Source organism: Peromyscus eremicus, chromosome 15, assembly GCF_949786415.1.
Source record: "Peromyscus eremicus chromosome 15, PerEre_H2_v1, whole genome shotgun sequence".
Lineage (NCBI taxonomy): Eukaryota > Metazoa > Chordata > Mammalia > Rodentia > Cricetidae > Peromyscus > Peromyscus eremicus.
Window position 1 is genome coordinate 60,972,487 of NC_081431.1, and position 68,218 is coordinate 61,040,704.

General features: G+C 47.9%; 2 protein-coding genes across 2 annotated transcripts in view; both read right to left on the bottom strand.

The window, feature by feature from the left end:
• Slc41a1 (solute carrier family 41 member 1) overlaps positions 1–15,791 on the bottom strand; it is a 21,097-nt gene extending 5,306 nt beyond the window's left edge. Inside the window, exons 1-8 of the mRNA XM_059280612.1 lie at positions 15,394–15,791; positions 12,854–13,839; positions 4,403–4,510; positions 3,412–3,483; positions 2,737–2,881; positions 2,440–2,586; positions 1,579–1,726; positions 684–763 (exon numbers count right to left, since the gene is read on the bottom strand). Of these exons, the coding sequence (XP_059136595.1) occupies positions 684–763; positions 1,579–1,726; positions 2,440–2,586; positions 2,737–2,881; positions 3,412–3,483; positions 4,403–4,510; positions 12,854–13,228 (1,075 nt within the window). The 5' untranslated portion in view covers positions 13,229–13,839; positions 15,394–15,791. The remainder of the gene's footprint in view (positions 1–683; positions 764–1,578; positions 1,727–2,439; positions 2,587–2,736; positions 2,882–3,411; positions 3,484–4,402; positions 4,511–12,853; positions 13,840–15,393) is intronic.
• Positions 15,792–28,597: 12,806 nt separating this feature from the next.
• Positions 28,598–52,061, bottom strand: Pm20d1 (peptidase M20 domain containing 1). The gene is made up of 13 exons (XM_059280588.1): positions 51,878–52,061; positions 50,011–50,097; positions 45,798–46,030; positions 45,088–45,174; positions 44,456–44,589; positions 43,216–43,335; positions 42,030–42,105; positions 41,508–41,569; positions 41,226–41,304; positions 39,211–39,282; positions 32,940–33,108; positions 31,201–31,300; positions 28,598–29,443 (listed from the first exon to the last, which is right to left on the bottom strand). The coding sequence occupies exons 1-13, from the start codon at positions 52,029–52,031 to the stop codon at positions 29,320–29,322; spliced, it is 1,497 nt and encodes a 498-aa protein (XP_059136571.1). The 5' UTR covers positions 52,032–52,061; the 3' UTR covers positions 28,598–29,319.
• Positions 52,062–68,218: the final 16,157 nt, after the last annotated feature.

Below are 68,218 nucleotides of genomic sequence, written 5' to 3' on the forward strand. Positions count from 1 at the left end.
TTCCATGCACCCTTGAAATGCCTCTGAGGGCGTTGGCAGGGTTACAGCCTGACTGTAGAGCACAGACGCCTGCCTGCTCCACAGCAGGGGCCACGGCCTTCCTTGCCTTGGCCTTCTCCGGAGCTGACCCAGGCACCCGGTGCTCACAAACTCAGTAACCAGCTTCCAATATGAAGCGTGATCTCTAATCTGGTCCTGCCCCAGTAAACTGCCGGTTACTGTTGGCCTTTTATGTCACACCCCAACCTAGTCCCTGTACTTCTCGGCTTTGCCCTGAGCCCTGAGAGGCGGACGGCTGTAGGTCTCTCTCTCCCTTGCTGGATGTTTTTACTCAGCTTGTGCAGGGGGAGGCACCAGCAGGTGTGCAGAGAGAGGGGTCTAGTGGGTTTTTTTGTTTGCTTTTATCTAGATCCTTTTCTGCTTTTTGGCAAGAGTTTACTCTTGCAGGGGCAGACTCAAATTTTAACTGGACTCCCACAAGATAATTTCTGGGTCCCTTTGGCCCTTCAGGGCTAGAGACTTCCATGTTGCTAATTTCTGCGTGCCTCATGGTCCCCTGTTGGCCCTTTCCCCCCACCTCTAAGTCTTGTCCTCTCTGAGTTAGATCCTCTAGCCTGCTGGAACCCCGAGTGGCACAGAAGCCATGTCCGGCTGTTCCCCAGCAGCCGACGCTAAGGCCTCACCATTAATCACAGGTGTGAAGACAGCCATTCCTGCAAAGTTGGGGTCCGAGACAGTCTTGTCCAAGATGAGGCCGCCCACACTACAGAGACAGAAGACCAATGAGACGGAGGCCACTGAGAGGTTCTGCTCTAGTCTCTGGGCTGGGAGACACAGGCCTATCTGACCTTGGGGACAAGGGCAGCAACGTGGCCTTTTCCAGGAGTCTCCTTTCAGTCTCTTGCACGCAACAGTTGTTGCTCCTAATCTCCTGACTTGGCACAGTGACTCTGGTACAAGACGTGTGAGCACAGCCACCTTCCCGTGAGGACCCTGGCCTCCTGCCTGCTCAGCACTGATTCCTCTATGGAAACAGCACTGGCTCCACCCTCAGGGAACCAGCTCTCCCACTCCGTCACTGTGGGCCAGGTAACACTGCTTCGATTGTGGCTCATCTCCCCATCCAACCGGACAGCTGCACTCCCGAGACCAAACGACTGATTCAAGGACAGAACCGTGACCAACTGAACAGGAAGCAATGACATCCTATACTGGGTCTTTGGACAGCTGTCGGGGCAAAGCCTCTCTCCTCTTGCTGGAACTGGGAGGAGTCAGAAGAGTGAAAACCTAGACGGCTGATCACCACAGAGAAAGCAGAGTGAGAAAGAGTCCCAGGGTCTTAATGGCATTGTGTGCATCCTTGGACACCGCTGCTTTTTAGTTCCCAAGGTCAAAATGTTCTGCCTTGGAATGAAACCTAATACAGATGGTTCCTGTCACTTGCAATAAAAGAACACATGACTGACACCATGGATGCTTTTCCAGAATGTGTGCCATTTTTCCTGTTCTAGAGTTTCAGATGGGGTCTACGGTGAGGCGGGAGTGATAGAGGGGTGTATACTGAGGGCCCCAGCCTACCTGCTGATGGCCATGGCAATGATGACCGGCTCCCAGCCTGAATACAACACCTCCCTTGTGGCTGGGCTCCTTCGGGCCAGCACCACCCAGACAGGCAGCAGGGCCACAAAGAAGGCACATACCAGGGGGTAGATGTATCGCCAGTGCTCTGCGAGGGTAGAGACCAGAGGGAGATAAGCACCATGGCCCTAGTACCCAGCTTCCCCCAGCTCAGCCTGCAGATGTCCCAAGAGACCAACCCCTCAACAGTAATTCTATCCTAAATGCCTGGAAGCGTATCACCTCATCTGGTCATCACTGCACACCCAGGCGGCAGTGAGGCCAGCTCTGACACTCTGTAGAGGGAGCAATGGAGGAGGAGAGCTCTCATTTTTGCTGTGAGACAAGGTCTTGCTACGTAGGCCGAGTTGGCCTTAGTCCCCCCATCTTCCTGCTTTCACCTCCTGAGTGGCTGGGCTCATGGGAGCGCGCCATCACGCCCAGCTCAGGCAGTAAAGTTAACAGAGGCAGACGCCAGGCTGTACCTGTCCTGGTCTGATCCCAGAAATCCCCTGCCTCCCCTCCTCTTCTTCAGTTTACAAACGGATTCTAGTCTTCTATCCTTTCCTTATCTCACCCCTCGAAGGGAAACAAAACCCCTAGATGAAGCAGGGATGAGTTCTGAATCTCTCCCTTTTGCTGCCTGCCTGCGGGCACTGACATGAGTGCCTATCCAGACTCCCTAGGACCTGGAGGTATGACAAACCATTCACAGTCAACCATATAGGAAAAAAAAATCTTCACACATTTGCAAAATGGTCCCTACTCGCCCAATGCCACCCCAGAGTCCACCCAAGCCATTCTCGGCGGCCTTAGCCTTACTCAGTTCCAGGTAGAGTCCCCAGCTGATGCCTGAGAGGAGTGCCAGGGTGATGAGGTCGCCCAGGCTAGCGGCGATGGGCGTGGCCACGTTGTCTGGGTTGATCCCAATTTTTCGAGACCCAATGATGACTCCAATCATGATCATACCTGGTGAGGAAGGAGAGGCGGGCCAGGCAGGGTGAGAAGGGGAAAAAAAAAAAAAAAGCAGCGTCAATAAACAAAAGGGCACGGAGGTGCTGGGCGGAGTCGACACCTTGCGAGCAGCAGCCTCACCCCTGCGCTTCCTCCCTTCCTTACCCAGCACCAAGGAGGCAATGAAGGCCGTGGCCACACTGCTGGCGCACAGCAGGAAGGCATGCGGGATACTAAAGTGGCCATCAGGGATCCAGCCAAAGACAACGGCTGCAATGGACGCCAGGAAGCCCACCACCGTGGCCTGCACCTGGGGAGAGACGTGGTAACGTGGAGAGCTGAGGTCACCGAGTACCCAATGGACTCTTCCTAGCCCTTCCTTAGCAAGCAGGCAGGACTGGACTCTATAGTCCTTGCAGGGCTAGAAGGAGGCCTTTATGTAGTTTTAGCCCTGACCCGAGTACTGACTGGGTAGTGCACCCTGCAAAAATCCAGGACACGTTACTGGCTGGTCGGAGATCAGTCAGCGTCAAGACCTGAGACTCAAGGGGGGAAGACATTCAATCTGTGTGGCCTCCTGGGGAGCTGGGACAACGGTGGCAGAGGACACTCCAACACTCAAAAGCCCCAGAACCACCTCGAGCCTAGACATGTGACACGGAAGCTGCTGGGGCTCTCCCTCGCTTGGCCATTTTCCTGAGTAACCAGTCACCTCCTAGCCTACTTTACAGGACGCTGGAGAGCCAGCCACTCAGGAGCCAGCTGGGCTGACCTAAGCCTTTCAGGGATTCCTGACTAAGGAGATGCTTGGCCTCTTGTCTCCGGTCCGTGTTTTCTTACCTGGATGAGGGCCATATTCCCCGTGATCATCCGCCAGAGCTCCTTAGGTGTGTCCATTTGTCCAATGTTGGCCTGGAAGAGGGAGGGTGAGGGGTTGGAGTTCGCTGCGCGGGGCCTGGGGTTCTATCTGTTAGGCTGGATCAAAGAGCAATGCAGATAGCTGAAGACGCTGGGACTGGAATATGAAAGCACCCGGGCAGGTGAGTTCCAGGATGCCAGGGGAGCTGAGGCAGATTCCACTGTGTCTTGTTTATCTAGGCAGCAGGTTCCTGCATGGATCTGCACGCTGCTGAAGCAGCTTGTTCTCTTAGGGAAGGCAAGGTCAGTTGTTGGTCCAGGGCTGAGGCTGCCAGTATTTGGAAAGGAGCGGGCGGCACCAGCCAGGAGAAAGGAAGTGGGTTAGCCTGGCTTCCCTCTACACTGTCTTCTCCAGGCTTGGTCATAGTAGGACATGCCCGGTCTCCTGAGTTTTAACACCCCTTGCCTCCCAGCCATGGCCTTCTATTGGCCTTAGTCCATGGATGGCCGTGGCAGACAGAAAGGATTGTGGGAGATGGAAATGCCCCTTCTCTTGAAGAACAAGCTGCGATGGGGAAAGGGGATGGTTTGGAGGGGTGCGGGGAGGGCCTGGCTCTGCTCCCGCCCAGCTGCAGAGTAGGGCTAGAGATCAGAGGAGGCCCCCACCTGCGTGGCTGGAGGGACCAGCATGATGCCTGCCTGTCAAAGCTGCACAAACAGTCACGAGGCAGGCTGCAAGGCAGGAGGTGCGGCAGGCATCCAGAGATGGCTGGGACATCCAGAGTCCCAGCCTGGGAACCATTCCGGGCAGGGAGCCCCTGCCCGGGGACAGCACACCCAGTCTGGGATCCCCCTCTGTGGCTTCCCTTCCCTCCACAGGCCCAGGCGGTTGTGCGGACACCTACCAGTCTCTGTGTTACCCATTACCTTCTCCCTGCCCCTCTCCCCTGCTCCCCACAGCTGGGACACTCACTGCAGTGGACAGCCTCGACGCCAGGGTCATTTCCAAGTTCCCTTTGAGTCCCAGCAGTGCAGGCACCAGGATGAAGACCTCTGTCACCTTCTGGAAGACCTCCCAGTGCTATAAGATGAACACAGAGTCCAAGAATTTCAGTACCTCAAAGGACTGGCATTGGAGCTGAACAGAGTGTGGGGTCAGGAGACAGGAGGGAGGAACAGGACCAGCAGGAGCAGGCGCAAGAGGCACCTGACCTCCCCGTGAGAAGCCTGGGAGGAGAATAAACCCGAGAATTCCAAAAAGCACAGCCAGCCCAACCCCCATTGCAGAACAGAAGAGACTCCTAGCCTGACTGCCCCTTCTATATGCTTTTGTGGGGACCCCACAGTGGAGCCACCCCAAGTTGGCTTTTGCCCCAGAACTCTCTGGTAATGTCCTCTCAAACGGCACTCAGCGCCCCCCTTGCCTTAGCCAGTTTCTCTGGGGCCTCAGCCTTGGGAGGTGTTGTCTCAGCTGTGGAGAGCTGGGCTCCACAGGGCTGGGGCCCGGGTGATTAGAACGTTTGTTTGGTTTCTATTTCCAAGGGCTTTGGGTCTCAGCCACAGTGACTTTCCTAAGCAAGCTCTGAATTTAGATGGTGCTTCTCCTAGGCTGGTTTGCATGAGATTTTTTATTCCTCTTTACACTCCCATTATCTTAGCTAACAGAAGCAAATATACCCCTGTTGGGAGAGGCTGGACCTGGAGTCAGGAGACATGGGTTCTAAACCTGGGTCAATCAGTCCTGGCTCTGCCACCAACTTCTTTGGCTGACATATGTTAATGTATTTTCTCATCTAGTCACCTCAAAAGCCAATGAAGAGCTATTTTTATTCCCATTTTGCACATGAGAAAACTAGAGGTTCAGAAGAGTACTACTAACCAGGAGGCAGAGGCAGGATGAGTTTGAGGCCAGCCTGGTCTACAGAGCAAGTTCCAGAACAGCCAGGGCTACACAAGAGAAACCCTGTCTCAAAACCAAACCAAACCAAACCAAACCAAACCAAACCAAACCAAACCAAACCAAACCAAACAAACAAACAAAAAACCAAAAACCAGAAATCAAAACCCAAAACCAAACCAAACCAAACCAAACCAAACCAACCAACCAACCAACCAAACAACCAAACAAAAAACAAAAAGAAAAAAAGAAAAGAAAGTACTACCCTAGTTACTGTAGGATCCATGCTGGCAACTGAAAGCCCCTTAGTTGTAACCAAAACTGAGGCTTTCCTAAAGAAGATTATGCTTCCCTTCTTGGCCCTAAAGGTCTATGGGGTTTTAAGAATGGGCAGCCTGCAGGTTTGTGAAGGGGGGTGGGGTAGACAGCAGGTGGATGTGTGCAGGTTGGTTTGGGTGTCTAGAGACAAGGAGCTGTGATGGGCAGGCGCACTGGGCCGAGAGCTGAGTCTCTTATAAACGATACAGGAAGGGCTCTCCTGCTGCTCTCCTCAGCATGCTTCTTCATGATGGCCAGCTGGGGCCCTCGATCAAGTGTTCCGTTCAGGGGCCTGACTAGAGCTAGCCCACAAGGCAGTTCCAGCTCCTCTACTCTACTGCTAAAGAGCAAGGCTGCCAATCAAAACCACAGTGAGATGTCACCGCATACCTGTCAGGGTGGCTAAGGGGACAAACGGAAAACACCGAGCATTGTACCAAGTATTGTACGGACGTGGACATCAGAACACTTTTACATTACTGGTGGGAGTAAAATGTAGCTACTATGAAAACAGTTTGGCAGTTCCTCACACTAATAATAAATTGTATATGGTGGATATGCTTGTATCCCCAGCACTTGGGAGGTACAGGCTTTGCTGAAAGTTCAAGGCCAGCTATCTACATAGCAAGACCCTGTGTTAAAAATAAACGAGCCAGATGGTTGTGGTGCATGCTTTTAATCCCAGCACTGGGAGGCAGAGGCAGGTGGATCTCTAAATTGGAGGCCAGCCTGATCTACAGAGTGAGTTCCAGGACAGCCAAGGCTACATAGAGAAACCTGTCTCAGAATTAACAAACAGGCTGGGGTGATGACTGGGTCAGTAAGGTCAATGCTGCACAGCCTGAGTTCCTGAGTTGGATTCCTAGCGCTCACATAAAAAGTCAAGCACAGCAGTGCATGTCTGTAACCCCAGCACCAGAGCTTGCTGGGCCTTGAGGATCAATGGCTCACCAACTTAGCCAACCAGTGAGCTCCAGGTTCAGTGAGAAACTCTATCTCTAAAAAAAAAAAAAAAAAAAAAAGTGGAGATGGGTCTGGAGAGATGGCACAGTGATTGAGCACTAACTGCTCTTGTGGAAGACCCAGGTTCTATTCCCAGTACTCACATGGTGGCTCACAACTGTCTATAACCCCAAGAGATTTGACACCCTTTTCTGGCCTTTCCAGGCACCAGGCATGCACATGATGAACAGACATGATGCAGGTAAAACACCCACACACAAAAAATAGTACTAAACAAACAAACAAAAAACCCAAAAAAATGGTGGAGAGCAGCAGAGAAAATGTCCCATGTTGACCACTGGCTTCCATGTACATGCATATACCCATTCAACATGTATACAATCCATGTAATGATTGGTGATTAAATAAGTAAATGAGTGAGTGATTAAATAAGAATGGCCATGTGATCTAGCAATCCTAGTATTTCTCCTGACTACTTGCCCTCAAGTCCTAATTATTTATCCAAAATAACTGAAAGCAGGATCTTAAAGGAATATTTATATACTGTTCGTAGCTTCACTTACTCATGACAGCCAAGAAGTGGAGCAACCAAAATGTCCATCAGCAGCTGAATAGACCAATAAAATAGGGCATAACAATACTGAAGTGTGACTCAGCCTTGAAAAGGAAGTCCTGTTCCACGCTACAACATGGATGAGTCTTGAGGACATTATACCAACCAAACAGCCACAACAAGGCAAAAATTGTATGATTCCACTTATATGAGCTCTCTGGAGTAATCGTCACATTCATAGAAAAAAAAATTGTGTTTGCAAAGGGCTGAGAGCCTAGAGAAAGGAATTAGCGTTATATGGATGAAGAGTATAAGTTAGAGAAAGTGGAACTGAGAACACACTTTACACACTTCAAGATGGTTACAGTGTAGTTTTGTGTTATGTGACTTCCCACAACATTAAAAGCAAACAAATGACCAAGATGGTATGTCTGTAACCCTAGCATTCAGAGGCAGAGGCAGAGGCAGAGGCAGGAGGATTGGGAGTCTGAAGATAGCTGGAGATTAAAGAGAGACTTTAATCTCAAAAAACAAAACAAAGTCGGAGGTGGAGGTGCAAGCCTTTGATCCCAGTACTCAAGAGGCAGAGGCAGGTGGATGGTTCAAGGCCAGAATGGTCTACAAAGTGAGTTCTAGGACAGCCAGCGAGGGCTGTTACACAGAGAAACCCTGTCTCGAAAAAACCAAACCAAACCTATTCTATACCAAAACCAGGATTCACGAGGCCATCAGAGGGGGCTAAGGTCAGGGAGCAGAGGCTAAAACACCAGAAGGTCCTACAAGGCGCAGATCCTGACTTTTTGTTAGTGTTCTTGGGGTATATGTGCAGTGAATAGGATCCAGAGAATAGCTCATTTCTTCAGGGCTAGAGGTCCGGGGCCTAGGATTCTTCTTAGCATCTCCTAAAGGACCTAGACTCTCTGAAGACTCCTGTGGGGGAAGAGGCACTCCCCCCTCCACAGCAGTTCTGACCTTTCAGCTATTGCCCCTGTGAGGTGCCTCATGAGCCCCGGGAGTGTTACTCTTGGACAAGGCTGGGGCATACACCCCTGCGGATCCAGCTCCCTTTAGCTGAGGCCCAAACAGCCTTGCCACTCTCAAACTGGATAAGCAGCTTCGGAGAGGGAAGAATTCTTCCCCTCCCTTGACAAGCGTGCTGACTGTGGGCTTTCGGAGCACTCTCAGAACACAGCCCCACATCTTCTTCTCACCCCAAATGCTTGCCTGCCTGCGCCCAAGCTGCTAGCTCTCGGAAAGTTCAGCTCTCCAGAGAGTGAAAGCGATGGGCACATGCCAGTGAAAGAGAAATGTCCCAGAAGGGAACACTAAATGTACATGCAAGGGACATTTTCTGAACTGTTTGTAAGGAGTATAGCATGTCTTTATTATCAAGACACAAAAAAAAGATGCAGCTGGGCATGGTGGCATGAGCCTGCAAGTCTGCCACTCAGGTTGATGAGGCAGGTTGTGAGTCTGAGTCTAGCCTGGGCTACGCAGCAACGCGATCTTGGAGAAAAGAATGCATAGAATTCAGTTAACCCCTCCAGCTGCCACCATGAGCATCCCTACTTTTCTCCTTCCAATACATACGTGCCCTCTACAGAGGCGTCTAGAAGTTGTGGAGTTTTGGAAGGGATGAGAGGGGACAGATGGGCAAGGAAAAGGATCAGAGCCAGGAGCAGTCCCATGCGGAAGTCTCCCCAACTCACAGACTACAGCCTGGAACTCCCAACATCTGACCTTTTGATCCAGCAAAGCCCTAAGCCGGCATTTGGGACAGAAGAGCTAATCCCTACATCTATTTTTCCTACCCACAAGACCCTCTCAAAAACGTAGTTCAGACCGGGAGTCTATGACCTGTATGCACGCACAGGATTCTGGGAAGCAGAGCCAGTCAGAAAGCAGGGTGGTCCTGAGGATGAGGATGGAGTGTTATAGAAGATGGTGTTTTTTCTTACTCCTTTGGCCTAATTCAGGCCCCTCCTGTTCACTGTGGTTTGGAGTGTCTGCCCCGGAAGTCAAACCAGTCAGGTAAGCCACCCATACCTTCCTGTACCAAAGGGGATGGAACAGGGTCCAGGAAGCTGCTTGCCTTGGAGGTTAGAGGGGAACACTTAGGGATTTTTTTAAAATTGCTTCTCAGAATCCGAGGCCCTCTTCTCTTGGTTCTCTCTCCTTGATTCCTGATACTCTGAAAGTATGGAATGTGATGAGACAGGGGCCTCCACACTCAAAACTAACCCTGACCCAGAGCAATTGCCCAAGCCTCACAGCTCAGAGCTCTTGCTGTGACACCTTCCTTGGCCATCCAACCTGCTCTTCCACCTGCCACCTCATCCGCCAGAGCCTCCTGCTCCGGAAACACACCAGCAAAGTCAGGAAGAGACAGAATCAAGACATTAAAAGGACCCAGACTCCCAGATTCTAGCCCCAGGCACCAAGCTGCCCAAGGACTTTTCAGGCAATCTTGGGTCAAGCTGGATCACAGTTTCCATCTGCTAGAAACCTGTCCCAGGCATCCTGGAGGTATCCAAGCAGAGGGGCCTCAGGGCAATGCCTGCATGGACAGAGCTGTGCACAGCATGGGAAAAGGAAATGGGCCTGATGGCCCACAGAAGGCAGAGATGGGCAGAGCAGAGGTGGTCAAGGGAAACAGCATCTGAGTGTCCTGCCTAGGGGCTCCAGCAGCCTCCAGAAAAAGAGATCTGTTTCCCTCCCATACCACTTCCCCAAGGCCATGCGGCCATCCATGTCCATCTTTGAAGGCACTAGGGAGGGGGCCCACTTTCTTTGGAGACCCAGCAAGTAAGGAGCGCGTTAAAAAAGAACAGGAGAGCCCCCTCTTCCAATCTAGTTCAGAGGTCCTGTGGAGATCACACACTACCTCCCGCCACCCATTCCTCACAAAGGCTGATAAAAAATGGCCTGCCGTGATGCCCTGCAGGAGCCCAGGACAGAACTTGGGGAGAGCCGCCGAGCACGGGCAGCTTGAGGCTCCTAGGCAGTCTCTTTCTGAAGCCAAAAAACCGGGCTCGCTCCTGCTTCCCTTGCAAATATTGGCTGGGGTGGGCAAGTCCGAAGAGACTCCAGTCCGCTCTCCTGCTATACTCTGGAAAAACCTCTGCTCCTTATTTCACCGTGGAGCACACGTGGAGCAAAGCTAGACGTGGAACGAGAGACAGAAGAGGGCCTTCTAGGAAAAGCCCAGTCTTAGCTGCAGTGAGAAACATGGGCCAAGGAGGTATCTGTACTCAGGTGGTCTGAACCACAGGGACCTTGGACAACCACCAGATGGCCCCCTCTTAGGCACTTCTAGCCTGTCTCCCTGGAGGCTATTTTAGCCGGTGAGGGGAGGACACAGGTGTGAATCCTGCATCCAAGAGCATCTACCATCCCCATCACTTCCCTGGATGTGGAGTAAACGTCCTCCTGTGGCTCCCTGGCCCTGTGCTCCAGTACTCACCCACTCCAGTCATCTCGCGGTAGCCATCTGTGGGCCCTGCTTTAGCCCAGCTGTGGTGGGAGCGTGGGGGGAGGGGCACAAGGACAAGCCAGTCATTGTCATCTACACCAACTGAACCCTAGCTCTGGTATAAGCCCAAGATGCCACGCCGAGGGAGATGCCAGCCCTCCGTGGGCATGCTGGGCAGTTCCAGGTTCCCTACTATCTAAATCTCTCCACGTCTCGGGTCCACGGGCATGAGGCAAGACATCAGAGGACTGTTCCTACTCTGGAACCCTGTCATGTGGGATCACAGGGGCTGATCCCCTCTCCCTTTGGCTCTGGTTCACTTTGAAATCCAATGCCAATTATTCTGGTTCCCAGTTTACCCTGTCCTTCAAGACAAGACAAAAACCGCAGACTCCTCACAGTCTTAAGCCAGGTTGCAAATCCCCGCCATAACAAAGGTTACGGACACGGGCTCTAGGAGCCATGACCAGTGGCATATCCATGGCACAGTTTCCCATCTACAGAATAGAGAAGAATGCCTTTTTCCTACTTTTTAGGCCTACAGGAAAGACCCCCGATATTCCTCCCCCCCACTATCATCATCATTGTCCGGAAACTAAGCTAAGCGTCTCCTAGTTCACCCCAGGATGCTGGCTCTGCAGCCCCCTTGTCTTCACCTTGTGGTGCTGGGGATGGGAACCCGGGCTTTGTGCATGCCAGGCAAGCACTGTACCACTGAACTACATCAACAGCCCTGCAGCTCTTTATGGGCACGAAGCCAGAACTCAAAAAGTGGTAAGAACGAGAACCCGGGCCTCAGAAAGGAGAGGTGAGGCAGACTACAAGACCAGCCTCAGGTCTTTTCCCCCTCCTCCTCCCCCTGCTCTCAGCACGGGGGGGGGGGGGGGGGGGCAGGGGGAGGAGTCTCCAGCTCTGGACTGGCTTCCTAACCTCCATGTAGGAGCAGTCCTCACAATAACAGGTTTGAGGAGAGGGGAGGCAGCACTAGGCACTTTTGAAAGCTATAAATATCATTCTCGTGAGCTTCCAAAGCTGGAAGGTTCGCCTGCAAAACTTAGGGTCTACATGGACATTTAAGACAGCACCTACAACCAACCACCTGCAGCCCCCTGGGACCGGCCTGCAGACCCCTACCGTAGTCTCTGCGTGCATGGCTTGCAGCATTAGCTGGGTGCAAGGGAGGTGATACTGAGCTTCATACTATTTTGGGAGCCGTCACAGTGAGGGAGGCCTGGGTGGGAAGGAGTAGTGGTCCCCAAGGCCACGGGCCAAAACACCTTCTGCCTCTGGACTTTGGAGCATCTAGGATAGAGCCAGCATCATTGGATCACATCCTGATTAGTTCAGATGAGCCTAGAACTGTGTGCCTCACTGAGCTCCAACAACTTTTACTTAGAAACAAGACTTTCTCTCTCCAACCTGGAGGCTCTCGGTAAGTCCTGACTCACAGTGCACTAAAAATACAGCATGCCCCCGTCTTGGCTCTTAGCTCTCAGGTCCTACCAACTTTTACTGTTCTTTCTACCCACTAGCCCCATGAATTGCCCTGTTGGTCCAGAGGAGGTTCACGCCAGACGTGGAGCAAAGAGAGATGGTTCTGCCCAGGTCTGGTTACATCCCTGGGCACTTACAGCCTTTTCAGATCTTAACACCACCTTCCCAAACCATCCTCACTCACCAAGGAGACTGTGCCAAGGATGCACGAAGACAAGCAATACAAAATGCCTTAAGAGCTTTCTCACTGGACCCGAGACCCTCCTGCCAGCTGAGTAAATTCCTGCCCAGCAGGGGAATGGAAGAAAGGCTTGAAAAGGCGCTTTCTATCATGGGTATCCTTGAAACCTCCAGTAAAAGGAAAGCAGGCAGAGATGAGACCCATCTAGATGTCTCCTACTGAGCTGGACTCAACAGCACTGAGGCATCACGGCAAGCAACAGCCCTGCCTCCCTCTCCTCCTTTCAGCCTGAGATCTGGAGTTACATCTGTTCCTGTTGGGCAACACTGCCCTGACCACCTCCCTGGGGCTACTTGGCTTCTTGCAGGCTTCTGTAGAAAGCAACAGAGGCGAGGATGAAACCAAGGACGGGATCCAAAGGGAGATAGTATTCTAGGAAGCAGCAGCTGCTTCTGACAGAGGTGGAGAGGAAGTTCCAAGAATCAGTTTCCCAGAAGGCCGAGGTAGCGAGGGCTTGCGAGAGGAAGCTGTCCACGCGGGCCTTACCTGCACAATGTCCAGCACCATGCCAGCTGCCACGGTCCCAAAGCCTGCCAGGAGGAAGGGGAACAGCACTTGCAGTCCAATGGAAAAGGAGGTCTCCTTGAGCGGGGAGGGTGGCGCGGGGCCGCGGTCTGTGCTGACGTCGTCACTTTCATTGCTCTGGCTCCCGTTCTCCAGCAGCGCGTCCTCCTCCCGGACTCCCTTGGCGTTAGCTCGAGACTCAATCACCACCACCTCCACCCCAGCCCCATCAGGCCCCAGGAACTCTGAGGTCCCAGCCAAGGGCTCTCGCCCAGGGCCATCCGAAGAGCATGGAGAGGGAGTAGGGCCAGTACCGTTCGGCTGGTGGATGTCCTTTGGCTCTGGCTTAGAGGACATGACAGGCAGGGAGGAGAGGAAGGGAGAATTTATTTATTTTCCTTTCTCTCTCTGACTCTAACTCGGGGAAGAACTTAGTCTTGGGTTGAACCCAGGCTTGAGTGCCGCGGGACCTCTTCCCACGGCTCTCCACTCCTACCTGGCACTGTAAAAACTGATCTACCAAAAGGCAGCCCCATCAAGCGTGGCGGCCCGGAGCTGGAAGGAAACAGACTCCTCACACCAGATGCAGCGGCTGCCACTGGGGGTGCGGGTGCATGCCCCCAGCTCTGCACTGTGCTGGGGGAATCTTTGGTTCTCAGTGGCCGGCTCCTCCTCCTCGGAGCAGAAGGGAAGGGCTCAACCTTGAGTCTGCGGTGCCTGGTGCTGCAGCCCTCGCTTGTGAAAAGCTGAATGCGTTCAGAACTGTTCAGAACACAGCCTCAGTCTGAGGCTGGGGCTTCTTCCCACGCCTGCTGGGTGCCTTCAGCTTCCCGCAGCACCCTGGGCTCAGCTGGTCCCGGGGTCTGCTGTCCTTCCCCGCTCTCCCAGAGGTCTCCTCCCTTCTTGAGAAGATCTTGTACTTTCTCAGTTGCCTGGTCCTTAAAGTCACAAGAATTTGTGCGGAACACCTTATGTGGGAAGAAGGGAAAAAAGAGAGAGGAGAAAATGTTAATATATAGCAAGCCCCAGTGCCTGCTAGGATGATCTTCAGAGCACGCAGTAGTCTGTTAAAGAGATGGCTATTTGCTGTTCTTTTCCCACTAAAATGACACTGTCCTGCCCCACTTGATGTGGAGGCCCAGTAGGTTCTACATCCCCACAGAAGACACTGTGTTGGAGACCTTGGCATTGTCTTCTGAGCAACCTGGGATGGGCAGGGATGTTCTCAGGAGTTGTCTTCTCAAATCTTGATAAGAACTCAGTATTAAGCGTTAATACTGAGTTTAAGTCACAAATTCAGATGCAAAGTCCCTCCACAGTCACTCCTCTGTGAATGACTTCTCCCAAGACAGCATCCGCAAGACGGGGCAAACAAACGCGGAGATTGAGCAGAGAGAAGCATCCCCAGACTCTAACTGCCCTAGCCCTCCCAAGAGGGAAAAATGCCAGGAGGACTCACCAGGGCAAGCCTGCCAGACCAAGGCCAAGAGCCAGAGGCCTACTACCTACTCCTGCCCTTGAGAATCAACAGTGTTACGGAAAGCTCAGAGGCTGAGCCTGCCGCAGGCTCTGTCTACACTCCTGTCCCTCTACGCTTGGCCAAGTGAGCTTGTCCGATAGGACAGGGCAGTTAACTAGGCTGAAGAGACAGAGGGCGAAATTACTGGTTATTACCTACATATTCTGGTTACCTAGGCTCCCCCTGCTCCCTAGGGTTACCAACAGCTGGACATAGTGCAATTCTTAAAAACAAACACAAGTAAAAGGTGGAGAAAGGGGAAAGAAAAACAAAGGAAGGCACACCCGAAGTGTCTCAAGCCAATATGCATTCACTCCCAAATCATGTCTCTGTCTTTCCCTGCTCCACTTTTCTCTGTTTAAAGGAAAACCCCCCCGGCCTTGATTCCAACTTGTTGCATTTCATCAGCCTGGCTCTCAATAGTAAAACGTTTCCAGACGGTTTTGCAGGTATCATGAACAGGCTGTTAGTATTCCAAACACTCACGATTAGTCAACTCCAGTTTGGTTAAGGCTGAATCAAACTCTAAGGGCCCAAGTTTATGAGTCTTCCATCTACCCGGTCGCCAGGCAAGCCACCTTAACACAGCACCGTTGTTTTCAAAGATCCTCACCAGTCAGCCGAGAGGAAACACAGTGGAGTCCACCGCGCCCATGCCAGAAAAGTTTCTGAGTTCCTTCGCTAAAACCTGACACCACCACCCCTGCCATCTCGCTGGCAGGCCACTCTGACCAGGAAGGGGGCTAGCAAGGGGGCAGGCCAGTCCCTTAACTACATCACCCGTAAGGACACTACCGATGGGCCTCAGGCCCTAGGACGCCCCATCTTTCTCCTAGGAGGGGGTGGACAAAAAGGACCTGTTTGGGTATCCCCAACTACAGGGGTGGGGTGGAGGAGTAACTGGACGGCTTCCGCCGTCTCCCTGCAACTCAGACTCTTGTAAAAGCGCTGCGTGATAGAGCCTCGGTCCTCCCCCACCTACCCCGGACCCAACAACACTGACCTGCGCCTCGCTGGGGATGAAGGGCGCCTGGAGAGTGGCAGCAGGAGCCCGCGGTATCGGGGGGTGCAGGGTACCCCCTCTTCTCATCACTCCTCCCCCTTAGCCGTCCTCTTCCGAGCCCCAGCGTGTGCCCCGCTACACTCCCAGCCAAGGCGAGCGTTCAACCGCGACACCCGGCTCGCTACATTTCGCTTCTGCCTTCCTACGAGGCCGCTGCTCCGATTCCACGATGGGGAGGTGGCCCGGAGAGCAGGATATTCCGCCTCGGGCCGGCGGGGACCGGACGGGGCCTGGGGTGCCGAGCTCGCTCGCCCCCAATCGCCTCTTGCCCGCGGACTTCGACAAGAGTGGTTGGCTGTGGGTGGCAAACGTGATCTGGGGCAGAGCGGGTGGCAACCCCCCCTCCATCAAAAAAAAAAAAAAATAGATTCAGGATGGACAACCGCGTCAGCCAATCAGAGCAGGAAGAGGGGCGGGCCCCGCCCCGGCCCCGCCCATTTCCCGCGCTCCGTGAGCGGGGGCGGGGGAAGGATCGGAGCCGAGTGACGGGAACTCGGTGTCGGAGGGTGGCGTGGGCTCGCGGTGCTCGAGCGCGCTGCCCGGTGGTGCGCGCCTGAGTTCCCGTGGCCTCGCAAGGCGAGCACGCCTGTACACATGTACCCCTGCATCTAGACTGTCTCTCGTGAGCCTCTGGCCTTCCGGAAGACCCGAAACCACCCCAGCGGGCCGGCCAGCTGGCGATCGCGCGGGCGCCGGCAGCCATCGCGTGTTCCTTCCCGGCGCCCAGTCCCTACCTTCTTCTTGGGCACAGTTCTTTTTCCTCAGGCTCGTTGTCTCTCTCTCTCTCTCTCCAGGTTCCGCGTTCCTCCCTGAGCGACTGGCCGAACCCGAATGAATCTACCTTAATAAAGTTCCAGCCTTCAAAGGGGGTGGGGATGGGCAGGCTGGAGGGGAAAATTTGTTAGACTCACGGCTGGGGCCACACACACCACCTGCGGTAAGGGTGGAGGGGAGCGGGTTTGCTTTGACCAACTCGTGGCCCCATGGGAGAGATGTGTCCATCCCGGGCGAAATGAAGTCCAATTTTCCCTGACGCATCTTGTGGGATCAAAGAGGAGAGTGTTTTCACCCTCGCCTTTTTTACCACTTCCTCCCTGGGGTGTCTCCACCTCATCAACCCAAACTCAGTACCAGCTCTCTTTGGGATGTTTTTGTGCAGGGGATGTGACCTCCCTATAAAGGAACTCCCACCCCCCGGTTTTCCCCTCTTGTCGGTGGAACCTGTGGCCAGTGGTTCCTTCCGGCCCCTTTCCCCTCTAGAAAGGCGCGTGGGGGCAATTGAACATACCTCCAGACCTTGAATGAGGATGGGAGCAGAGATGTATCTTGCTGGCAACCAAGCTTTTGGCACACATGTGCTACAGTAACCTGAGCGGGCCAATCCTTTGGACAATGTTGACAAATGTATCCACACAAGCCTGCCCTCACCTGCCAATCCAGCATCCCTGGGTTCAGCTCAGCTGCTGGGACATCAAAGGCCTACATTTTTTTAAGGACACTAAGCAAATGTCATTGTAGTAGAATCCCAGTTTTGGCTTCAAAGCCGAACCTGTGTTTGGATACAGAGGTTACTCCTAGACTGGGCAACACTAGTTCTGTAGAAGGATCAGCTTTATGAATAATGAGTATAGACTCCGGGGGGGGGGGGGGCGGGACTAGGACTGATGTGCCTCCCCAGCCTGGTGGTGAGTGTTGGTAATCTTAGCCCTCAGGAGGCAGAGGCAAGAGAATCTCTATAAAAAAACGAGGCTATTGTAGTTTACAGAGAGAGTGCCAGGATAGTTAGGGCTATGCAGTTGAGACTCTGTCTTAAAAAGACTAAAAACTTTCACCCACTAACAAACAACATACAAACAAAATCATTCTCTCTCTCTCTCTCTCTCATTCCCCCCACTTTTTATCTACTTGACACGTTTCTCCTTTCCATTGAAGTAAACCAAACATATGGGAAAACACGTAAAGCCTAGAGTATAGACCAACAGGTTACGACACAGGGGACAAGCCCATGTAGTCACCACCGAGAGGAAGAATTCAGTCATCACTGCCACCCTAGAATCCCCCTTGGTCACTGCCTCGCCCCTTCTCCCTAGGGTAGCCTCTATCTAACACGATTAGTTTTGTCCACCAGCTTTTGGGCTGTACGTAACGGAAGCACTCAGGAGGTATGAGTGGTTTCTCTCCCTCCTGCAGACACACGATAGCATCAGTTAATTCATCTTGATTGCAGTGTACTGTCAGGAAGCAAGCACACACGATTTGCATCTGTTGATAGGTATTTAAGTTGTTTCCAGGTGTGATTGTTATATGAGTCTGCTACGGTATTTTTATGCCATTTGGTGCACTTACATTTTTGTTTGTTTGTTTGTTTTTGAAACAGGGTCTCTTTGTGTAGCCCTGACTGACCTAGAATTCACTCTATAGGCCAGGCTGCCTCGAACTCCTGGAGATCTGCCTGCCTGTGCCTCTGTCTCGTAAGTGCTGGGATTAAAAGTGCGTGTGCCACTATGCCCAGCCTGAACTTGCACGTTGGAACAGGATGGGGTCATAGGGCAGGCAAGTGTTTAGCTTCAGTAAATGCTACTAATAATTTCCTAATGTGCTCTTACTAATTATATTATTGCTAGCAATGCCTTATTGCTTCATAACCTTATTAATACTGGTACTATCAATCTGAAAAGACTAAAGTTGTAGCCGTTCAATCCTAGCATCAAAAAGGCAGAAGCAGGATAATCTCTATGGATTTTTTTTTTTTTTTTTTTATACACAGAAGAGGGCGCCAGATCTCATTACAGATGGTTGTGAGCCACCATGTGGGTGCTGGGAATTGAACTCAGGACCTCTGGAAGAGCAGCCAGTGCTCTTAACCTCTGAGCCATCTCTCCAGCCTGATCTCTATGGATTTAAGACCATCCTGGTTTACATAGTGAGTTCCAGGCCTGCCAAGGCTGCTGTGATGAAACTATGTTCAAAAACAAACTAACAGCAGTAAAAAATGGTAGCCATTCTGGTGGGTGTGTAGTGGTATTTCATTGTGGCTTAAATTTGTATTGCCCCGATTTCCAATAAGACTGAGCACTTTTCCTACACATTTCTTTGCCTTTTGAATGGTTGTTAAGTATTTTGTCAACTTTCCACTGAGCTTTTGTCTTATTGCTTTTCAGGAGTTCATATATTTTGGATATGAGTTCTCCATTAGCTTTGGGTATTACAAATACCTTTTAAAGTCTTAAGTACAGAACACCTTATTTTGGGATATCCTGAAGTGTCAGGACCACTGGGATGAGGTTATAACCTCTATGTTTTGATCACTTACGTATCTCTGGCACCTGGCACACAGTAAGTACTCAGTAAATATGATGAATGGCTGATGAGTGAGATAGAGCAGATTCACCTAGCTAGTGTGGCCTCTGTTATGCCGATTCCTAGAGTTAGACAGCGAGCGGGCCGGGGGAAGCACACACACTTCCTTCCAGTCCAGCCAGCTGTAACCTTGGGAAGAGGAAGACATCTCACCCTTCTCTACTGAAAGAGCAGAAATAGCTACAGTCTGTGAAGTGAGAAACACAGATGTGGGGGGCAAAGGTCACAGATGCAAAGACAGGAATTAGCAGCAGGTAGCAAGCCAGCCAGAGACTTCAGGCAAGACTCAGTCGTCAGTGGTGGGAAGACAGTATGGGTCTCTGAGCATTTTTACGGCTCTTTGTAAGACAAGAACCTCCATGTGCCCAAGAAGCTCACATGTTCCTCATCTGGCCTTATGGATGTGTCCACTCTTGGGCCAATGAAATGGCTCAGTGAGTAAAGGCGCTTGCTGTACAAGCCTGGTGACCGAGTTCAATCCCCAGAACCCTTGAAAGGCTGAAGGAAAAGAACTGATTTTACAGAGTGTCCTCTGACCTCTACACATGTACCTGTCCACATACTAATAATAAATTTAAAAAAAAAGTTAGAGTCTTTTTTAAATTAAAATGTTATTTTTATTTAAAATTATGTGCTTACGTGTGCGTGTCTGTGTGTAAGTGCATGTGTAAGTGTATGTTCACATGGAGTCCAGGAGAAGACATGAGATCCCCCGGAGCTGGAGTTACAGACAGCTGTCAGCTGATGTGGGTGATGGGTACCAAAATCAGGTCCCCTGCAAGAGCAGTAAGCACTCTCCGAAGCAGGTTCCCTGACACTCTGGGGGCAGTCTCAGTGCTACCTGTCATTGGAGATCTCCTTTTTCCAGTTTAGATCTGTCTTTAGCTGCTACACGGCCTATGATGTTCATTCTGAACACAGGGGAACCATAATTTTCTACAAAGTCTTTCCGAAGGCCTGTTGTACTGTGTGGCATTTCTGTTTGCTGTCTTTCTCTCTAACATCTCTTCCCCCTCCTGCTTCAGCTGGAACACCCACACGGGTCTGCTGTGGAGTCTCTGAGTGGTCCCCTCTCCTGTGGGGGTAGAGGAATTGTCCTACCAAAATGCTGTAATAAACTCACAGTGTCCTCTGCTGAGGTCCCAGAGAAGTGAAGTGGCATCGATCCCGAGGCTAACAGTAGCTCCAGAAATTTCTCAGTAGGATGAATTCGGGGCAGTGACTAAGTTGAAGAGAAGTGTAAGACGGCATTTGTGTAGGAAGCCCAGAGTTTCCTTTTGAGAGCATGGGGAAGGTTTATGGGGGAAACAGAACTGGTAATCACAATTAGGGACCTAGAGGAGCCCACAAGAGGAAGGCTCCTTGGAATAGCCTTCTCCAGTCTTGCTTGGCACTTTCCCTAAGGCAGTTCATTTCGCCTTCTGTTCTGTGGTTCTCCAAACCCTGTGGCCTTCCTTCAGGTACAGCTGCTAACCACTGAGGGTTCCTTCACGACAACTTGGAGAGTCATCTTGAAGCATCATAAAATTCCAGAGTCCCTCACCACTGTGCCATGGTCACAAGACTAGCCCAGCATGGCTGGAAAATTTCCTGACTTTTGTTTTTGAGAGCATGTGTGGGCCCCCTCCCATTTTCCCCCCCTGCTGTAACACCTCCCCACTGCCACCCTCCCAGAGGTCAACTTCTTTCCTGCTGCCTGGAGCTGAGGTGATATCCCCTTCCGGCTTCATTCAGCTCTAAAAGGATGTAGGGATGCGGGTGGCATGAGGAAGTATGGCCATCTGTCCTCAGAGCTAGGTGCTGTCCCGTCAGCCTTGGCTTCTCTCTAACTGAGCTCTGGGTTCCCAACGCTTCCTTGATACCCACACTGGGGTTTCTTCAAGCAGAAGAGTTCAAGGTATTTTACGGCATTTTATTGCACACAGCTGGGTGAATAGCAGCAGACGAAATCGTTCAGTGACCTACAACGGGAGGCTGTGTTGTCACTAAAACAGCGTGGCAGGGTGGAATGTGCCACAGCTCTGAAATTACACGAGCTGAATCGTGCTTAGCCACATGTTAGGTATGTGACCTTGAGTGAGCTCCTTTATATTTCCGAGCCACATCTCTAATGGGGAGACACGACTGCCTTTCTCGGAGATTCCAGATGGTAGGTAACATTGCATTCGGAAAATTCCCTCACACAGTAAGACTGTTCTGATTTCACCAAAAGGAAAGAGCTAAAACCAAGCATGAGACATCAGGAAGGGTCAGTTCACACCCTCTGAGCTTCATGTTGAATTCTAAACTTTGCAGAGTGCAAAGAGTTAAGGATGGGCAGTCTCAGAATATGGGCACTGGCAGAGAGCTAATGGGATTGCGTTCCTTCAGTGGGCTACAACCTGGAGATTGGAAGCTTCATCTTGTAAGAGCTAGCATTCCAGAAGAACGTATCCTGCAAATCATAGTATCTAGTTTCAAACTATCCTCTGTATTTATTATCCTTTATGGGGGACTATGGGGGTCCAGCCCCTTGATAGTCCCCTCCCAGGGTCCCGGAAGAATCTATAACCAGCTGATAATTTAATCTTTGAGGATAAGAAATGAATCTATGTACACAAAACTCCTTAGTCCATACACTTTATTCTTCTGCGTCAATTCTCTCTCTACACAGCTTCTATTCTGCTCTCATGTCTAGCTCCTTTCTTGCCTGATTTCTCTCTACTTTTATCTTCTGTCCTCTAAGTTCCATCTTAATTCCTTCATCTTAATTCTGTCCCATCTAGGTTCTCATCCATCTAGTTCCTTCCCATCTTAGCTCCTCTCCCATCTCCTTCTTTCTCATCTTGTTCTTCCCCATCTGGCTCTTCCTCATCTTCCATCTTGTTCCTCTAGTCCTCTCTTTTAGCCCTTCAATCCAGTTCTTAACCATCTAGTTCTTCCGTTCTCTTTTTTCTCTCTCTCTCCTCCTCTCCGGCTCCTTATTCTCTCCATTCTCTCAGTTCTCTCTAAGTCTCTCAGGAATCCAGTTATAAACCCAGGCAATAACCATCCTCTCGCTGAGCAAGGTCACCAGGCTTGAATTCTTAGGGGGTCATAAAGGCAGGTAAGGATTTTCCTCAGGCAGTGACCACCAGGCTTTCTTTTACACCCCAAAAGGGGAGTGGTAAAGGAGGAGGTCAATAAAGAGCTAATGATCGGTTAGTATATCAAGAAGGGAATTTATGTGCTCAATATACATTCCTAGAAGTGGTTAGGTAAGAAATTAGGAGTCTATTAGTAAGGCTGTAAGGAAGGAGGGTCTCACCCTAAATTGCACTATCCTCCTGACCTAGGAGACAAGTGTTGTTTGGCCTTGGATGCTTAAGTCTGTTCTTAGAGAATACAGAGGTATCTCTGACAAGGTACTTTCATCCCTCCGGGGATGCTAACAATGACGATAATTACAGGGAGGCTTGAACTGGGGTTCTGGCTGTGCATAGGTGTCAGCGCACAAGGTTATCTAAATATTCCTTTAGTAGAAGGGAAATGGTCAATAAATGATGGAAAAACTACAATAGCACACAAGAAACTCATAGCAGGAAATGGCTGATAATCAAAAGCCAAATATCATCAAGGCTCCTTGAGCCTCAGCTTGACCTCTGGAAGGCCCTGGGATTCTTCCAAGTATTAGCTTTGTCATAATCAGCAGAAATCCTACTTCATATATTTTTGCGGCTTGTAGCAATCCTTTGCTTACCTGTCTTCAGTTTACTAAACTGGCCTGGTCATAGGAATCACCAATGGGTACTTGTTTTAAAATACAGATTTCTGACTACCTGAAAATTTTGTTTACAAAACTTTGGGGAGACAGACCAGAAAAATCTATTCTTATGAGGTACCCAGGTAACACTCCTGATCCGGTTAGTTTGGATCTAGTTAGCACTTGCCTGGTGGCTCTCAGTCCTGACTTCGCATTGGATTCTCCAGGAGCTTTCATAGAAACATCCTTTAGCAAGAGAGCTTTGCCTTTGCCTGGGAAGACTCTGCCAGGCTCAGAAAGTCTTCAATGACACAGTGGAGCTCTGACCAAATCTGACAGTGTAGGTTCATAGGAAAATTCATTTGCTCTGAGTAATCACCCTATGAAAATGTTTGCTGCAGTATAAGGAGTAGAAAATGGAGTCAGTAGACTGAGAACAAGCTAGGTAGATTAGAAAAGTAATTGAAGTTAGTCATTAGGGAAATGCTAATCCAAACCACAAGATAACACATTGCATCTGCTACATTTGTCATATAAGTAGTGGCAGGGGAACAAACCCAGAAAATAACACCTGTCAGTGTATGTTACTGCTGGGAAGGTAAGATGGTTTTGGCTTCTGCAGCGAACACGTGGTGTTTTCTCAAAGTTAAGCACAGCATTTCCACATGACCAAGCATTTCACTCCTAAGTGCTTGCCCAGAAGAATCGAAAGCAGGGAAGAGAATCATCCTGGTTAAAAGGAAAAGGTGGAAATGGCAGGTAGTCAGGCGAGGGAGAATGTGGCATATGCAGAGGGCAGCATTAAGTGTGGGGCTGCGTTCATGTGAAGAGTATGCAAGATGAGACGGCCACTTACACAGCTCAAGATTTCTCTCATGCATATTTCTTTTTCATTCCTTCCTTCTCTCCCCTCTATCCCCCTTCTCTTCCCTCAGTTGCTGGGGATAGAACCCAGGGCTCCATGGATGCCCAGCAAGTACTCTGTCACTGAGCCATACCTCCAGCTCCATGAATTTCTTTTAAAAAATAAATTAATTTAGTGTGTGTGTGTGTGTGTGTGTGTGTGTGTGTGTGTAAGAGGGTAGCACACAGAAAAAAAAAGAAAAAAAGAAAAAAAAGAAAAAAAAGGAAAAAAAGAAAAAAAAGAAAAAAAAAAGAAAAAAAAAAAGAAAAAAAAAAAAAAGAGGGTAGCACACAAGTGCCAGACTGTGTATATGAAGGCCAGAGGATTACATGTAGGTCCTGGGGATTGAACTCTGGTGGTGAAGTTTGGCAGCAAGCACCTTTGATGCCATCTTGCTGGCCCATGAATGTCTTGTTTTATTACATTTGTTTTGTTTCCCAACAACAACAACAAAAAAAACCAAAGTCTTTGAGCATAGATAGTGTATATATTTTAAATTGCATACATTAAAATTTTTATATTTAAAATTTTCTGTGATGTTATTTTGGGGGGTCCACAAAAAAGGTGTTTGAGTGTCTGCTGTTTTCAGTTCTCTTGACCACACTCTTCGAAGTGGAACTGCAGGGTAATATGGCAATTCTCTGTTTGGCTTTAGAGGAAACACCGACCATTTCCACAGTTGACTCCACAGCTGCTGCACTGTTTCACATTCCCACCGGCGAAGGCTCAAGGTTTCCAACTTCTCCACATCCCCGCCAACATTGGTTTTTTTCCACTTTTTTGATGACGGCCACCCTGGTGACTATAAAGTGGTGTAGCTCACTGTCGCCTCAGTTTGCATTTCCCTAAGGAGGACTAACAACTTTCACATTTACGTAGCCTTTTCCATCCCCCTGCCTCTGTTTTCCACTTGTTACACAACGGCTTACTCTATGGGTTAATTATATCAGCACCCGGTGCCTTTATGTATCGCAGCACCTGGGAGATGGTAAATTCCGTACAAAGGTTAGAAGGGAGGAACAAAATGAGACAGGACCCAAGAAAGGGTCTCTGCTGTACTTCTCTTTCTCTTCCCTGACTTAAAAGGCCCAAGCTGACATCATTCGTTTTTCTGAAGGTCTCACATGTCCATCTCTTCATCATCTTGGCATACTCTCTCAGTCCTTTGTCTAGTTCTCATTCAACTCTGAGCTCTCAGTCGCAATAGTGATCTCTTCACCATGGAGGCCCATTTCCCAAACTAGGCAGCGTGACACATATAGAATAAGACTTCCTCTCTGACCTAGCCTCTTGCTTTAGAATGAGCCGTATATCACAGCCCCGATGTGTCTCACGCTCGGTCCCTTGTCTTTTAATATGCAGTGTTGATGGAGCCACTAGTAACTCTGAGCATACATTCCTGAGAGATTAGGCTCTAGGGAAACACTTCTCTATCTTGCCCTAAGTCTTTATTATTTATTTTTTATAACTTATTTTTATTTTATGTGCATTGGTGTTTTGCCTGCATATATGTCTGTGTGAAGGTGTCAGATCCCCTAGAAGTGGAGTTACAGACAGTTGTGAGCTGCCATGTGGTTGCTGGGAACTGAACCCTGATCTCCTGGAAGAACAGCCAGTGCCCTTACCGCTGAGCCATCTCTCCAGCCCTAAGTCTTTATTCAAATCGATAAATTAAAATAGTATATATTTTGGTCTATCTTGTAGTGTTCTGAAGTAGGTATACATTAAAAATATGAGGGGATGGAGAGGTGACTCAGTGGTTGAGAACACTTGGCTGCTCTTCTAGAGGACCAGTTTGATTCCCAGCACCTAAATTGTGGCTCATAACCATCTATAACTGTAGTCCCAGGGGATCTAGTGCCCTCCTCTGGCCTCTACAGGCACTGCACACATGTGGTGCTCAATCATTCAAACACACTAAAGGCCTATACACATAACATAAAAATGTTATGGAACATCTTACAAAGTCCCATGCCATCCTTGAGGGATGGGGGGTGGGGCACACTAATTTTTGCTTGCTTCCAAGTTTGGTGTATGTGCTTGTCAAAGCAAGCATGCCCTCCATCTTCAGAAAAAGTTAACAATGCCCGACTGTCCTAAAGGCTTGTGGGTCGTTGTAAACTAGAGGCAGGCATGGCTTTGGAGTACATGAAAGAGCTGAGTTGTCAAAACACTTGGGACAAAAGACAAAGGAAAGCTGTCATACTCTCCCCTTGGATACAAAGAGGGCAATCATCCTTGCGTGACATGTTATTTATCGGTAATATTGAACGTCATTTTTTTTCTTTTTCTTTTAAGTTTTTTGACACAGGGTTTCTCTGTGTAGCTTTGTTACTTTCCTGGAACTCACTCTGTAGCCCAAGCTGGCCTCGAACTCAGAGATCTGCCTGCCTCTGCCTCCCAGTGCTGGGATTAAATGCGTGTGCCACCACCGCCCGGCTGAATGTCATTTTCTTGATGGTCTTTGAGTGCTAATCCCTGGTTTGGTGTATTTATAAGTGTAGTATTTACAACATTGCAGAATGGCCAAAGAACTTTTCTTAGTATTAAACATTTTATTCAATTCTGAAATTTTTATATTTATAGATCTAAAAGTAACATATGCAAAGGGGCAGTTTCATGACTGACAGTGTTCTGGACATCAGACAAGAATTTCAAGTTGTTTTATTTCAATTAAAATATTTACGTCTTCAAAAACAGTTGAAGAACTATTCAGCTCTTACTGGAAGAAAAGAATACTAAGTCAGAGATGGTGGTGCATGGCCTTTAATCACAGCATTCAGGAGGCAGAGACAGGAGGATCTCTGGGAGTTTAAGGCCATCCTGGTCTACATAGCAAGTTCCAGGGCAGCCAGGGCTACATAGTGAGACCCTGTCTCAAAGATAAAAATAAAAATATTCTTTAGCTCAAGACTCACAATCAAGGATCACAGCCCAATTTTTGGTTCCCCATCTTTGATTACACGTAGTTTGTGTTGCTTCCCACCTAGGCAGGAATGAAGTGAGATCTAAGCAGAAAGCTTGAGCTATGTCTTTGATTAGGGTCAGAGATATGTACGTAGTATATGTTTTCTGGGTCTCTTTCAAGTGAACTTGGGGATTGGCAGATGGGTAGGGTTGGGGGCTGGAGGAATGCCTCAGATTTATTGTCCATCCTATGCGGAGTCTAATTCTAGCCAAGCTAGCTAATGCTTTGGGGCACCTCCTTCAGGGGCCTTCAGGGCCACCGCCCTGGCTTGAGTTCTCGGGGACCCCAAACCCTTCCCTCTCAAGCCCCTTTCTTCCCATTGGGGCTTTCAGAAAGCTTAACCTTTCTAAAGCTGGAGAAGTGAGATGGATGGGGACAGGCTCCCTGCTCATTCTCCTCCCGTCACTCCCTCCGTCACTGCAGGCTCGATTGTTCTCAAAGAAGGGAAAAGAGCTGAACCTAGAGAGAGGGAGGAGGGCAGGAAGAAATGCAGCCAGAGGAACAGAGCGCTAGAGCAAGGAAATAATTCCAGATGGAGGAGTCTTTGTTCTCCGCATCTCCCTGGCTCACAAGGAATAAGCCAAACCCCACAGTTTCTCGGGGGAGGCAGGACTTGGGGATCTGGACCTCCTTCTAGTCCTAGGACAGTCCCTTAAGCATCCTGTCACCTTGGGCTTTTGGGAGTCTGTTTTCTCTTCAGAACTATTAGCACAGACTTCAGGTTCAGAGAGACCCTGCCCTTAGCACCTGCACGACCTTGAGCAACCTTGACATCAGTAAACCTGGGATTTCATTTATAAAATGAGCAGTAGCACATCGGAGTTGTGCTGTTTTTCTGTTTCCTAGGACACAATACTGCTAACTGGGTTGAGTTATAAAGAAAGAGGGTTTGTTTTGGCTCACAGCTCTGGAGCTTTAAAATCACATGGGGAGCACTGGTTTGCCCCGGTGGAGAGATAGCATAGGTCATCACATGGCAAGATGCAGGGAATGCATGTATGAACTTGTCTGTCTTCTGGCCTCCCCCTTCCCCTTCTCTCTTTTAATGGAGTATTGTGTGATATTTCGACACACGGATTCATGGTGGGATGTCCAAATCAGACTAAGTGTGTCTATCTTCTCAAACCCTATTCTTTAAAGCCACAAAGAAGTCAATGATGAGGCTCAGCCCTGACGGCCTTGTCTAGTCCTAATAGCCCTACAAAGGCAGACCACAGTCGGCTATGTATCCTCCCTCGGAATACTTTACTCCTATGATTGAGTTTACAACATATGAACTGTGGGACACACTCACACCTCAGTAGTAGTTATGAGAATTAAATAAGAAATCAGTGGGGAGTAGGTGATTCAGGATCAGAGAACAGTGGTGCCTTTGGGAGCCAGGTAGCGTAGGTTCAAGCTAAATGTGCGACCCACTCAGAATCCAATCCATCTCTGTAGGAAGGAGTACCAAGAGCATATATATATATATATTCACAGGGCTGAGATAAGGTGCATGAAACTACTTTGTAGTGCTCTGTACCAAAGTGAAGGATTATTTTTGTTCTTAGGCTTGCCCTCCAACAATGACTGAATAAGTACTGAAGTGGTCCAAAAGGGAGAGTGAGGGAAGGAATGTGAATCTCAGCAGGAGTCACAAAAAAAGCCTGCATAATTCCCACACTGCTCCAAACGCTGACAATGAAGCCAGAGCTGCCAGGAACAGTTCACATCCACGGGAGGAAGGTAAGGACTCCACGGGGAGGGAGAATGGGGGTTCTGAGGGGGGGGGGGGGGGGGGGCCGCAAGGAAACCCAGCGCTACCAAAACCTTAGGAGACATGGAAGGCCCTAGCTTGGAGAGGGAAAAAGAGGGAGTCCTTCCAGTCCCACTTCTGTGTCTCCCCTTGTGACCTCGACTCCCTTGTGATCCACAAAGCACAGATCCTGGCCTGGCGTCAAGAAATGCTGCTTTCCAATGCCCCCCACCTGGCAGCTACTGGGCAGATTCAAATACGCCTAGGGTTGGAGTCCAGAGGACAGGAGCTGTGCTATGCTCTGTTGGAGGTTGCCTCCCCTTGCCTTTCTTGCCTAGGGAAGAGCCCCTCCGGCCACCCCCTTCCTTGCCCCCCACTTCCCCTTGGTCGTTCTGAAACAGGACATGGTGCCAGGGCCACGGCTCTGCTCGGTAAACAAGGCTGTGCCAGGGAAATGTTTCCACAGATTAGTGCCTCCTGGGGTGGGGCAGCAACAGCAGGTGGCAGGAACTGGGCAGAGAAGGGAGCAAAGTTCCAGGAGCCCGAGGACAGCAGCTTGCTTTTTCAGGCCCCAGCCTCTGGAACCAGGAGTTCTGGGGTTCCCTCAGAGCCTCCTCCCCTCAAGCTCACCTGTCAGAGACCAGCTGACGCTGCACAGACCCCTTTATTTGGTGGACCGTGCTTGGGGGAGCTTCTCAGTTTGACCAAGTTACTCAGATGTGAACTAGAGAGTGGAGGAAGGAAGCAGAGGTAGGGAAGCAGCTCCCAAGCCCACGAAGAGAGCGGGTGACGGGAGAAAGGAAATTCTAGAAGACAGTCCAGCTCAAGTTAGCGTTCTATCTAGATTAAAAACCTGCTTGAGATTTTTCCAAAATCTGCATTTAACAAATGCGAAAGCAGACAAGTTGAACAACCAGCATGAGACAGGCCAACACCTTCCAAGACAGGGACAGAGGCAGTAGAGGCCGCTCAGGGGAAGAGTACAGACGTCGTCGGAGGGATGTCAGGTTAGATCTGTGTATCTTCTCTGCCTCCTTGGAGCTTGTTCTATGGTGAATGGAGGAGGGAGCCAGGCAGACGAACTCTGCATGCATGACAAGGTGGTTTCCACCAAACCTTTTGTCAAAACCAGCTCCCCGCAGGTTAGTCCTGGCCCAGGGCTGGGCACCGCTGGATCCTCACAGTTCGTGCAGGTGAGGAACTGGCTCCTTGTAGGTGTCAGCATTCTGGATCAACTCAAAGATGAACTTCACCTGGTTCTCGTAGTTCTGGACTGAGATCTTCTCATTGATTCCATGGATACTGAGGGAAGAAGCGTTTGGGGGGAGGAGACAAGGGTCACACGAGCTGTCACAGAACACCCTTCCTGGCCCCCTCCCCACCCATGACTGGTCTTTGGCCCTCCACGGGGGCAAGGTGAGAAAAAGTCATTTGCCAGCTTCTGTGTGACATACCAGTTATTTCTCAAGGACCTGTGCTCACACACAAGAACAGCAGGGAAAACAATGAATAAACTCTGGGGGAGTTTAACCCAGTCTTTGGTTCTGAGTTCCATTTATTTCTCCTCTGGTAGAATTATCTTTCTGATTCTCTTTTTCTTAGAATAGAGCCTCCTGCCTGAGTTTTCCCTACGGTTTTGCTCACAGGGGGTAAGAGAGGGCAGGAAGGCAACAGCCCGGGGTACCCCCCCCCCAGCCTCTACCTAGGAACACTGCCATTAGAGCTCATACTCCCCACCAAAGTGTGAAGATGATGGAAACAGAGGGGCCACTTACCCCAACTGGAACAAACCCCACAGCATAAATACCATGCTTTTGTTTGTTTGTTTGTTTGGAGACAGGGTCTCTCTGTGTAGCCCTGGCTGCCCTGGAACTCACTATGTAGAACAGGCTGGCATTGAACTCAGAGATCTGCCTGACTCTGCCTCCCGAGTGCTGGGATTAAAGGCGTGGGCCACCACTGCCCGCCTCCTTATTTTTTTAAATGAACATAATATTTGCAACTGTAACCATTTTTAAGTTCACAATTCAGTGGCATGAATTACATTCAAGATATTAATTACACTCATGATATTAATTGCAGTTGTGGTATTCATTGATTACATTTGCAGTATTCATTCAATAACTATATTTATGATAATGAAGATCACATTCAAACACTTTTATTCTGCTTCAAGTGACTTGTGGTGTGGTGAAGAAATCAGGCCTGATGTAATAGATTGCAGAAAGCTAAATGGAAATTATCCTCTCAACCTTCAAGAGTCAAAATTAGCTGAAGTGTCACAAAACAGTCACACATGACAGTTAAAACTGGTTCTCACATTTTGGATTTCCACAGTATTTCTTCTGAGAAGGCCAACTGACATGCCCACCTGTGAACTCATGTGTGTTTGCTTATCAAAGAATGTTGGAGGGTCTCCTTATTTTATAGGTGGAGAAAGTGAGGTCCAGGGGTGAGTAGTCTCTCACTGTGAGAAAGACTACTTAGGGGTCTCTTTCTTCCTTCCTTAACATGGTTTTGTTACATAGCTCAGGCTGGATTTAAGTTTGGCAATCCATGGGGCTGGAGAGATGGCTCAGCAGTTAAGAGCACTGTCTGCTCTTCCAGAGGATCTGGGTTTGAGTCCCAGCACCCACATGGTGGTTCACAACCATCTGTTCTGGGGTGGCCCTTTATGGCCCCCAAAGGCAATGCATGTAAATGTGTACAGCTAGCTATACATGCAAACAAAACACTCATACATAAAATAAGAATATTAAAAAAAATGGCTATCCTCCTGTCTCAGTCTCTTGAGTGCTAGGATTATAGGCCACTACATTCAGCTTTACCTTATTTTCAACAAGTTCTCACCAGTCACCTGGTTCTCTCCATTTTCCAAAAGAGGAGTACACATGGGGGTTATCGCCACTATTCCTTGAGCCATGATGCCAAACTGGGTTCTAGAATCGCTTTAATTTGTCAGAATCTGGCTTTCCTCTATTCTGAAAGTCACCCAAATGGGAAGGGACAGTTCAGATATATCTCCTCTCTGCCTTGCTGCTTAACCCCGTTCCACTTACCTACTGAAGCCCTGAGGCTGCAGGAAAATGGGGTTGAACAGGTAGATGCCGTTGGTGATGTTGGTATAGTGTCGGCTGTCTGTATTGGCAATACAGATACCTAGAAAGGGAAGAGGAAGAGGAAATGGGCTTTATGTGAGCCACGTGGCCAATGAAGTAGGGGAAGCTGGGTGACTGACTGGCAGCCAATTCCTGGGACTTCCTAAGAGCATCTGCCTAGGACAGGGCTTCTCTGGGTAGCCCTGACTGTCCTGGAACTCGATCTGTAGACCAGGCTGGCCTCAAACTCAGAGATCTGCCTGCCTCTGCCTCCCAAGTGCTGGCACTTAAAGGCGTGCACCACCTAGCACCTAGGACATTTTTTATGGTCTAAGCTTCTTCTTTTCAAATCCTTACAAAAACTATAGCTTTAACCAGGAACATGGAATGAAGCACTGGTGAGAAAGCCCTGAGTGGTCAGAAGCTAAGTTGTTCTCGTCCCAGGATGGCCAGGAGCCCTTTCATTGTATCCTCACAGTCAAGGCCATTTGCTGTTTGAGGAATCAAGAGTTTAGAGAGACCCCTTGGCCTGTATTGTGTATCACTTAGGACAGAAGTAAACAACTGTGGGGACATTTTACTGAGGCCGAACAAATCCCTCCTCATGGAGCAGAATGTTCTGCTAGTCTCATCTTCTGAGGGATGACTCTGTCCGGGAGGCAAAGCTAGGATAGGAAAGTCCTAGGAAACTCCTCCCAATCTCCTACTGTCCCAAAGGATAGGTCACCCGGCTGGGCTGGGGTTCACCTTGAATAGGCATGGCCTCTGGGAAAGGACATTCCCAGCATCAGTTCAAGGACAGTGAGATAGTTCAAGATGGAATTTTGTGTTTTGTTCTGTTTTCCTCTTCTCATTTCAAATGGTCCCTGAGTCTTATTCTGTGCTTTGTGGATTTCTTCCTGTTGATTTTCTCCACCCCTATTGCAGTCTGGCCCTACTGATGGGATGATGGCCAGAGGTAAGGATGGGGTGGAGAGAGCCTTTGAGGCTGAAAGAGGAGTATATGGACTGCGAGAGCTAGGGGTTCTTAGAAGTTCGTAGAAAGCCATGTGTAAACCTACCTAGAAGGAACTGGACACAGGCTTTCACATTAGAACATGCCCACACATCGAGACCAGAGATTTGGAAACTGCTCAGTCATCACTATGCCAAAATCCTCTGGGAGCATCTTTCAAAAAGGCAGATTCCAGCTGGGATATACGAGTGGGTCCAGGTGTTCTACATTTTATGAAGTTCCCTGGGAGAACCACTGGCAGATTTAGATGGTATGCTAGAAGGTGGGGGAATGCACAGGGATCTGCAGGCATTAGACTGAGGAGCATTGGTATAAATGGACTCGGACAGAGGCTTTTCTGGGCTGCCATTCTGAGTCCGGCTGCTCAGCTGTTATTCTCCTGGAGGTAACTCCTCTAGGAGAGGAATATTCTAAGCCACCTCCTCCTCTATGGCAGAGGGACATGGAACACTGATGCTCTAGGTTAAGCAAGGACCCATCCTCAACTGACCTAATTTATTGTTTCTCTCCCTTTCCTGTTTCCTTTCTCACTTCCACCCGAGGGGAAAATCCAGTTCCAGGGACAGAAAGAAGCAGCCAGCTGTTTCCAGGATGAATGGCTGGCTTGGGGGTAGGGAATGGGACATCAGATAGGAAGCAGCCCCAGCCACCACCACCCACCAGGCACAGCTGATGAAGTCATTACCTGGGACGACAATATTGACTTCCGGGAAGACAGACTGTATGGTCTGTTGAAGCAGCTGGTAGCCCATGGCCTGGGCATCTGAAGGGCTGACGGGCAGGGGCTCAAAGGATCTCAACACATGTAACTGGACACGGTCATCAGCCACGATGTTCTTGACGAGTTCTAGGACCTTCAGGGTAGAAACAAAGAGGGTCACAGATCTGCTACCTAAGCACCAAATTCAGATCAAGGTAGCACTCTGGAGTTTAGAGAAAAGATTGTTTTTTGCAGTGGGACCCCAGCTTTTCCTGCCTGGCCGTGGGTGATGTAAGAGCTGGCACTTCCTAGAAAGCATGGCAGAATTCAGCTAAGTGTTTGGGAGGATTATCTTACAGCTCCGAGTCAGATGGGGAACTGGATAATCTGGAAGTTGTTTTTTTCCCTTGGGTTGTGGGCCATGGGCTTAGGTAAAGTCTAAGGGATAGTAGGATGAGAATCTCAGCCACCTCAAGGTGCCGATCCTGCTCCAACTTGAGCACCTTGGGGTGCAGCCACAGGTTGCAAAGGGCTAGACCACGTAGCTTTCTTTTTCCTCTCTTGAGCTGCCGCCGATTTGTAACCAAATACACCAAGCCAGAAAGATGAGCTCACCATGCACACAAAATCAGGAGCATGGTGCTGTGGCTGAAGGGTTTCCCTTTGCCTCTTTTTATTGAGCAGGACCATGAGGAAACTCCCAGAAGATAGAGCCTGAGTTGACTAAGGGGAATTCATTGAAATCCCTGCTCCCAGGAAGGATGTGGAGGCTCAGGTCACATGAGGAAATGGACCTGGAGGCTTACAGTGGTCCCCCAATCCAGTCAGCCCCACAGGGAAAAGCTCAATATCCACCATTTGATCTGCGGTGAGTCTGAAGCTGCTTCTGCCCTACAAAGGCCTGTCTCTCATAGCTAGAGATCACCTGGATGGGGGCATTATTTGGAGTACTCATTTTAGGCCAATGGCCCCTAGAAGTGTGGTAGAAGTCACATCTGGAGGGAGCAGTGAAGGTTCCCACTTGTAGCTCAGAAACTCCATCAGAATCGAAGCAAATGCCCTTCGGGGAATGGGTGAGGGTTATAAGAACTGGTTTTCCATCAGAGCTCAGTTTTACCTCAGCACTAGTATGCCCAATACTCTCAATAACAATCAAACTCCCTGTGGGTATGGCTCAATGGCAGAATGCTTGCCTAGCATGCATAAGGCCCTAGGTTCAAGTCCCACTACCTTAAAAAAAAGGTATGTACAGTCTGCACACATTGTTATACCCAGGGAAAGGCTCTTAAGTTATTGCCTGTGCAGTAGACAGTGGCTGTGCCTGTTTTTCCTTCTTCAGTCACTCCAGAGGTTTCTGCATCTGGAAACTGAAGAAGGTATGATGACTGAGTCCTTTTAGTGAGAGGCCAGGGCCTGATTCAGAGGCAGACACTGTGTGTCAGCCTCATTGCCTTATGGTGTTGAGCAAGTAAAAAGGAATAAATGTTGGCTACTTGAACTAAGTAAGACAGACAAGAACCAATAAAAATGATAACAGGCGTGGTTTTCCTAAGTACCTCACCCATTGTATAGTTGGCAGTGTTGGTCTGAGTCTCTGAGTACCTAAGGAAGGTGCTTTACTGAGTCCTGAGTACACCAGAAGAGGAGGCGAGGATCAGAAAAGAATTAATCACTTTGGTGGTGGCGCAGGCCTTTAATCCCAGCACTCGGGAGGCAGAGCCAGGAGGATCTCTGTGAGTTCGAGGCCAGCCTGGTCTGCAGAGCGAGATCCAGGAAAGGCATCAAAGCTACACAGAGAAACCCTGTCTCGAAAAACAAAACAAAACAAAAAGAAAAGCATTCATCTTAGGTGTGTAGTTTGGCGTTAGGAATTGAGTCTGAAGAGAGGAGGATATGGTACTGGTAGAGAAGAGGCAAAAAGATATTCCTAAGGTCGAGAAGGATGGGTTAAAGTAAATGAGGCATGATGAAAATGTTGTGCTCTGGATAATTGCTCACAGTGGTGTGACTTTGGGCAAGCCCCCAGACCTCTCTGTGCTGTTTGCTCCTCTGTGACCAGGAGCTGAGATTCTTCTCAGTGTTTATGACGTGTCTACTATTACATTCTGCTCAGTGCAGTATGCATGGTATGGAAGAAGGAATTGGGGTTAGGTGTTACAGCAAGCCATGCCTCAAATGCATCACAAGGAAGATATTCATAACCAGCATGCTAAAAAATGGGACAGTATATATTGAGTGTTTGCCGCCCACTCTGGGTCTTCCGGTAAGCAGCCTACAGAACGGGATGGATGCTGGATTCACAACCATTAAGACCTGACCAAATTTTAGATAGCCAATACTCTTACCATCAACAAACATAACACTCATGTGAAAGGAAAATATCTCTAGACATAAAAGAGAGCACCACAGACTGTGGTAATGTGTCAGAAGCACTGTAGACCAAGAACTAAAAGGTCAGTGTACTCCATAGCAACCTTGGAGATCTCTCTCCCCATTGGTAGTCCCTCCTTCTAGTCCCATTATTGTGCCTCTGATTATTGCTGAAGGGGTCATGTCCCTTCATTATAAACAGACAAACAATGACTGTAGCCCAGTGTGGCCTCTAACTTACTGTCTTATATGAACCTTCTGAGAGCAGGAGTAAAGGCCTGGCTGGCTGGCTGGGTGTGGTTGAGCATAGCTTTAATTCCAGCAGAGGCAGAGGCAGAAGGATCTGTGAGTCCAAGACCAGCCTGATCTACAGTGAGTTCCAGGCCAGTGGGGGCTACATAGTGAGACCCCGTCTTTTAAAAAAAAAGGCACGTCAATATGGCCAGCTAACACTTCACTGCCCCTGCATTTAACTCTGCGTATGTCCCCACTGCCGCTTCACAATCACCGTGTGACATGGCAGCCAATTACCCTTATGCTACTTCCCACTTCTGCTACCTTGTTCATTCGTTCGATAACTTGCATGCTGCTGTCCCTTCTCACTGGACCACACACAAGTACCATTAGAATGGGAATCTTGTCTTTCCAGGTCACCGCTATCCCAAGTGCTCAGAAGAATGTCTAGCTAGGTCCAGGGGTGCAGGCCTGTAATCCTAGCTACTTTGGAGGATGACAAGTTCAAGGCCAGTTTGGGTAACTTAGCAAGGCCCTGTTTCAAAATAACAAAGTAGGAAAAAATGGGGAGGGGCTGGGAATATAATATAATGGGAGGGCTCTCAACTAGAGTGTGTGTGTGTGTGTGTGTGTGTGTGTGTGTGTGTGTGTGTGTGTGGCCCCAGTCACCGACCTCTACACTGGGGGAAGAATAGATGTAGCTAGATGGGAGCTGTGGCCTCCACATGTGTTCCCACTGGACCCAGCATGAAGCTCTGAGCTTGTGGCCCCTGGACAAGAAAGAGCAGTCAGAACAAATGGGTTCTCTGAGCTTTCTAAAGGATGGAGATTTTCCATCCCTCACTGGGGCAGGTGGCCAGGATGAGTCCTGGGGATTCCAGGAGTGTCATCAGATAGATAAGAGGGAAGGCCTCTGTGGTTAGGAGGGGAAAGTGCCAGGACCAGGGAGATGAAAACCTTAATGGGTGGAAAATAGCCTTTGGAAAAGAATAGAATTGGAATGGGCTGGAAAAAAAGAAAAAAAAAAAAAAAAGCAGGTGGAAAGCTCAGCTGATTAAATCCAGTGATTTCCTGGTCCTATGAGCCTCCAGGGAGAACAAGGTTGGCACCTGATGAAAAGCAGCCGAATCCAGGATTCACACTGAGCTCAGGCCCCTCTCCCAAGGCCGGGCAGGCTGTTAACCCACTCCTGTGTCTGTCATGAGTGCACCTCCCTCCCTGCATAGGATCAGATGAATCTTACGTGGGAAGGACTCTTGAAAACCAACAAGGAGAAAGAAACCTAGGTGTGTCTGACCCTTGAGGAAACGGGCCAGAGTCCCTACTGTATTCTAGAATGTACCATCCACCTCCCAGCTGCTGGGTTGCCCTCTTGGGGTTTTCTTTCTTTTTTTGTTATTGTCATTGTGAATGTGTGTGTGTGTGTGTGTGTGTGTGTGTGTTCATGTGCATATATGTTCCTATGTGTGTGCATGTGTGATAAACAGATCAGAGGTCAATGTTGGGTGCCTTTCTCTATTGTTCTCTGCCTTACTTTTTATTTTATTTTTGAGACAAGATCTCACTATGTAGCCTTGCCTGGTGTAGTTGTTTGAATAGAAATGGTCCCCATAGGCTCATATGTTTGAATGCTTAGTCACCAGGGAGTGGGACTGCTTAGAAAGATTAGGAGGGGTGGCCTTGTTGGAGGAGGTGTGCCACTGGGGATGAACTTTGAGGTGTCAAAAGCCCAAGCCAGGCCCAGGGTCTCTCTCTTTCTGGTGCCTGTGGATCCAGATGTAGAACTCTCAGCTACCTCTCCAGCACCATGTCTGCCTGTGTGCTGCCATGCTTCCTGCCATGGTAAGAATGGACTAAGGCCCTGAAACTTTAAGCAAGCCCCCAATGAAATGCTTTGTTTTATAAGAGTTGCTGAGGTCATGGTGTCTCTTCACAGCACCTGAACACTGACTACGACATCTGGCTTGGAACTTGCTATACAGACCAGGCTGGCCTTCATCTCAGAGTTTCACTTACCTCTGTCTCCTAAGTTCTGGGGTTAAATGCATGTACCATCAATCACATCCTGGTCCACCTTATGTTTTTAGGACAGGGTCTGAGCTTAGAGCTCACCAAGTCAGCTAGATCGACTAGGTAGCCAGCAAGCTCCAAGGACCCTAGCTCTGCTCCCCAAGTGCTAGGTTAAGAGGTGCACTGTGGAACAATCCTTTTCTACACTATGAATATGTGTTACTCTCATTGGTTAATAAAAAGCTGACAGGTCAGTAGCTGGGCAGGAAGTTAGGCAGGAAAGCCAAACTGAGGATGATGGGAAGAAGTGCGGAGTCAGCAGCTGCCAGCCAGATGCAGAGGGAGTAAAATGAGAATGCTGTACTGACAAAAGGTACCAAGCCATGTGGCTAAACATAAATAAGAATTGAGTTAATTTAAGTGTAAGAGCTAGCTAGTAATAAGCTTGAGCTACCGGCTGAGCATTTATAATTCATATAAGCGGCTGTGTGTGTATTTGGGACATGGAAATGTCCGCTCACAGTTTACCTGGCTTTTCTGTGGGTGCTGGGAATCCAAACTGAGGTCCTCAGGCTTACATGGCAAGCCCTCTCCCACTGAGCCATTTCCCCAGCTCTGCTCTGCTTTCCATGGATCTACTTGGTTTTGTTGTTACTGAGAATTTCATGAGTACTATATTTACATCATTCCACCCTTTAACTTCTCTCATATTCCCCCACTCTTTCTCAAATTCATGGCCTCATTTTTTAAATTATTATTTTTTACAAGCTGACCGCCCCCGCCACTTACAACTAGCTGAGTTCATTTAGTATTGCTCATATGTCTTGTTTTTGAGGCAAGGTCTCTAGCCTAAGCTAGTCTCAAACTTCCCCTATATTCTCATTTATCTACTCTTTTGCCTTAAGATCTTATTTTTAGCAATATCTTTTTTTAAAATTTTATTTTAAAGATTTATTATATATACAGTGTTCTGTCTGCATGTATCCTTGCAGGCCAGAAGAGGGCACCAGACCCCATTACAGACGGTTGTGAGCCACCATGTAGTTGCTGGGAATTGAACTCAGGACCTCTGGAAGAGGTGCTTTTAACCACTGAGCCATCTCTCTAGCCCCTCTTAGCAACATCTTAATGGTCCTTTAACAACCAGCTCAGATTTCTATTAGTAAGAAAAGGCTGTTTTGACCTTCGAGGTGGCTTTGCAGTGATCCTGTGGGAGACTGTTCACCCCTGATTATTACAGCAGTGAAGGGTTGGAAAAAGCAGCAGCCCTGGAGCCAGATTGTCGGATATGTACTCACAGGCATACCGCCTAACTGCTCTGTTGCTCTGCACCCCAGCTCTCCTTAGCTGAGTGGGGACAGTAATGATCCTAACCTTATTGGGTGGTGTGAGTGCTAGTGAGTGAGTGCATGTGTCTGTACACCAAAGCACAGTGCCAAGCACACAGCAAGCCCGTTATAAAGATTTAAACTATCACTATCATTTAGCTGTATTTCTTTCTCAGCCTCAGACTCCAAGTTTTCCCAAACCATATATGTCTTATGCAGCTGATACATAGGAACTTTTGGAAAACAAAACAAAACAAACCTCAGGTTTGCTACTTCTTGAAGCTGCACCCGCTCTTTGGAAGGTAAGTACATACCTCATGTACAGTCTGCGAAGGGTGAATCCGGAAGTTGATTGTAGCCTGAGCAAATGGGGGGATGACATTCACCTAGACAGAGAACCAGAAAGCTGGCCTGAACCCTCCTCATGCCTTCCAGAGCTGGCCCTTGCCCAGGAAACACCAACTACCAACCGGGAGGAAGGGAAGCAACCGCCCTGGTCTAAGGAGCCAGGGCTGGAGTCTGCCCTGGTCTTCTCCTGGTCCTCGACCTGCTGTTATATTAAAAACTTTTAGGGCCTCTGCTTTAGGTGAGATCTCTGTGTTTCTTGGTCCTGGAGGGCTCACAGAACAGGATTGCTTTCCCTGCGACTGCCCAGACAACTCTGTGCTGTGCCATTGGGGGCCTTCTGTGTACATGTTTCCAGGACACCCTGGCCATTTCTGTTAACACTGGCGCTTACTCGTGGTGGAACACCCAAGGTCTCCAGGGTCTCCTCCACAGTAAGCTGTGTTTAATCCCTTAAGTGATGGTTGTGGTGGTTGTTTTACATGTCTGGATACAAAAATCTACCTATTTTTTGTCTGAGCTTATGACTAGTGTGGAGAAGACAGGCTACAGAGGGATTATTTCCTTGATGTCTTGAGAGACATTTCCTTTATCTTTCTCTGAACTGGTAAGATGCCAAAAAAGCACCAGGTACGGTAACATGCTGGGCTAGTACAAACTGGCAGTGTGATTTTTGAGTAGTTGCTCCTTCATAGCACCTCTGCTTTTCCAGCTGGCGGTTGGAGCGATGCTACTTGCATAGTTCTAGAAGAATCAAGTGGAGTATCCCCCGCCCCGGTGGAGAGAACATCCCAGGACAAAGGCAAGAGCACAATATGTTGGCGATCAAGCAATAGCTGGACATATACGACTACTTTGAACAAGAGCTGGTGAAGATAACCTGGGTTGGCTCAGGTTCGTTACGGCAGAAGTAAGTTTGGAGGCATCATTCACTTCTATCAAAACTTGGGACCTGGTGTGGTGGCGCATGCCTTGGATCCCAGCACTCAGGAAGTAGAGGCAGGCAGATCTCTGTGGTTTTTAGGCCAACCTGGTCTACATAGTGAGTTCTAGATCAGCAAGGGCTACACGGTGAGGCACCATACAAATAAAACGCCAAGCCCAAATCAGTCTTGTTTTCCAGATTCGTACAGTTCAAGATCATATTGTGCCTCAGGAAAATGGCGGTGCTTGAAGTTGTGTTGGTGGCCTTGATGGTTATGGGTGGGTCTAATTCTCTTCAAAGCCCTATGCTTGTGGGCCAGGCTTGGTCCCCCAACAAGAGACACTCTTTAGTAGTTCAACTGCAAGTGAGCCAGTTTACTGAAAACTTAATGCTTTCTTTATGGAATAAAAGCTTATCAAATTATTGCTCCTTATTTCTAGAAAAGTAAGACTTACATAGAAATTACATTTACTGAGGCAGATTTTGGGAAAAGATATCATAAATTTTATGAGTGGCAAGTGAGTGTGTCTTTGAATTTATACCCGGGGGACATACATTAACCACCCACTGAATTAGTTTGGTGGATAAATCTTCAAAAACAAAGACTTTTATGAAAGATTCTACTTGGCCGGTGGTGTGGTGCAGTGGTAGAGCCCTCACCAGGTAGAAGGCTAGAGGCTTGACCTCTGGCCCTACTAAAAAGTAAGCGAATAAACAAAAATAGAGACCTTAGATGATTAAAGGGTGTGAAAGTTTTAGTCCTTATGACCGAAGTGCTAGGAAAACATAAAACATGCGGAATTACATTCCGGGCATGGGTTAGGAGACCCAGTCCCCCAGTCCCCCTCTACGCATGTTTAGATAGATGTGACCACACTCAGTGGGCTATAGACTTTTGCGGGAGCCTTTGCTCTTGAGGCTTCTCCAGCTGATGTCAGAACAGTGGCACGGGACCACACTGGCCCTTCCTTTACTGTAGCCACAGCAGGAAGGGGAAGCCCGTATATAAATTCAAGGGCTGGAGGTGCAAGTGTAACCGGAGGACCCGGATGATGTTACCTTGACTCCTGCGTTGAATATGGTGAGGGCTGTGGTGGTCCTGACCAGTGCATTGGTTACGGGATTCCTCTCCATTAGCCTACAGGGAAAAGGTTATGGTTAGACATTAAGAAGAAGGCTTGGAATTTCACTCTCTGCCCTAAACCTTGGAGACCTTTAAGGCTGAGAGAGACACCAGACTATACATTAATTACACAAAGTATCTATGGCCAGGTAAGCCAAGAAATGGGGGTGTGGGGGACTGGAGAGGGGAGATTTAGAGGGGGAAACATAATACATTACCTGCTGACAATGGGCCGAAAGAGCCACAGGTTGTTCAAGACTATATTGGCAGGGAAGGGAAACTGGAAAAGAAAGATCAAGGTCAACAGGAGGGAACGGGTCCACACAACAACTGCTGCTGAGGCCTGAGTCTCTCTCCTTGAGGCCTACCTTAGGGTTCAGTGCTCAATACCTCCTCCCTCCCCCCCATCAGCTGACTCAGTCTCTGCTGGAGTGAGGCACTTTCCACTGGGATGGACAAATCTGATTCTTTGGAACAATTGCTCAGCAGTCACAAAGGATGAGTGAGAAACAGCTTTCCAGGGGACCTGGGCATGTTAGGCCGCAGGACCTTGGGTAAGTCCTACCAGCTTCAGACAACACGCCCCTTCTTGGCTCAGCCGCTGGCTGGGCTTAGGTGAGAATGGGCGGAGACCTGACTGACAGAGTGGCCCTTGTATTACTCTCCAGCTCCTTCCTTCTCCACCCACTTTCTGCTCCTCCAACATAGCTGGCCAGGAGCATGGAACATTCCTCCCACACCTCATTTGCCAGTAGTTTCAATGCCTTCTTCATGGGCCCACTTCCAAACATGTTCGGCATTGGTGTCTGCTCCAGTCTGGAAGAGAAACAGAGTTCTCAAGACTAGGCCTCTTCCAGACCAAGATCAGCATTCTGAGGATGCAGGAGATGGGTACAAGTTTCAACAAGTCTGCTCAGTCATCCACCCGCCTGTCACCTCCACTAAGCCGAGCTGAAGGTCCAGAGCATCAGCAGGAGCCTTCCTGGCCACAGGTGTAAGTCAGGGTCATGTCCTTCTCTTGCTCCGCTCCTCTGCCACCCTGTGCCCACTCTCTCCATGCTTACCAAATTGTGGCAGGACTGCCAGTCTACTGTACTAACTTGGGCTTCCTTAGGGTAGGGGCCATCTCAATTTTTACCGTATTCCCTGACACAAAGCAGCTCTGTCCTAGTTAGGGTTACTATTGCTGTGATGAAACACCATGAGCAAGAGCAACTTGGGGAGAAAAGGGTTAATTGATGCAGAGGCCACACAGGGGTGCTGCTCACTGGCTTGCTCCCCATGGCTTGCTCAGCCTGCTTTATAGCACCCAGGACCACCAGCCCAGGGATGGCACCACCCACACTGGGCTGGGCCCTCTCATATCAACCACTAATTAAGAAAATGCCCCACAGGCTTGCCTATACCCCCCTCTTATGGAGGTATTTTCTCAACGGAGGCTCCCTCCTCTCCGATGACTCTAGCTTGTGTCAAGCTGACTGAACTAGCCAGCACACTTTCTTTTTACTTTGCTAAGAGAACCTAGACACAGGTAAGTGTTGTTCTTGTAAACCTGGGTCTTTATCCACAGCCAGTGCCTCGCATTTATCTTGGTCCTCCTGCCAGAACAGCAGAATTTAGACAGCTTTACCAGTCAGTGCCAACTCGTAATTCTAACTGTTTGGCTGGGCTCCGGACGACCCAGCTCTCTGGCTAGGTTTCTGTCTTCTGGTTCCTGCATGCCCTCTAGCTATACTGATAGATCCTTTGATCCTAGTCCTGTCCTTGGTACTGGTGGCCTGCACCTCTGTTCCTCGGGCCAGCTTTATGGCAGGAAGTATAGGCAGGCTGGCTTTTCAGTCTCAGAGTGGGCAAATACCAGGTCTTCCATCCAAAGCAGTCCTGGGATGGGAGCCAGGAGCTGCGGTGGAGCCAGGAGCTGCTTACCGGCTGACAGCCGCAGAAAGGATGCCAATGCTTGTCTCCTTTGGGGGAGCTGAAGAGTGGCCTGGAGTCATGTTTACCCGGAGCATCAGATCAAGGGCACCCTTCTCGGAGACTGAGATCCTGTGGGAGAGGACCAGAGATGAGTCTTCAGGCTGCTTCCCTAGACCCACAGGGCTCATGTTGTATGAGAGTTTCTTTGTGTTCTGACAAATACAGCTTGCCTGGAGATCAGAGGGTAGAGCCAGCCACTAGTTAACCATGGAGCCAGGCAGCTGTGGCACACGCCTTTAATCCCAGCACATGGGAGGCTCATGCCTTTAATCCCAGCACTCAGGAAGTGGAGACAGAAATATAAGGTGGGTAGAGGAGGACCCAGGTTCAACTCCAGCACCCACATGGCAGCTTACAACTGTCTGTAACTCCAAGATTTGACAGCCTCACACAGACACACATGCAAGCAAAACACCAATGCACGTAAAATTAAAAAAAAAAAAAAAAAACAAACAAACCAAAAAAACAAAAACAAAAACAAAAAGGGCTGGAGAGATGGCTCAGTGGTTAAGAACACCGACTGCTCTTCCAGAGGTCCTGAGTTCAATTTCCAGCAACCACATGGTGGCTCAGAACCACTTGTAATGAGATCTGGTGCCCACTTCTGGCCTGCAGGGACATATGCAGGCAGAACACTGTATACATAATAAATAAATAAATAAACAAACAAATAAATAAATAAATAAATAAGGTGGGCAGACACAGGATCTTGCCCATTCAGTCTGAGGATTCACAGAGACAGGATCCTGCCCATTCGCCCATTCGGTCTGAGATTTCGTAGAATTAAGAAGTCATGCCAGGCAACGGTGGCACACGCCTTTAATCCCAGCACTTGGGAGGCAGAGGCAGGTGGATCTCTGTGAGTTCGAGGCCAGCCTGGTCTACAAAGCCAGATCCAGGACAGGCTCCAAAAAGCTACACAAAGAAACTGTCTCAAAAAATAAAAACAAAGCAACAAAACAAAAAGATTGTACTTCCGGCTCATCTGCATGGTGGTCTGGGAGGTTAGCCTCATGCTGTTTTGAAAAACTGAACACTAGAGGAAGGGCATGAGGGGAAGCCCAGGCCAGGACATGTTGAGGAGGAGGGTGACGCAACAGAATGTGACTGGGGCTTCCAGGTGGCGGGCTGCAGAGTCTCAAATAGAACGATAACTCTCTCAGGGTGGAAGGTGGGGTGCTTCACTTACATGGCAAAGGGCTTCTTGAGGTTCGGAATAAAGTCTTCCAAGATGAAGCTCCCCTCGTCCACAAGGAAGGCCAGCCGAACACCCCTAGCCTGTAGGAGTGCTGAGATCTTCCAAGCTCCCTTTGTCCCCGACACCTGAAGAACACCCAGAACACAAAGCTAATGCCCTTCTCCGCCAGAAACAGACAAATAGAGACAGCGAATGTGGACTCCCTCAGCTGGCCCCTCCAGAACCTTCCTTCCTAGTCTTTTTTGGTGGGGCAGGGCCCCAGATAATTCTGTCTCACAGAATCATCCAATGTCCGAGTCCCTCTGGGTCCTGCTAATTTCACAAACGAAGAAACTGGGATCCAGAAGTGAAGGGTATGTCAAGGTTTAAAGCCGGCGGCATCTCCGGGAATGAAATGCTCAGTTCTCTTTCTGCTGTACTTCGGTTTCCTGGGGTAGCATTGCCAGACTTTCTGCTTGCCTTAGCTATTACGAGGAAGTTTAGTTCTGGCACACAGGCACACAGAGAAACTGGCGAACAGCTACAGAATCTCATGGAGCCCCTGCAGCTGATGGGTCTACTGGATTAGGTAAAGCACCCCACCTCTAAGAGACCCTGAGACAGGTATTGGGTACACGGCTTACCTCCTCATCATGGCCCAACGCTATGAAGAAAGATCTTCTGGGTCTATAGTTTCTGATCAACAGGAGCTCCAAGGCCTGCAGGATTGCCTAGGATTCAGAAGAGGAGAAAGGTTCACTATCTAAGTAGGGTGTCAGAGTCATTCATCAGGGATGGTGGCACTAAGCTCTGACAGACTGGCTTTGAAGAGAACAACTTCAGGTGGTCCAGAGCTCTGTAGAAAACCCTTAATATCCGAGAAAAGCATGCATCTACTAATGCAAGCTGAAAGGGTTCCTGTGTAGCGGATTATCTACCCCCAATTACTACATGGTTGAGAAATCAAGATCCAGAAAAATTGATAGCTACCATTCAGGCCTGCTACAGCCTATCCTTCCTTCCTTCCTTCCTTCCTTCCTTCCTTCCTTCCTTCCTTCCTTCCTTCCTTTCTTTCTTTCTTTCTTTCTTTCTTTCTTTCTTTCTTTCTTTCTTTTTCTTCCTCTCTCTCCCTTCCTCCCTTCCTTCTATATGCCAGGCTGGCCTCGAACTCAGAGATCCACCTGCCTCTGCCTTCTGAGTGCTGAGATGAAAGGCGTGCGCTGCCGCCACCACCACCCAGCTCCAGCTAATTCTTTCAACCATAACCTCCTGCCTCTCCCACAGCCAGTCAAATTCTCCCATCCTGGAGTAAACTTTGGGCTCTAGGTCAGGTATGAAGCATAGCATTTCAGACCATCACGGAGTTTTTGTTGTCCAGTGTGCCCCGGCCATGGATGAAGCCGTCACGCTCCAGGCCTGAGAACGGGGGCACCTCCCATCCTTCCTCAGAGGCAGGAACCACGTCAAAGTGAGCCATCAGCATGTAGGGCTGCAAACGGGAGTCCGAGCCTTGGACAGTAAATAGGTGGCTGTAGTTTGCCACAACTTCATGTTGGATAAGGCTGCTGTGGAACACTGTAGGGAAGACTTGAGACAAAAGAATAAGAAGCAGTTAGAAAGCCAGGGCCAGTTTCCTTCAGTCCCTCCCATTTCCCCGCTCCCAAGACCTTTTCTTTCTTTTTCTATTTTTGAATATGAATGCTCCTCACAGATATAAATTCTGATCCATCTATTCACTTTCTGAAATTCCTCTTGTGTGTGTGTGTGTGTGTGTGTGTGTGTGTGTGTGTATACGTGTGTGTGTGTGTGTGTGTGCGTGTGTACATTATAATATATATGTAACATAATGTATACACACACAGACATTCCCTCCAGGATCAAACCCCTCCTATTTTAATATGCTATTTAAAACCGTACCATTGAATATTAGAGCTGGAGAGATGGCTCAGAGGTTAAGAACATTAGCTGCTCTTGCAAAGGACTCAGATTCAATTCCTAGCACCCACAACCATCTGTTCCAAGGGAATCTGATGCCCTCTCCTGGCCTCTGAGGAAACTGTCTACACAGTGCACAGACATACATGCAGGCAAAACAGCCACACATGTAGACTATTCCTTTAGTCTGTGTGAATATATGTCGCTGTGATTGGTTTAATGAAGAAGCTGACTGGCCAATAGCTGAACAGGATAAGGTTAGGCGGGAGAGCCAAACTGAGAATGTTGGGAGGAAGAAGGGTGGAGTCTGAGGAGTTATTAGCTGAGGCAAGATGGGCAACAAAGGAGATAGATTCAAGGATCTTGCTCTGAAAAGGGGATATAGAAATGATAGGATGAAAGAGTAGGTTATTGAATCTACTTTAATCCAAAAGACAAATATTAATCTCAAAATTTTACGTTGTATGGATTTTAGTTTACTGATACAAATTTAAAGTTAATTTTGTTATACTGTATGCATGTTTCTACTCTTGTTTAGGGTATTATGTTTATGCAGCTTATTTAAAAATGTAATATATAATTAAGAAACATAGATTAATAGCCATCTATAATAGTCAAATTTATGGTCATGTTAGGTATGTTTCCAAGGTAATAAACAGATATGTTTAGATAGCTAGATGGTCTTCACTTCAAAGACCTATAGAATATGGCATTTAATATGTTTAATAACCTGAGGCTTTTCATGGCAGCAAGACACATCTGCTCCTGACAGCACCAATTTACTTCAGAGAAGACAATGGGCATCAAGGTACCTCCATACGGAGTTTGCTTTCTTTATGGCAAAAGCTGGCCATCTGGGCAAAGAAACTGCCCTTGCCTCAATTACTGAGGGTACACTGGCCAAACTGGACCAGCAGGATGTAGACAGAGAGCCAGAGACATGCAAGGATCTAGTTAGAGTTACTATTGCTGTGATGAAACACCAGGACCAAAGCAACTGGGGGAGGAAAGGGTTAATTTGACTTACACTTCCTCATCACTGAAGGAAGTAAGGATGGGAACTCACACAGGGCAGGAACCTGGAGGCAGAAGCTGATGCAGAAGCCATGGAGGGGTACAGTCAACAGGCTTGCCCCCCCCCCACACACACACACACTCAGCCTGCTTTCTTTTCTTTTTTTTTAAACTTTATTTTTATTTGTTCTCTGTGTCTTTCATATCATGCCTCCTGGTCCCACCCAGCTCCCTCTCCCATACCCCCCCTACCCCCCCCCCCCATAAAACAAAATAAAATTTAAGAGAAAAAAGGAAAAAAAAAGGGAGAGAAAGGGAAAATCTCGTCATGGAAGCTGCAGTGTGACACAGTGAGTCACGCAGCAAACCCCTTTCTCCATCCATCTTTACATGCAGCCTGCTTTCTTACAGAACCCAGGACCAGCAGCCCTGGGATGGCCCCACCCATGATGGGCTGGACCCTCCCCCATCAATCACTGATTAAGGAAATGACCTACAGGCTCTGTACAGCCCAATCTTATGGAGGCATTTTCTCAGCTGAGCTTCCCTCCTCTCCGATGACTAGCCTGAGTCAAGTTGACATTAAACTATTCAAGACAGCAAAATTTGATTTTTCTTTTGTTTTTTGAGACATGTTTTCACCATGTAGTCTATGAACCCATGATCCTCCTGGCTTGCCTTCTGGGGTTACAGATGTGAGCTGCCATGTCTAGCTTTTCATATTTTCAATCAAAGGTTGGTAGAACCCACACATGAAATCCATGGATACGGACAGCTGTGTTTAATATTTTTAAAAACTGATTACTTTTTTAAGTATATATGTTTTGCCTGATTGTATGTTGGTGTACCACATACAATCAGATGCGTAATGAAAATTCGTGTTTTTTATGCCCACAGAACACATTTCTGTACAGTGCCAAATACCCCCCAGAACTACACTGAGCCATCTTGTAACAGACACAATACTAGACAGCTATTGACATCATAGTCACTTTCTTAGGGAAAAGGTCTTCCCCAAGGGTAAAGAACCATGGACCTGTCTGTGATGTGCCGGGATGGGGAGCATGGAGCATGATCCCGCTTTAGAATTGGTCAGAGACTGCCTATTTGGGCACCTCCACCAACTTTTTCTCTTACTGGATTGTCAAAATAGACAAATGTTTGCTGTTATTGTATCTTCCATGAATAAATATTTATTTAGACATATTTAGACAAGGTCTCTACGTAGCTCAGGCTGTCCTGGAAGTCACTATGTAGGCCAGGCTGGCCTTGAACTCACAAAGATCCACCTGCCTCTATTTCCTGAGTGCTTGGATTAAAGGTATGTTTTTTGTTTTTGACTTCTCTGTTTAGCCCAGGCTGCCCTAACTCACTCTGTAGGCTAGGTTAGCCTTAAACTCACAGATCTGCCTGCCTCTGCCTCCCCAGTACTGGGATTAAAAGAGTCACCGCAGCCTGGTAAACTTTTTTTTTTCCAAGACAGGGTTTCTTTGTGTAGTTTTGGTGTCTGTCCTAGATCTCACTCTGTAGACCAGGCCAGCCTTGAACTCAGAGATCCGCCTGGCTCTGCCTCCCAGTGCTCGGATTAAAGGCATGTGCCACCACTGTCTGGCTAAAACTATATATGTGTGTGTGTATGTGTGTGTGTGTGTGTGTGTGTGTGTGTGTGTGTGTGTGTGTAAGTATATATATATATATATATATATATATATATATATATATATTATAAATATCTATCGCTTAGTCCACTGTCACTGTATATCACTGTATATATTTAGTTTTCTAATCTAAATTGTTTTTATTTTTGGTGAGAGAGGAGAGAGGGGGTGGGGAAGACAGACTTGGGATTGCATCCAGGGTCTTGCAAATAGCAGGCAAACTACCACTGAGCTGTATCTCCAGGCCCCGTAGTTTATTCCCCCTCTCATCCCCTCCCTTCTCTGGCAATGACTTCTTGCCTGGTGACAAGGCTTTAGTCCCAGATCCATTTGTCCCGGAGTGTTAGAGAGGGGACTCCTTGATGCTCCTAAGCCTGCTTCTTCCACTCTGACGTCCTGAAAGGGGGGGTCTTTTTTCTTTTTCTTTTTTACTAAGGAGGATTCTAACACCCTCCCCAATGCATTCTTCCCAGCTCTGGACTCCACAGTCATCAAGGGAGAGGATGATAGGACAGGTCAAGGATGCTGGCTGCCAAGAGGCTTAGGAAGGTGTTAGTAATTACTGTAAATGGAGCGAGCCCACTAGGTGGAGTGCCTTGCAAGCTGTATGAATGGGTGTACAGTAGTGGGAGTGGGAGGTGCTGGGACAGAGCTCTGGACGTTTGCACAAGGGAAAGAATCCCTTGTTTTACCTGCTAATGATCTACATCGAACGGATATGTACTTAGAGAACTATGGCTAGTTCTTAGTTCTTCAAAGGCGAATCCATAGTGCTCACTTTACCCTCTACTGTGTGGCTTTTGGATTCTCCCTTCTATATGGTCCACGTACAAAGTAAAAAGCAACCCCTGAGAATGCAACTGTCCTCTATCAGTGACAAAATATATTTCCTTATCACCTTGTCAAGGACAAGGCCTCCAGTGTATCTCTGCCACCCCGGGTCCCCAGTTTGCAGCTGACCTTTTCGAATGTATTCTCCAAACTCTGCAAGGGCTGTGGTGTTGGATTCCTCATGGCTGAAAGACACGGTGGGAATCTGGATGGCACCTGTTAAGATTCAACAGTCAGAGATGGAGGATTCAATTTGATAGAGGTTAGACGTTTCTAATAAAAATCTGAAACCACTGGGCATGGTGGGGCACGCCTTTAATCCTAGCACTCAGGAGGCAGAGGCAGGTAGATCTCTGAGTTCAAGGCCAGACTGGGCTACAGAACTAGTTCTAGAATAGCCAGGACTACACAGAGAAATTCTGTCTTGCAAACAGAAAGTCTGAAATGAAACCATAGCTGAATGTGGTGGTGCATACTTGTAATCCCAGCAAATCTCAGAGGACAAAACAAGAAGATTACAATTGAGTCTAGGCTGGGTTAGCAAGAAAATGTCTCAAATAGATTAAAAAAAAATTGAAATTCAAAACTTTTTGAGTGTCAACATGACATTAAGAAAATTTTGGATTTTAGAGCACTTAGGTTTTGTCTGGAAGACACATCACCTCTAGTTAAGGATCAACTATCATAAGGAGGAATTCCCCCCACACACAGGGTTTTTCTGTGTAGTTTTGGTGCCTGTCCTGGATCTCACTCTGTAGCCCAGGCTGGCCTTGAACTCAGAGATCCGCCTGGCTCTGCCTCGGATTAAAGGCATGCTGGGATTAAAGGCGTGAACCAGGCCTGGGCGGTGGTGGCTCAGGCCTTTAATCCCAGCATTCAGGAGGCAGACCTGGTCTCCAAAGCCAGTTCCAGGAAAGGCGCAAAGCTAAACAGAGAAACCCTGTCTCAAAAACAAAAACAACAACAACAAAAAAGGCGTGAACCACCACCACCCAGCTCCAAAGCCGTAATCTTAAATCCAAAAAGATTAAACTGCCCACCTGAGGGCAGATCCAGCATCTGAACGTGGATGCTCTGCATCTTGTTAGAGTTCCACTACCCCATGCTGTTATGAGGTCGTGGTAAAAACTTTTGATTTCTTCTGTGCAAAGGGGCTCTGCCGCAGCCCACCAGTTAGCAGAGGGCTATTTGCATGACAGGAAAGCTCTTCCCAGGCCTATCACTCCAGGATATGCACAATCCATCTCCCACGGAGGGGCTAGCATTTGGTCCCTGTGTTGGCCTGCACATGTTTGCGTATGCAGTTTTTATTAATCCACTATTTCATGACCGGAAAAGAGGAGTTGAGCCCAGGGGTCACAAAGCATCCCATGAGCCCACACAAATGCTCCTCTTTCGAAAGGCACAGACTTAGGCCAATGAGTTAGTTGTCTTGTTAGACCCTCGTACTAGGGGGCAACTAGATACATATTACACTTCAAGAACAATTTATTCCCCTCAGAGCCAGCGAGTGCCACTGCCTCTAAAAAATGTTGCTACCCACCCAGAGCCCAGTCCTTGCCGGGGCCCATTTAATGAAGCTAAAAATGTTGCTACCCACCCAGAGCCCAGTCCTTGCCCGGGCCCATTTAACGAAGCTAATCAGTTTAAAGACACCGCGGAGATTTAACAGACACGAAACCTTTCACAAGTTGAAAGTGCTACAAACACTTATCGGAGGCAGGCAGGGGTAGAGTGGGTGCCGGCTCAGCAGAGAGTTGAGAAGCCGGAGCCTCCAGGCTAGGTAAGGGGACACCAGCGAAAGGGGCGTGCCAGACCCGTGCACCGTGTGCCGGGACGTGTGCGGGAACGCTGACTGGGCTGGCCGGCGGCGGTGTGGCGCACCGGGTGGAACTCTAGCCTGAGCAGTGGTGGGTCCCTCTGCAAACGGTGACAATCCTAGGCTGCCTAGGGGACTGAGGGACCTGCATCTGAGCACAAGGGGGCGGGGACTCACCTTTCAGTGCCTCTTTCATAGCGACGCGCTCCTCCTCGCTGAACTGGGAAGGGATCCGCGACATCCCGCTAGGGTCGGTGGATCCAGAGACGGTGGCGAGAAAAAGCAGGAGTGCAGCTGCCAGCGCCCGCACGCTCACGCACAGTCCAGCCATGTCTTCTCTCCCGCGGGCGCTTGAAGTCCGGCTGGAGTTTGGACCTAAGAGCCCAAAGCCTGACTCGCCGCTGACCAATCATCGCTTGGCCTGGATGGCAGCAACCAATCAACAACGACCCCGCCCCCGCCCCGCAAAGCCTGTAGGGGTGTGTGGTTTCCCACGGTAGGCGGGAGTAGAGTCAGGAAGCGAACTGTGAAGCAATACTACGCTCTAGGGAAAGGTTAGGGCTAGTCCTCTTGTGCTTTGCGACACTGTGAGTCTTTTGCTGGATGAGAGGAAGCCAGTTAAGTGGGCGTGTAAACCAAGTTTATTAGACCTCAGTCTTTCTGGAGTCTGTTCAGATTTAGATTTTGACTCCTAGTCCCTGGGGATTTCGGCTTTAATTTCCTCTAACACTGCAACAGAATGTGCTTTGATATACCAGCTTAGGACAGTTTGCTCCTGTGTAGGAATTTTACTGGCGCTGTTTTGAACCTTTTCTTAGCATAACTGAACACAATAATGTGCGAAGAATGGAATCTACCTGTAGTTTGGAGATGTGACCTTGTTTTCTCCTCAAGGGTTAATCTGGTGCGACAGGTCTCTTACCTACAGTTTTGAGATTTAAGCTTGCCTGCCCTGGGGTTTTCCTTTAAAACTCTCAAGCTTCCATGTGCGATGGCTCTTAAATTCTTTTATTAATGACACCAAGGACCCCAAGAGGAGATTTTAATTTCCCAGGTATGATAACTCTGCTGGGACTCCGAAAATTTTCTGGCAACTCCTCTTTCCTTCCTTTTAATTCTTTTTTGTTTTTTTCGAGACAGTGTTTCTCTGTGTAGTTTTGGTGCCTGTCCTGGATCTCACTCTGTAGACCAGGCTGGCCTTGAACTCACAGAGATCTGCCTGGCTCTGCCTCCTGAGTGCTGGGATTAAAGTCATGCACCACCACACCTGGCTCCTTTTAATTCTTAATTGACAGAAAAAACGAAACTCCGTCCTGTACCCCTAGACAGCATCAGATAGATTTCATTATGACACTTTATACGTGTATATAATGGATTTTGATCAAATGTATTCCCAACTTCTGTCTTCCTCTCACACCCACGGATCACCTTGTTATACCAGCTAGTCTGCCTCTGGTGTGTGTGTGTGTGTGTGTGTGTGTGTGTGTGTGTGTGTGTGTGTGTGATCCAATGAGTTTAATTAGGGCTACTTGAGGAGCATGGGCAACTTACTAGTGACTACCCCTCTGAAGAAGATTTCTGTTCCTTTCCAAGCAACACTGACTGCTTATAAAGTCAATTGCTTATAATTGCTTATAAAGAAGTGGGGAGCCTGTAGGAACTCCTTCTCCCTCCATGACAGAACTTGGGTAGCCCAGTTCTGTGCAGACAATCTGCTGAGCGTTTACGAATGCAAAGGCCATGCCATGCCGGCAAGACAGCATTCCATAGCCCACATCCCTTCCTCCAGCTCTTACATTCATCTTTATAAACAAATTTCTCACAGGTGTGTATTGTATTTTGAGCATAAATATCTACTCTTCATTACTCTCTACCTTCCATTTTCTTGTTTCTCTGTCGCACTCATCCCATTGTTTTCCTAGACAATCTCAGTTCTTTCATTTAGTCTATACATACATGATTTTATGAGACCATATGAAACGTAGGAACCACAAATGATAAATATATATGTCTTTCTGAGATTGACTTAATTTGCTCAATATGATTACCTCCAATGTTAATCCCACCAATCAAGAATAAGATCGCTATCACAATTCAAAGCCAAATTTGAAACAAGTTTTAATTAAATACTGGCCAGGCGCATGGGCTCTGGCCAAGTCCATACCCAAGTTCCCGGGAAATAGCCTAGAATCAAGTATGGCAAGGGCTTAAGAAAGAAAACTCATAATTCATTGCATTTCCCATGAGGTCCAATCAGAGACAAACACACATCCTGATGGATATCCAGCCTACATCCAATCAGGGGCAAACGTACATCCTGATGTACTTCCTGCTTTTGAAGCTCCCGCCCACAGGTGATCAAGCACATCTGGTGTAGATGGATCAAACAAACTTGTTTAGGGGAGTGGACAGCACATGGCTTGTTATCTCCCATAAACAATAGCCTCCAGCATTTCAGGAACTATCTGTCCTTGGTCAAGGGGCTTGCAGATCAGAGACAAGTTTCACGGGTCTCTAAGGCATAGTAATTAAAACTTAAAATGTTTTAACTTTGGCTCTCACACCAGGTGTATCCATTTTCCCACAAATGACGTAACTTTATTCTTTATGGATGAAAAGAATCCATTGTGTGTATATATCACAACTTTTCACCCATTCCTATGCTGTTGGACATCTAGGGTCTGTGACTTAGCTATTGAGAATATTGCTGCAGCCGGGCAGTGGTGGTGCATACCTTTAATCCCAGCACTCGGGAGGCAGAGGCAGGCGGATCTCTGTGAGTTCGAGGCCAGCCTGGTCTACAGAGTGAGATCCAGGAAAGGCGCAAAGCTACACAGAGAAACCCTGTCTCAAAAAAACCAAAAAGAAGAAGAAGAAGAAAAAAAAAGAATATTGCTGCAATAAGCATTGATGAGTGTCTTTGTAATCTGTTGATTTGGTATCCTCTGGGAAAAAAATACTCAGGAGTGGTATAGCTAGACTATGTAGTAATCTATTTCTAGTTGTTTGTTTATTATCAAGCCATGTAGGGTCCCAGCACTTGAGGGGGAAGTCAACACAGGGTCCCACTCCTAATCAAGAAACTATTTGCAAGGGAAAGCCAGTTTTCTTCTATGGAGTGATCCAGGATAGCCCCCAGGCCCAGAAACAGTTAGCCAGCATAAAATAAACATGATGTTTCTGTGTGTGTGTGTGTGTGTGTGTGTGTGTGTGTGTGGTGTTTTGGCGAGCGTGCAGGGGTGGGGTGCATTTCTTTGTTTTAATGTTCTTTTGCTTGCTTCTTGCAATTTTCATATTTATTTATTGATTTATTGACAGGGTGTCTCTACATATCCCTGACTGGCCTTGAATTCACAGAGATCTACCTGCCCCTATCTCCTGAGTGCTGGGATTAAAGTTGTGTGACACCATGCCTATTTTTTTTTTTAGGGAGCAGGGAGGGTGATGGGGAAAACCAGTGCAGTGGAAACTCCTGGAATCTATGAGGTTGACCCTAGCAGAGACTCCTAGTAATGGGAGATACGGAGCCCAGATCAACCATCTTCTGTAACCAGGCAAGGCTTCCAGTGGTGGGACTGGGACACCAGCCCAATTACAAAACCTTTGACCTATAATTTGTCTTGCCTGCAAGATGTGCTGGGGTATTGGTGGCACAGAACTTGTGGGAGTGGTCAATTAATGACTGGTCCAACTAGAGAATCACACCACGAGTGGGGGCCCATGCCCAGAAACCTAGGATAGAACCAAACATGATTGGCCAAAAAAAAAAAAAAAAAAAAAAAAAAAAGGCAATGAAATGGTTCCTAATAATACTCTGCTGTGCTCATAGATTGGTGCCTAGCCCCATCATCATCAGAGAGCCTTCAGCCAGCAACTGATGGGAGCAGATGCTGAGACCCACAGCCAAACATTAGGTGGAGCTTAGGGGACCAAGCAGAAGAGGGGGAGGAGGAGGTAGGAGCCATAGGGGTAGAGGATATCATGAGAACAGGGCCCCAAAGAATCTACTATGCAGTGCTCTTAGGCACTCACAAAGACTGAAGCCACAACTTCGTCCTCTGCAAATATGTTATGGTTGTGTAGCTTGGTGTTCTTGTGGGACTCTTAACAGTGGGGGTGGGGTGTGTCTCTGACTCTTGCCTGCTCTTGGGACCCTTTTCCTCCTGCTGGGTTGACTTGTTCAGGCTTCATATTAGGGTTTGTGCCTAGCCTTATTGTAACTTTTTATGCCATGCTTAGTTGATATCCCTGGGAGACCTGCTCTTTTCTGAAAGGAAATGGAGGAGGGGATCTGGGGGAGAGGGGAGATGGGGGGAATTGGGAGGAGTAGGGGGAGGGAGGGGAAACTTCAGTCAGGATGTAATACTTGGGAGAAGAATAAATAAAAAAAGAAAAAAGAGAGAAAAAAACCTCAGGGAAATTAAACATAGAGATAGAGAGAGAACGTAAAGTTGGGTGGGTAGGGAGGTAGAAGGGAATCGGAGAGGAGTTGAGGGAGGGGAAGGAATGTGATCAGAATATAAAAATGTATAAGAATTAAGATAGAAAATTAATTAATTTATTTTATATGTATTAGCGTTTTACCTACATGTTTCTGTATGCACCATGTGCGTGCTTGGTGCCTGCCAAAGTTAGAAGAGGGCGGTGTCTACCCTGGAATTGGAGTTATGGACAGTGTGAGCCACCATGTGGGTGCTGGGAATTGATCCCTGGTTCTCTAGAAGAGCAGCTGGTGCTCTCTACCACTAAGTTATCTCCCAGCCCCTATTTCTAGTTTTTGAAAAACCTCCATAGAGCCAGGGCAGTGGTGGTGCACGCCTTTAATCCCAGCACTCGGGGGGGGGGGGGGGGGGGGGGGGCAGAGGCAGGCAGATCTCTGTGAGTTCACAGCCTGGTCTACAGAGCAAGATCCAGAACAGGCACTAAAACTACACAGAGAAACCTTGTCTTGAAAAACCAAACCAAACCAAACAAACCAACCAAACAAACAAACAAACAAAAAAAAAAAAAAAAAAAAAAGAAAGAAAAAAGAAAAAAAAAAACTTCCATAGAGATTGGACTAGTTTATCGTGTGGACCATATGGCGACGACCATTGCTGCTTGACTAAGTTCCAGCATTTTGGACTTGTGGATCACAATTCTCCAGTACTCTTTTACTTTCATTTTTAATAATTCTCATTATTATGCTCTTCCATTTAGGAAATTTTGTGTGGGCTTTGAAGCATGAAAATGTAAAATGACAGCCTCTTCAACAAAATAATTCTTTGGAAAAAATCCCCGCTACTGTGGAGCCATATAGTGTGATAACTCTGCTTACTCCCACACAAATTAATGCCAAGCTGCTAAAAAATTAGGTAAGTAATACAAATAAGGTATATTTGATAATCAAGATTATCAGTAATATTTATCTAGCTTCGTCTTTGCTCACTTAAGTTTTAGCTATTTGGATAAACTAAGCCACATAAAGAACTGCAATATTCTTTAATGGAATGTCTGATCCCCCAAGAAGGTCCTTTTCCCAAGGTCAGGCATTTAGACAAAAGTCCCCATTCTCTCAGGGGCTTGAAAGTTCCTGCTTGCTAAAAAAAGGAATCATTCTTATTTCTGGCAAGAAGAACTTAGTAGATTTTCTGCAACCTCCCCCTCCCACCACACACCATAATAGACTTCTCCAGGGATGCAGTAAGCCAGATCAAGTCAAATTGTAAAAGTATAACAGGTTTATTTGAGCAAAGCAACTCCTGAGTGGGTTCTACAGTCCCAGAGACTGAGGCCAGAGAAGCAAACGAAAGCAGGGAGACTTTATAGGTTGTAGGCAAGGGGTGTGACGTGTCTGTCACAAGCTGGGTTTGTGCCCAAATACGGTCAAAAGCTGAGCGCTTTAGGTAGGGACTTGGGCAGCTGTCAACTTCAGGGGAGGAAGCAGCAGTAGCTGCTAAGAATGTGGGACTGGGCTTTCTGGTGCCTTTCCTTTGTTCAGAGCCTCTCTGAGTGGGCGGGGTTTGGAGAGAGACAGACAGACGAAGAGACGGAGACAGAGACACCAGTATGAGACTTCCTGGATCACGCAGGGGTGAGCTGGAGGTTCCAACTGAACAGAACTTTTGGCCCTTCCATTAACATATGACTGGTGCCTATTAACTTGTCAAGGATTAACTTGTCAAGGTCAATGCTGGCTTTCTCAACCCCTGATCACAAGCCACACCCCAGCTCACACCTCACTTTCTCCCATTTAATCCTTTGTGGAATTATAGAATATAAAAAGGTGTAGTTTGTTTTTCAATAAACAGGCAGTTATCCAGGTTCACCCTCAGATTGTGTCAATCTTCTTCCCCTCGATGGCTCCACACCTCTTCTTTGGGACTTGAACCCCTACAGGAGCTGGACTCTGCCAAGTTTACATTTCCACCAACGTCTGTTGGTTTTAATGCGGCAGCTCTGTGCTATTCATTAAGTGGCGCTGTGACGTGCGAGAAGGGCCACGACGCACGACAAAACCCACTATCAGAGCTTTATTAGAAGGGAGGGACAGAAGAGAGCATGACCAGGCCTGTGGAAGATATGTGCACAAAGAGAAGGGGGAGGAGAAGAGAGAGAGGGGAGGAGTCTGTGACCCGATTCTTATGGATTCCCCTGCACATGCGCACATGGGTTTACGGAGCTAAGCCATGCACGCTCATAGATTGCTTGATCATGCTGTGCGCAAATTATACGATCATGCAGCCCATGGATTATGTAGGACGTATGGCCCCTTACTTGGCTACTGAACCGTGCATGTGTGGTGGTATAGCTGGGAGAGTAGCTGGGAATTCCAACAATGTTTGTTGTTGATTCTTTTCTTTCTTTCTCTCTTTCTCTTCCTCCCTTCCTCCCTCCCTCCCCCTTCCTTCCTTCCTTCCTTCCTTCCTTCCTTCCTTCCTTCCTTCCTTCCTTCCTTCCTTCCTTCCTTCCTTCCTTTCTTTCCTTTTTCTAAGACAGGATCTCACTATGTAGCCCTGTCCTGGAACTCTGTTTGTAGGCCAGGCTGGTCTCAAAATCACAGAGATCTGCAGGCCAAGTTCTGGGATTAAAGGTGTGTGCCACCAGGCGGTGCTCTTATTTCTTAATAATTAGGGTAAGACAGAATCTGTGTGTGTGCATGTGTGTGAGTTTTGAGACAAGGTCTCTTTACATAACCCTAGCTGTCCTGGAACTCACTGTGTAGACCAGGCTGGCCGCCTCAACTCACAGAGATCCACCTGTCTCAGCTTCCCAAGCACTGAGATTAAAGGCCCACACCAGCACACCAGGCTGTAAAAGAGAATAATGTTAAAGCAGTTGTGATACATGCATTTCTCTGAGGGCTAGAGAGCTTGAACATTTTTTCTTTTTTGTTTTTTTGAGACAAGGTTTCTCTGTGTAACAACCCTGGCTGTCCTGGAACTCACTCTGTAGCCCAGGCTAGCCTGGAATTCATAGAGTGCTAGGATTATAGGTGTTCACCACCACTGTCTGGCGAACATTTTTTCATAAGGTAATGGGCCATTTGTATTTCCTCCTTTGTGAACTGTATTCATTTCATTAGCCCATTTATTGGTTAGATGGTTTGTTTACTTATTGCTCAGTTTTAAAAAAGAGTTTCATTGCTGTATATTGTGAATTGTGACAGCCAAAGCTACATTTTATGTTTTTTGGTTTTTTTTTTTCTGAGACAGGGTTTCTCTATAGCTTTGGAGTCTGTCCTGGACTAGCTCTGTAGACCATGCTGGCCTTGAACTCACAGAGATCTGCCTGCCTCTGCTTCCGGAGTGCTGGGATTAAAGGCATGCGCCACCACTGCCCAGCTTACATTTTTTTTGTTTGTTTTTTTTTCGAGACAGGGTTTCTCTGTGTAGCTTTGCGCCTTTCCTGGAACTCACTCTGTAGCCCAGGCTGGCCTTGAACTCCGAGATCTGCCTGGCTCTACCTCCCAGTGCTGGGATTAAAGGTGTGTGCCACCACTGCCTGGCCGGGCTTACATTTTATGTTTAGATACTATGCCTAAGAGATCCATGAAACAAAATACTTCTGATCTGTAAGCCCTTGCCCAAGGACAGATTGTTCCTGAAATGCTGGAGGCTATTGTTATGGGAGATAACAAGTCACATGTTTTCACTCCCCTAAACAAGTTTGTTTGACCCATCTGCACCGGATGTGTTTGATCACATGTGGGTGGAGGTTCAAAGGCAGGAAGTACATCAGGATATTCGTTTGCCCTGATTCGATGTAGTCTGGATGTATATCAGGATGTGTGCTTGCCTCTGATTGGAACTGATGGGAAATGCAATGAATTATGGGTTTTCCTTCTTAATTTGCTACAAACTGTGATTCTGGGCCATTTCCTGGGAACTTGGGCCCATCCACCTGTTCAGTATTTAATTAAAATTTGCTTCAAATTTTTCTTTAAACTGTGGTAGTGGCCTTACTCTCGATTGGTGAGATTAACAGTATATGTATAAATGAATGTTCTTATGTGTGCGAATACACATGTGTGTGTGGAGACCAGGGGTTGATGTTGGGTGTTTTCTCTATCACTCTCCATCTTAGCCATTGAGGCAAGGTCTTTAATTTGAACCCAGAGCTCACTGATTTGGCTAGTCTAGCTGACCAACCTGCTCCAGGGATCTTGATCTCTCAAGCATTGGTATCACAGGCAGGTGGGCCACACTGCCTGACCCCACCATCCATGTGGGTGCTGGTATCCAAACCTGGCCCTCATACCTGTGTGGCGAGTGTTCCCTTTGCCTGCTGTGCCATCCCTCTAGCCCTTTATTGCTGGGTTGTTGGAGTTTGTTGTGTATTCCAGAAACTAATTCTCTGTCAGACGTACATCTGGGCAAACAATCTCTCTCTTTTCGAAGGCTGTCTCTTCATTCCATTAACTTTCCTTTGCTGTATAGAAATTTAATTTCATGAGGTTCTATTTCTATTTTTTTTTTTTTGCTTTATTTCCTGTGTTACGAGAAGACTACTAGAGATGACCACTCAGACCCAGTCTATAGCCAACACTGAAAGTGTTTATTCCAACTGGCTGGCACTACACTCAGGTGCTCAGGCCCTAAGTGTGGCATCAAGTGTCCAAAGCACATGGTTTCTGAAGGCAGAAGCCAAGGTCTGGTAAAGCGGGATACGGAAGTCTTGGATCAGATCAGGTTTATTAAAGGATAAAATCGCCAGTGCCTCTTTGTTCCCAAGGGAGAGATGGGGAAGGTCCGGAGCAAGCCCATCCTCTCAGCCCCCTTCATCTATGGTTTAACTATTCATGATTTTATTCACCCTTGGTCAGCTGTACAGTTGTGCGCTTTACAACTTGTATTTATATACCTTAAGTTACTTTTATAGACCTCTTCAACTTATATAAGCCTTAACCGTTTTTCTTTCTTTTCTTTCTTTCTTTCTTTCTTTCTTTCTTTCTTTCTTTCTTTCTTTCTTTCTTTCTTTCTTCCTTTCTTCCTTTCTTCCTTTCTTCCTTTCTTCCTTTCTTCCTTTCTTCCTTTCTTCCTTCCTTCCTTTCTTCCTTCCTTCCTTCCTTCCTTCCTTCCTTCCTTCCTTCCTTTCTTTCTTTCTTTCTTTCTTTTTTTCCAAGACAGGGTTTCTCTGTAGTTTTGGTGCCTGTCCTGGATCTCACTTTGTAGACCAGGCTGTCCTCGAACTCACAGAGATCCGCCTGCCTCTGCCTCCTGAGTGCTGGGATTAAAGGCATGCGCCACCACCGCCCGGCAACCCTTTTTCTAACGTCTGATTATTTACCATTAGACACACATGGTTGGTTACTGGGAGCAGCTGTTGCAGAGTGAGCTCTTTTAAATAAAGGAGCCGTACAAAGTTACACCTGAAACCTGTTTATCCTTACGAAGCCTGTTAGCAAGGCGAGCCTGCCTATGAGTTTGTCTTTTTTACCAGGAGACCTACTAGTTCTAGAAAAGCAAGGTCTCTTCTCATACATGAAAAGCACCGACCAAGCAGCTGTACCCTTGGGGGAGATGCTGGGTGCCTGCTGCCTCCAAACGGACGAAGCTAGTTAGCCATCAACACCATCAGAAATCTGAGAAGGATAAATTATCGCAGGAAGTGTAACCCAAATGTATCGATTAAAATGACAGGCACCAGCTAACTGGGTTATCCTACTAGGCTCCTGTGCTCTTGATGGCTTCACTGGGGGACAGAGGTTATATATGTCTTTAGCTGTCACATAGGACAGCATTTTACCTTCAGCTGCTGCACAGGACACCATAGGCTTTCGGCTGTCAGAACCAGAAGGTCCGAGATTTTCCTGTGCGTGAGGGACTTGGGACAATTGGCCTACCTTGACATAGGCAGAGGAGGGCAGCCAACCCAACAGTGTCCACAGTTTGTGGAGGCCCTGGAAGCGAGCGAGCGAGGCATGGGGCAGTTTTCCCCAGTGGTTAGCGTCACCACAATCTAGCTCAGTGTCCCATCTGTCTTCTTTGGAGACTTTAGGGTTACCTCCAGGAGCTGTCATTTCTGTCTGTCACAGGAAGCTTCTTCCACTAAATGTTTAAAATGCCATATTCAGCAGAACTCTGAAGAATTTGAGGACTATAATCTATTAAAGATATCTGATTTTAAGCAAACTTCACTTATTTTTAGTTATTTGCTTTAGGCTTAACCTTGAAAAAAAAATATAGGAAGCTAAATAAAGCTTATACCGATAAATAAATTACATCAGTACTTAGCATGAGAACACATTAAAGAATTTGATTATTTACAAGGTAACTATTAACTTGCGTGTGTTAATTGTCTTTAATGGTTTACAATAAGTTAGTATCTCTTACAAGATTAGGATTTGTCTTTTTATCCTTGTCAGTTTTAGCCTTAAAAATAACACTTTTTGAATGGAAGCTCTTTTAGTACTGAAATAAAACTTTAAATCATAAATACAGACCACGGGGAGGCTGGAAACTTTAGTTTCCTGGTCCTTTCACAGTGCACCATTACAGAATATCACAGTTTCTTGTATGACTCAGTTTATCAAAGTAGCTAAAGCTTAACCAAGTTGGAAAAGTCGAGGAGGCTAGAAATCCGTCCTAAGTCAGTCTCTGTGAGAGCAGCGTTCTACAGGCTGTATGCTGGACTGCTTAGGTCATTGTCTTGCTGTATCGGAAGACAGAATATCTCAGTTTCTGGTGTTCCGTGCTTGGTGCTCATGGCTGTGGTCCTAACTCTTTAGCCTTCTGTTTATGTATGTTTTTAAGATTACATATTAAGACATCATACAATAAAATATTTTATAAACTTAAAATGCCCCATGAATATTTAACAAGCTGTTTTATTTTTTAAATACAGTTTTTTTTTCAATTTAAATTCTTTGTAAAACTCCAAAATTTCCTTTTAAAAGTTTAAAATCTCTCAACTGTGGGGTCCTGCAATATCAAAACATAAATTAAGTACCTATTTTACTTCAAGAGTGAAGAAACAGGACACAGCCACAACCTAGACAAGCAAGACCAAACTCTAACAGTGTAAGCACCTCCACGCTCAGCGTCTGGGGTTCACTCACCATGCTCTGGGCTCCCCCAGAGCGCTCGGGTGACCTCTCCATCTCCACCCTCGGTGGCACATACAGCCTGCTCCCTTTCATTGATGGCACCAGCATCTCCAAAACAGCCGCGGTCCCCCATTGCAAGTGGGCTGACTTTCCATCAGTCGCCCTTCTAGACACTCCTAGGAACTCCGGCCCTGCCACACAGTGCCAAGCCTCAGCTGCTCCCCACGTGTTTGCCTCCATTCTGATGGGGGTCACCAGCTAGGATGGTAACAAGCCACATGTTGCCTCCACCTCACAGTTCCTTTAAGATCACCTATGTATTTTTAACTATCAACCCCCTGTGTTATGAGTTTTAAGCTAATTTTTTTTTTGTTGCAGATTTTGCAATTTTTTTTTTTTTTTTTTTTTTTTTTTTTTTTTTTTTTTTTTTTTTTTTGGGACAGGGTTTCTCTGTGTAGCTTTGCGCCTTTCCTGGAACTCACTTGGTGGCCCAGGTTGGCCTCGAACTCACAAAGATCCGCCTGGCTCTGCCTCCCGAGTGCTGGGATTAAAGGCATGCGCCGCCACCACCTGGCTAGATTTTACGAATTTTTAACCATACCCAATAACCTTACACATTTTGAGGTACAGAAAGTTCTCATAACAGTCTTACAAATCTTGAGATAAGTTTCATATCTTAGCAAAAATTTTAGGCAGTTAAATGAAACCAATAGTCTAATTTTTTTTTTTAGCTGTTTTGCTTTGCTCTCTTTTTTCTGTCACAAAATCAGGTGATTCTCCTAACATAGGACAGAGAGGAAACTTCAAATAAGCGTGCTTGGGTCTGGAGAAGGGAGAGCCATAACTCAACTCCAGAGCCAGCTTTCCAATAAAGTACAACAGCATAAAACAACTTTAATATTCTTCACACCCAAGAGATATTTGAATCCCTGCTAACCTGAATCCAGTGACCAGAAAAGCCAAGAGATAAGAAATTTTGAGCCCAGGCCATTGAAGTAGTCAAGGCAAGCGGCGTCAGTGGCAGCCAGTGGCTGGTGTGGCAAAGACGGCAAAACCAATACCAATAAACACAGAACACAGAAAGCTCAGGCACCCAAAGGAGGCCAGTCAGGAACAAAACATGCAGTGGCCGCCATCGTTCACACATTTAACTGGGCCTGACCAATTTCAAACTCGGCTCCTAGTATTCCAACAACCAGAACCAGGCTGGTGGTGTGATGTCTCACTTTTTGCTCTGCATGGGAGAGTACTGGGTCTTGTCAGACCCCTTCTCATCCCAGATCCAGATCTCAACAGAACAAGAAAATTACTATGACGTACCAGGGGAGGCCTCCATAGATGTTTGCTGCTTTTCTTGGCACGGCAGTTCTCTCTAATAGTCTGAGAAACCAAAAGCACGGCTTGGAGCCTTGGAATGTCTCAAGGTTCACACCTCCTGAGGTGGCCCTTCAGCCCCAGAGTCCTGGAGTAAAGGTCCAGTTTTAGAATTTGGGTACATGGTCTGATCTTGCTGGGGGCCTCCAGAAAATGTTAATCCCACTGGGCAAGAATAAGACCACTACCACAATTTTGAGCCAAATTTGAAGGAAGCTTTATTAAATGCTGGCCAGGATGATGGCCAAGTTCATATCTGGGACTCCCAGAGTATGGGATTCAGGGGCTTATAAAGGCAAAACCCACAAGACTACATATTTCATGCATTTATCCAACCAGGGGCAAGTCTATCTACATCCTGACATACCTCCTGCCTATTGTGATAACATGCATATACTGTGCAATTGGTACAACCAAGCTTGTTACAGAAGTGAAAACACATGGCTTGTTATCTTATGTGAACAGCTCCCAGCATTCTAAGAAGTTATCTGTCCTTGGGCAAACGGGGCTTACAGGTTAGAGGCATTTTTGTTTTATAGATCTCTTAAGCACAGCAATTTAAACTTAAAACATAACTTTAGCCATCACATGTCCACACTGTATACACTACCTGCCCATCAGTGACTTATGAGTGCTTTCACTTACCAGATTGACTGTGGTGTTGTTGTAATACTTGAACTCACAGAACACTTACTTTACTTAATAATGGTCCCAAAAGGCAAGGATAGTGATGCTGGCAATTCAGATAACACACACACACACACACACACACACACACACACACACACACACACACAAGCTGGGCATATAGCTCAGTGGTAGAGCCTTGTCACTGGGGACCACATGTTCAGATACATGTGCCTGTGAGGAACATTTCTTACTGAAACCTCACCAGCTGCCCATGACTAATGTGAGATGGGACCACAGGTAAACATTCCTTCAGGACAGTGTGCAACACTAGCTCCAGGAATCTCTGGAAGGTAGTGGTCCTCAGCAGGCTGCACCCGTGACTCGTTCTTACGTTGGCTTTCCCTCCACTGCTGGCCCACGCCTGACTGTTTCCTGGGACCACAGGAACAGCCTGTGCATCAGCTTTGGCCTCTGGTAGAATGGTGGGAAATTGGGAGAGAAAAATGTACCGGGGTTTTCTTCTTCATGGGGGACTTAGGCCAAGATCAAGGTGTCACTGGAAGAGAATCTAACACTCAAAGTGGGGAGGGTGCTGACTGGTAATTTAGCAGAATCCCCACCGTCCTGAGCAGCAGAGTAAAGCAGGTTATGTTTATGTTAAACACCAATGAAGAACTCACCATCCTCCTGCCTCTGCATCGTGTGTCCCCCCCATCCAGTTCTCTTCATTTTTGTTTTCTCTGTCTCTCCCCTCACATCTCTACTCTCTGCTCACTGTTGGTCTGTGTTCTCTTTGCTTTGTCGTTCTCTGGCCCCCTTGTCTCCTTCCGCTTTATCCTCTTCCCATCTCCTCTCCACCATCACTCTGTTTTTCTGATCCTTTTATCTGCCTTTCCCCACTGTTAGTGAACAAAGTTGGAGTCAGTCTCGCTTGTCAGACCCAAGACCTGTGTAATGTCTCACATTTGGGAAGGAAGGGCAAGATTAGACCACATCTCTCAGGAAGGCTTTGCTAGACAGTAGTGGGACTGATCTCCAATAGTCCTTTCTTCACAAATGAAAAAGAATTGATGAGAGGGTTGGCAGAAAGTATGACGTGTATGCATGTGTACGTGCATGTGTGTGCGTGCGTGCGTGCGTGCGTGCGTGTGCGTGCGTGCGTGCGTGTGTGTGTGTGTGTGTGTGTGTGTGTGTGTGTGTGTAGCCGAGGCTGGCCTCGAACTCATTGTGTAGTCAAGGATGGCCTAGAACTCTCGATCCTCCTGCCTCTGTCTCCCAAGTACTGGGATTACAGGTGTGCACCATTACACCAAACTGTTCACCTTCCTCTGGAGGTACAGAAGCCCCGAGTTGACTTTCAGAACCGGCTCTGAGTAAGCAGCGGCCCCTCAGCTCAGTCTCCTCTCTCCAATCTGCTCTTTGGCTGGCTCACGCAAATGTATTCATGGCAAGGGGTGGGCAAACAGATCTGGAGGCTTTCTGGGAGACTCATGAGGAAACCGCCATGGCCTCTTCTCAGGGTGACACAGAGCAAAAGCCAGCTGTTTGGAGGGATCTTCTCGCCAGTCTTTATAACCATGTCAGCACATACACACAGCCACATTTCAAGACCACTTTATTACCAAAACAAACAAAGGAGATTGGCATTTAAATAAATTATACAAATATCTCAAGAGGTAAGGTTTGCAGCCCTTCCAGGGAATCCCATGTCACAGGTCAGTGTCTGTAAGAACATCCACAGCAACTGAAAATCGGGATTATTCTGTTCCCTTGCGCCCTCCCATCCTGCCTCGGTCCTGTCCAGAGCGGCAGTCTGTGTGATGTTTACACTCTGCCCCAAGAGTTGCAACTGTGGAGTTTTCTTGACATCTTTTTTTGTACCCCTGCCCCCTGTGTTTCTAATAACACCTTCACTGTGTGTTCTGTGAGTGTATACAGCCTCAACATGCTGCTGATCCTTGCCCCCTCCCCCCAAAACAAGCCCAAACCCCCGGCCACCGGTGAGTCAGCAATCCCTTTCAGTTCCAGGCCTGACCTGCAGGTTAATGGGATCTAGATACTTGGTTTAAAAGGGCCTTATAATGTCCTCCGGCTCTGTGACCTTCTTCTGCTTCTTGGACTTTGGAGGAGGTGGAGTAGGGGAGGGTAAATTGTCATTGGCTGGGGTTCTCTTCCTCCTGGAATTTGGCACTTTGAGTGCTGGGCACAGTGAATCCCAGATAACATTGTCTTTCAGCCTTCCAAGTTTTGGGCTCCATTGGCAGCCAGATGGCATAATGAATTCACTGAGACGCAGCAGCTGTGGCCAAGAATGTGCTGGCTGTTAGTCAGAGCCCTGTGCCTTAACTCTGTGGAGGAGCCTCACTAGCTCCCTTCACACATGGACACAAAGCAGAGGTCAGGCTCAAGGTAGGAAGTGGGATGCTCTCCCAGGTTGGGCCGGCCCAGCCTGTTGGCACAGGGGTCAGGACTGAAGGAACTTGGAGAACAATGGGGAGAGGCCGGATTTTCTGTGTACTTGTATGGCAGTTTTACAAGGGGTGTGTGTGTGTGTGTGTGTGTGTGTGTGTGTGTGTGTGTGTGTATGTGTGTGTATGTGAGAGAGAGACAGAGAGACACAGAGAGAGACAGAGAGAGAGAGAGACAGACAGACAGACAGACAGAGAGAGAGACAGACAGACAGACAGAAACAGAGACAGAGAACCTATTTCAAGTCAACAGTGGGATGTCTCTAGTTACTTCCCTGTCTTCCTGAGAATTTAATTCCCATTTTCATCTTTCCTGGGGGAAAGAGGCCCTGAGAGCATTAGGAGTTCCCTGTAGAGGGAGATGCAGTCTGGAACAGTCCTTCACATCTGTACCCAGCTGGATGCTGAAGCACCTCAGAACTTCCTCCTCCTCCACCTGTCAGGACCTCCCGCCACAGCTCCGGCTACAGGCTGCTGATAAGAGAGAGTTCAAATCGCTGGCTTTTTCCAAGCGGAAAT

Coding starts and splice junctions, on each gene's coding strand:
- Pm20d1 (XM_059280588.1), bottom strand. CDS start 52,031: ATGGCTGGACTGTGCGTGAGCGTGCGGGCGCTGGCAGCTGCACTCCTG. Junction 46,031..50,010: donor TGGAGAATACATTCGAAAAG/GTCAGCTGCAAA, acceptor TTTTGTCTCAAG/TCTTCCCTACAGTGTTCCAC. Junction 29,444..31,200: donor CAGCCTCAGGGCTTCAGTAG/GTAAGTGGAACG, acceptor TTCTTCCCTCAG/TATCCATGGAATCAATGAGA.